Below are 60,948 nucleotides of genomic sequence, written 5' to 3'. Positions count from 1 at the left end.
TTGATTGAGATAATAATGTTGGTGATTAATCGAGTTAGGTGACGCAAGAGTGCGGGCTCGTTTAACACTAGTATCATTTGGGTTTATTGTGTAAATTAACATTGGGTTTTATTTGTAATGACTCATGTAATTGGATTAGGCTTGGTAAAGTAGGGCCTAGTTGTTTTAATAAATAAATGAACCATATGTTTTCCTTACGCCCTATTTTTTTCTCTCTCTCGATCATATAGCAGAAAAGAGACCACCTTTACATCGAACATTCACAAAATCATCAAAATTCAATTCCGTCTACAAAAATCTGTCTTATTCGATAAATTATTGTGTGTAACCCATTAATATGTTTACTTGAAAGTTATTCTTCATAGATTAATCCAGACAATTGTTCAATAAACGATTAGTTTACATCATTGATCGAATTCATCATACATGTACGCAAATTTTACATCACGAGATGCATGAAAGTATGAAGCAAACATAGAAAAGTATGCCCATGCCAACAATGAGTCTAAGAACTTTGATTGGTTCTTTACTTCCTAAACACAAACACATGTATCGATCAAATATGTTTGTGGCTTCTATCAATAACGCCACCAATCTGAATTCGTATTAGAACTCTAATGCTCACATTGACGTTTTCCAAAGGAACTTGTGACATTTTTACTTGAAGGCTTTTCCTTGATAGATTACCGACTATAACCAATCTCTCAAATAAAAGACAAGATGTGAGTGTATTTTATGTTCATTTTAGTCTAGAGACACTGAAACAACTTTTCATTAAGAGATGTTGAGGGGTAGCTTCTAAAGCATAACAATTAGTGCTTTCTTTCCTTCATTTAGTTGGGTCCAATCACTATGAAACATGAGAATGTTTATTCTCAGCTGGATCAAATTCATTTATCACAAAAAGAAGAAATTGTTGATGGAAGAAATTATCTTTTGCTATATGGTGGGTTATTTAGAAGAGTAGAAATAAGAAGGATCTTTTAAGCGGACGACTTAATCTTCCGTCCAGGAGTTCGAGTGTGACGGTCCCCCGGAACCTGAATTGGAAAGGGATTGAAGACAACGCTTATTTTCGAGTCTATATTACATTTCTTGTTTCTTTGGATTGTAACTATGAACAAAAAGTACAAATAGATTGGGCCAAGTAGATCCAAAACCCTCTTATTTTCATGTAATTTTGTTTTTTTATTGTTTGGTTAGCTTTTTCTAATCAACTCCGTGAGTTTTATAAATCTATCGTTCAAAGAAAATATATATGTACACGCGTTTGTGGTTAAAAAAAGTAACTGTTGAAACCATGTAAAGCATGACATCCATATTTATGTTTTTTTATTTGTCCGACACCTATTAATCAAATGATTTATACCGTATAAATTACTTATCATTTTTACAGATATTTAAAACTAAATCTTCTTTAAGATGGTATTATTTGCTTTTTTAACTGTTATACAGTAGTTTAAGTAATTCCATTATAATAAAATAAATCCATTTGATATACATACAAACAAAAGAATTCTAATATTTCTATACTTCTATAATCTATAGCATACCAAACAGCTGACAAGTTAACCCACAAATTTTAACCCAATATGAACGGGCTAGACAGGCCCAAACAACACGTCTGTTTATTGAATAATTAAAATAAATATCTATTCCATTTATATCGAGGTGCGGTATAGTTTATAACCAGTTTTCTCACAAAACTGGAATATATTAAAAGATACACATAACGGGAATATATTGAGATGAGTTAGCCTGTATTATTTTAAAAAAAAATTTTAATTATAAACTTATTGGCTCCTTTATATTTCATAGAAACATCCAAACGATTTACAATGAAGTGGCAGGTAAGCGGGCAACAAGCTGCGCCGCAACCCCCTTTTAAATTAAAAAATTATTTAAAAAAAAATGTCTTCGGTTCAAGTTCCACTTCAAAACTAAATGAAGAGTTTCAGATTGGGTTAGTGTGTTTTTTCTCTATGATGAGTTCCCTCCTAATGGTCGTCTCCAGATTGAGAGTGATGGATCGGACAAATGCACGAGCTTCTCTTCTCTTTGAGGACGTGCTAGCGTAGCACCCCATAGGTTCGTCCATAAACAGGGAATGGAGATGAACGGGTTAGTCAGTGGCAAGTCAATGATCCAAACTGAGACTGACGGGGTAGATAAATGTGGTAGCTACCCTTTAAGGACGTGTCAGCTTAGTACCTCATAATTCATACTCATAGAATGGTAATGATTTAGTTGGTTAGTGATCCAAATGTTTTTGTAGTAGCGTCTTACATTTAAATTAAGTTTTCTTAAAATCAGTTATTTAAATGAAACAATATGCCTAGTATGTCCCAATTTATATACCAACCTAAATAAATAAACAAATAGAAACATAGGAAATTAAGTCGTAGACGCCAAATAAACAAATTAAGGATCAAAAGCATGTGCAACATAATTAACAAAAGGTACATGAAGCGTAATAAACCACGTACGACAATGGAATGAGAACACTATGTGAAATTCGGCAAAGCATATTCATATTCTATTTTCTAACTTTTGGACCCCATTCATCAAAAATGATTTTTCTTCTTCTCGAAAAAGACCACAAAAGATAATATTCCAACTGTCTCATTTAATATATATGTATAGCATGAACCTATTCTCAAAATAGCATAACATGAACACAAGAGAAAATTTTATGCCATAAAAAACCTAAATAACACGTTCACGGGTAGCAATGACAACGCTTAGAAAATCAGGGCGTGAAACGGTATTATATTTCTAGTGAAAAGATACAATACGCTAATGCTTAATGTACATTAACGTACGCGAATTCCGTTTTTCACGAATCGATCCATGAAATCACATCCAAACATCTCGGAATCGTCAATACATATCCAATCAGTCATTGCTTCACTGAAAAAAAACATCGATCAATTTTTCACTTTTTTCACAAATACGGTTTTTAACGTTTAACGAGCGTTTAAGGTTTTGTGAGCGTTTTAGGTTTTTGCCTTTGTGTTTTTGCCTTTGAGCGTCTCGCGTACCTTTCATACGTTAAGCATTAGCGTACAGTATCTCTACCCTATATTTCTATATATTTGTTGTAAATTACATCACCAACAAATTCAGTGATTTGTGGGTTATGTTTTGAATTTTCCTCCAAACTTTAAAAAATGGATAAGATACTTAGTACTTTAATCTACTTTTGAGTCCCTAATTTTCAAAATTCCAATGAAAGGAATCGATGATCATCTTCTAAAAGCTATTCCGTAAGACTATGTGATCGGAGAGATGGAAAGCGTCATTCCCTGCCAACTCGCTCACCCTACTTTTGCTTGTTCAACCACTACACAAGTTGAAGAGGACACCAAAAGGTATAGAGCCTTCGTGGGTGTTAGAGCATTTCCAACCCATCCCCTATATTTATGTGAGGAAAGTTTGTAAATTATAGTGTAAGTTTTTGAGTGGTTGTGAGTGTATATTATAAGGTGGAGAGAGAAAATGCAGTGATTTTTTTTGTAAATTTGGGAAAATTTTGTTTGTCTCTATTTATTTTTTATATTTGTTGAATTTGGTTGTGAGTAAATGAGAGAGAAAACTATAATGATAACGGTATAAAATAATATTATTTAATTGAACAGAAGAGAGAAATGTAATGTTTTATAATGTAATTATAAAGATGGAGATAGAGTACGGGACATGAATGTTCTTAGGCTTTTAACGACACCAAGGGGAAAGAGGGCGGGGCCACTTCCAATTACAACCAGCCAAATTAAATAAGTCACTCACATTTTTCTTAAAAAAAATTAAATAATGATTATTTTGTCGATTAAACCGTTACGCGTTTTTTAGTGAAAAGTTAATAAACACCCCACCGTCTAAGTAACAATTTTACGCCATTTAGTTACTCCACCACGCGCGCACACATATTCTAACTGAATAAAAATTTTCAAACAAGAATGTGAAAGCAAGTTGTGTGCTCTGGTGTTAGTTTTAATCAATAAGTATTTATAAGAAAAAAAAAGTACGTACGTGCTAAGTAATGTTAATCAGTTATTTGTATACAACTTATCTTATAAATCGCATATGGGTTGCAAGCTGGCCTTTCTTGATGCACCCTAAGAAGCAAAGACTTCTAGACGCCTGGTTCATATTTTGCCACTATATAATCACTTGCACCCATACATTTTTGTGGAGACACATACTGCAATGCCCATATATTAATTTCCCCCTAACATTTTAACTACTTATATATTCATTATTATTATGAACCCACCAAAATCTTCAATGTGGATTACATTTTTCTTGTATTGTTTACTTTCATTTTTGCATCATGGATCATCTTTATCTTCGGATGCTCGTTTAACGTCCATGAACCTGTCGGACACCATCGATGGGTTTCAAAACTATACCGCAATATCTGAGTTTCGTTTGCTAAACAGACGAAAACTTGGAGCTTGTTTGAACCCGAACCCATATATTGGAATAGAAGTAAGCCCGAAATCTACACTTTCCGATGACCAGATGGTCACGGTGACAGTTAGCGGGGTGTTGCATCCATCTAAGAGTGATTGGGTGGGTATGATTTCGCCAACGCACACAGAGTAAGTATATATACATGTCCTGATGTTATAATAATTATATATGTGTATGCATGCATGTATATATAGTTTGGAGAAGTAATTAGCTAGGTTAATATATATTGAAATGGCATGCAGTGTTGATGTTTGCCCTCAAAGCCTTCTTCTTTATGAGCAGACTGGTGATTTCAGTGATCTTCCACTCCTCTGTCATTATCCTGTCAAGGTAAGCCTTAATAACTCTAGCTATGTAATCATGTGTGTTTTTCATTTATTATTTAAACCTTCTAAATTAGTAAAATATGCAATTTCCAAGAAAAATTAATAATAATAATAATAATAATAATAATAATAATAATAATAAGCCAAGTCAATGCCTCTTGGCCTCAGGCCTAATGGTATACCCCTCAACAAAGTGGTACAGGTTTGAGTCCATATAGTGAGAACTTGATCTAATTCTAAATGTGGTCCTTTTTTTTTGGCTATATATATATATTTTTTCACAACCTGCTCAAGATTAACGATTGTATACTGAATATAAAGTCAATATAAGAACATTTAATTTTTGAGTTTGAAAAGCTTTAAATAAAATAAAAAAAGTAGAAAAAACATTTTTATTTGTAAAAATACAAAAATAACTTATAATAGAAAAGAGAATTCCATTATTCATACCGCAGGAAATATACAAATCAAATGAAAACATTAGTATGCTTTAGGGTGTGTTTTCACCGTTCATACTTAATAACAAACTTAATATTTCATGTTTTGGGTTAAAGTAATTTTACAAGAATTTGCATGTTAATTAATAAGCTAAAGTTTTGACAGCTCCTAGACCAAACGTTTCCAGGCAGGAATTTTGAGAAAAAAAAAAGAAATTGGAATGGCAAATGTTGCCTATAACGGGAAACCTACTCACTCCTACGTTACATCAAATTCACTCTCTGTTTTGGGATTGAACATTTGAACCCCAAAACCTTCCATCTAAAAGGCTCGCACCTCTACTACGTAGGTTCCCCCACTCAATGATGGAATTCCGAATTAATACACAATTATATTAAACTGCGGTTTTTTTCCTGTGATTTGTTCAAATGTGCGGTTTTAGTTCAATAGTTTCAAATTTGCGATTTTCGTCCCTGCGGTTTCATTTCACCTGCAATTAAACCCGAATTCATTAACTCCGTTAAGTCTTATCGTTAAACCTATCAGCGTGCCCTTCACGTGAGGGGCAATTTTGTCTCCCCCCCCAAATAAATGTCAATCCTAATTCGCAAGCCTCCTCATGTGAGGGGTTGGGTGTATTTGGGAAAAAAGATGAAATTGCCCCTCATGTGAAGGGCACGTTGATGGGGTTAACGACCTGACTTAACGGGATTAGTGAATTCGGGTTTAATTGCAAGTGAAATGAAACCACATGGATCAAAATCGCAAATTTGAAACTATTGGACTAAAACCACATATATGGACAAACCACATGGACGAAAAACGCAGTTCAATCTACTTTAAAACATATCTAATCATCTTTCTTAGTACAATACAACATTATTATCTTCGACCCATTTTTAATATTTATTCAATACCGGTCTATGTGGTTAGCTAGATTACTAAAAGGTTTTATAAGTTGTATGATTGAGGATATGTTGGTATACCGAAGATTTTGCATGGTAAGGATTTCGTCGATCATTTCGATTGAACACGCATCATATACATAAGATCTTCATTTTGTTGTTCTTTTTAGATCGAATGCAAGATGCATGAAAGTATGAAGCTAACACAGAATTGTTTGCTCATGTCAACATTGGTCTCATAGTTACTTCCTTAACACAAACACACCTACCGATCAAATTGGTCCGCAGCTGCTATCAATAACACTACGAATCTGAACTCGTATTAGAATTTTAATTAATGTTCACATTGACGTTTATTTAATGAACGTGTGAGTGTTGTGTATGAACGTATGGACACTTTGGTTTGCATATATATGTGTTTGTGGTGGGAACGTAAAGTTGAAGAGGGAAAGGTCTTCTAATGCATGCAAAATCCGTTGATGGAGGGTTGGCATTGAAAATAAAGTAGGATAACATGAAATAAGTGATCATAAAGATGAGAAAGTGCATAAAGTTGTACTATGAAATACTTTTGAGTTCTATGCATTCACACCCTTCACATTTACACAAAATAAATAATTAAAATTACAATGTTGGTGAATCAGAAATCAACCACACAATCACAGGTATAATAAACGAGACTGAAGAATCTTGTTCGCTACAATCGATCGACAATTACATACATCTTTTGGGTCTGTATAACCATAATTCTAAATGACGTGTCGTTTATGTATGCGACACAAGAAATAAAGTATACTTTCTAAAATGACTAATATTAGCCCTTTATATTTAGTTTATACTTTTAACGCTTCCCCTTAAACTAAATATAGTTCAATGTGGGTCTTAAACTTTCTTGACTTGTCTTTACAACAACATCGGTTCTTCATCTTCCAACACGAGATGGGCATCTTGGTCCTTTACTTTCGCCCTGTCTTTTCGTTTTATGTATTTGTATGCAAAGTGGCTGTATTCACACATTCATAGCATTTGAATTCGCTTTTGCCAACTTTGTTCTTGTTTCTTTCACTCATATTTTTCCATGTCCTCTTCCTCCTTTGAACGAGCCTTGTTCTCTACCACGATTTTGATCACTACGCCCTTGATCATTATCTTCTGGTTCGTCTTCCTATGGCTTCTAGTACAAATGGCATTGTGTCAATTTCTTGATATTGCTCGATAGATATCACAATTGGTAGAAATTCTTTGGACTAGCTATGATCCCATCCTTTTTGGCTTTTCGGTCGTGTGTGCTAACTCATTCAGAGAAAGATTATTAGCTGGAGAAGATAAAAGGACGAAGGATGAAGTTTGGTTGGGAGAAGACAATACAAGAAAGAAACATTTGTTGACACTGACATGTTAAAACTAGATTTTCTGATATCAGAAATAAGAGATTGCTAACTGATGATATTTATTACATGATGGAAACTTACTTCTATTAAACTAATCAAACCATAAAAATAACCTAAATAGTGGGGTTAGTGGGGATAGAAGGTGATGCTACCAGTACTCCATGAGTTACATACTTTCTAGAAACAAGGAAACATCTTCAAACAACTTAATTAATGATCGATCAAAAAGCATAAAAATTTTCCTAAGGCAACACTAGTATGATGCAATGCAGGCTTGATATGTTAACATTACTAGATTGCTAAAAACATTATGATTGCAATGCAGGCACAATATGTTACCAACGATCCCGGATATATTGGTTGCAAGAAGAAGGAATGTAAAAAGTTTGATAAGAGAGGCAAATGCTTGGTGACAACATGTAGTGCATCTATGACATTTCATGTTATCAACATTAGAACTAGTATCCAGTTTGTCTTCTTTGGTGCTGGATTTCAGGTGCCTTGTGTTTTAGCTAAATCTAGCGTACTCGAGTTTGAAAATCCAAAAAAACCATTGTATGGACATCTCTCTAGTGTTGATTCCACAGGAACATCAGTAAGAACTCCCCTATCAGCAGTTTTCCTATATAGTGTTATTTAGTATATATAAAGGAAAACACAGTAGAAAATTAACCAAGTTTCAAGTTTGTTCCAATTAAGTCAATCATACTTTTTAATTTTTGTCTCCATTAGGTCATTCAATTTTCAAGTTATCTCAATTAAGTCACTCAACTTTTAATTTGTGTTCTAAAACGAGGATAACTATTATATTACCGTAACCGATATTTTTACTTATAAAAAATTAAAAATAAATGTTGCTTTTAGTTATTTATGAAAATATAATATGAAGGTAAAAAAAAGATAGCATCAAAACACTCATTGCAAGTTGAGTGAGCTGATTAAGACACATTGAAAGTGGAGTGACTTGAATGAGATAATTTGAAAGTTGAGTAACCTAATTGAGACAAAAATAAAAGAAAGAAAATAGTATGAGTGAATTAGCATAAACAAACTTGAAACTTGGTTACGATTTTGAATGTTGTCTCTTAGTATCAACTTATATTTAAGATCAACATGTGATTAAATTAACTGCTTTTGTAGCTTAAAGTTAACTAATGGGTTCATGTGCAGATGAGATTAACATGGGTCAGTGGCGACAAAAATCCTCAACAAGTACAATACGCGAATGGAAAATCACAAGCTTCTCATGTCACCACATTTACCCAACAAAATATGTGCAGTATGTTTTTATTTTAAGCCATATCCAATTTGCTTTATGTGCTTACATCTTCCAACCACCGATCATCATTCAACACGTTATTTAACGGTGTTAATATTTGTTTACTAACACAGCATATATGGGTTATCTTACATATATACTTCATACTTGGTAACAAATTTAAACTCAATTAACCTAAATTATTTTCATGTTATATGTAAGCTTCTGGGTTACCAAGCCCTGCAAAAGATTTTGGATGGCATGATCCAGGATATATTCATTCTGCGGTTATGACTGGACTCAAGCCTTCTACAAGGTTCTCGTACAGATACGGAAGGTAAATTAACCAATGCTTTCATGAATAACTATATTAAATTATCATAAACGCGTAAAATTGAAATTCGTCAAAGAATACATATATAAATTGGGTCACTAAGGTAGGAAATGTAAAGAGATATGGGATGAGATGTGGCTAGTAAAGCTCAAATAACATGATGTATTTTCATTTTGTAGCAATTCCGCGGGTTGGAGTCCAAGAATCAACTTTAATACTCCACCTAGCGGTGGATCAGATGAACTAAAGTTTCTAGCATTCGGTGATATGGGTAAGGCCCCGCGTGATGCTTCTATTGAGCATTATATTCAGGTAATATGTTACCCGGCCTGTAATAACATCATATAAAGCAAAGCCTGAAAAATTGTATAACATGAAAACAACTAACACTATAAATTTGTGCATGGACCCAAACATACACTTAGGACTTTGTGGCTATCATTATTTTGATATAATTCTTTTTTGTATAATTATGGTTATAGCCTGGATCAATAACTGTCGTTCAAGCCATGGCCGATGAAGTATCGTCTGGAAATGCGGATTCCATATTCCACATTGGCGATATAAGTTACGCCACAGGTTTCCTGGTGGAATGGGATTTCTTCCTTCACCTTATAAGCCCAGTGGCTTCAAAAGTATCTTACATGACTGCAATAGGAAATCATGAAAGGTACATGATTCATTTTTTTAAAATGCTTAAATACCAAAATAATGAAGTGATGTTGATCACTTAACATGATATCAATAGAACTGTGCCTAGGAAATTAAAAAAAAAAGTTCGGAACTACTAGCCTAAACGACGACTTTCCAAATTACAGGAATACTATTATATTTTATAACAAATATGATAAAAACTAATTAATTGCGCGGATACTATTAGGGATTATGTGAATTCAGGCTCGGTATACATAACCCCGGACTCTGGAGGAGAATGTGGTGTACCTTACGAGAGTTATTTCCCGATGCCAACGCCAGCAAAAGATAAGCCATGGTACTCGATTGATCAAGGGAGTGTGCATTTTGTAGTAATTTCAACTGAGCATGATTGGTCTAAAACTTCAGAGCAGGTACAATACAAATCTTTAATATATGAAAAAATGAGATAATTGTAATATGATAACTAATATATGCATGTACATTATCTTCTATAGTATCAATGGATGAGTAAGGACATGGCGTCCATCGATCGATCAAGAACACCATGGGTGATTTTTACAGGGTAAATATGAGTATATATGCTTAAAAGAGAGAATATGTTTGGAAATATTATTTCAGCTAATCTTTGGTAGTTGCTAATTATTTCAGGCACAGACCAACGTATTCTAGTTGTGGAAGTGTTGACCCAAGATTTCTCCTACAAGTTGAACCCTTGCTATTGACACACAAGGTATCACCAAATGACATATGATTGTCTCAATATATTCTAAATCCATGGTCCGCTAAATTACTAGCTTTACATTGAGATTACTCTCGTCCAAATCTTGTTTTTTAAGTAATTTTCCAACCCTTGGTGAATGCACCAGGTAGACTTGGTTTTGTTTGGGCATGTTCATAACTATGAAAGAACTTGTGCGGTGTATCGGAATCAATGTAAAGCAATGCCAAAGAAAGGTGCAGATGGAGTGGACACATATGACAACAACAACTATGAGGCACCTGTTCATGCTATTATTGGGATGGCAGGATTCAAACTAGACAATTTCCCTCCAAAGGTGAATACATATCTTATTGTGTGTATTTAAAGAAACTTGCCAACATAAGTGTTATTAATTTCAGGCGGGTAGTTGGAGCATTTCAAGAATAAGTAAATTTGGATACGCTAGAGTACATACGACAAAGACGCAATTAGACTTTGAGGTATCTAACAAAACCATCATCGACAACTATAAATTGTATATGTTTTTGTATTCAACTCACATTCATAATATTTTTGCTTTAAAAACTTGTAGGAGTAATGGTTTCATGTTGTGTTTCAACTTTAAAAATTTTGCTATTTACGAAAAGTTTTAGTAAATATGTATTCATATATTTTTTATTGTGATATTACAGAAAGTTATCATTTATATATGTTTTTTAACTGTCTTGCATTGTGCCCTTCAAAGTAGTCATTTAGTCTATAATTAACTATAGGCCTAATTTTTGTCTGCTATTTTTGCAGTTTGTAAATGCATATACAAAGAAGGTTGAAGATAGATTTCGAATCATCAAAAGCTGAAATCCATAAATTTGTGGTGTTGTTTGTTTATCTAATCATGTATACTAAGAAGAAAGAGAGATGATGTTTAAACTCGTTGAGACTATATGATCATCACCAACGTAATGGTGATCACCTGCTGAGCAAAATACATGAATTGTGTGGGTGTGCGCGCGCATTATGATAGGGTAGAAGAACTATATAAGCGAAAAACATGAAATTAGCTTGTCATGCCTATACTGATTTTTAAGTTTGTGGAATACCAGAAGGGAATGGTTACTCGATGATAGTCATGTTATTGGCCATCATTAACCTGTGTGTCGGAGTAAATCCAACGTCCAAAAATCATAGTTCCCAGTTGGAACTAATGGTAGAACATGAACAACGGTTCACGACCCTCACCAAATAGCATTACTACTCATGTGTGAATTATCTATCATCATGAGTTTAAGATTCTTGCCAATTGCCCTAGGTAGTATTTATACTCTATAGCACTTGAAAGTAATTTAAGACTTGTCACTTCCCATCAAAAGGGAGAGTGACCTTGCGACTTAATTAGGCCTGTAAACAAACCTAACGTTTGGTAAACGAAAGTTGATAATTAAGCTCTATGGTGTATAACTGTGTATATGGACATGTTAACTCAAGTAAAACTAATGGGATGAGGCCCAAAATATAGTAATTAGGTGGCTATTGCACCAACTCTCCAAAATACAAATTTAGATCAGATTACTTTGCTGATGTTGTATCAAAGTATCAAAACGGTGGTGTAAGGCTTTTGGCCCAAAATGGTTTAGTGTTGGCCTATTGGGCCGACCTTAGGCCTAAGTGTGAAAATTACATTTTTAGTCAATTTACTTAGTTTATTAAGCTCGAATTTTACTACTCTCATATGAAAGTATCTTTGAGTATTTAGAATAAACAGTTTAATGTCCTTGGAGTCTAATGTGGCGTAGTGGTAAGAAGTTTGAGTTTCTTAATGAGGACCCCGAGTTCAATTCTCACTTATAATATCAATCAGTCTCTCGTCTCTCATGAAAAGTTGATGATGTTGATATTATAATTTTAGTCAGGTTCATGACATGAAAACAGGCATCTAATTTCTTAGTCTAGAATGAATAGATATTTCCATAATAGGGTATTAATACAATAGGATGGAGCTGTAGGTTGTTTTAAAAAAATAAAAAACAATATAGTAGGAGCTAAGCTAACTAAATTTTAACTATATAATGTATCATAAAAGCAACCAACATTAAAATTTAAAACCTTAGTCCAAGAATTGAGAATTCACATGCAGAAATTAAGATAGTCAATACTCAAATCTCCAAATCTTAAATGCCCAACAACATTTACATTTCCCAATTCTACCCTCTCAAATCTCCTATAAATAACACCATATCTTACCTTCACCAAACACAACCAAACCCTCAGAAACCCCTAACACCCTTCAATGGCAATCTCCATGGCTCGTTTCATGCTCTTCACCATTGTTATCTCTTCTTTCGCCTTGATCATCAGCAACAATATTATTATGGCATCAGCCCAATGTGCAGGTGACATGCAAGGACTCATGCAGGAATGTGCAAGATATGTGCAGAAGTCAGGCCCTATGGTCCCACCATCTGCTGCCTGTTGTGATGTGGTCAAGAACCTAGACTTACCTTGTGTCTGCAGCCATATTACATCAGAAGTTGAAGGTGTTATTAGCATGGAGAAGGCGGCATTCATCGCGCAAGCTTGCGGTAAACCGCTTGCCCGTGGATCCCATTGTGGAAGTATGATTTTATGCAACTCTTTTTTGTTTTTTTTCTTGTTTTTATGATTTTGATTATGGTGGAATTAAGTTGGATATTTTTGGTTTTCAGGTTATATTGTTCAAGGAAACTAGCTAGAAGAAGAAAAAGAAGAGTTGGTTATGAGATTGAATGTTGCATACAATGTTAAACATGGTTTAGTTCAATCTTGTACCGAATAAATAAAGTTATGATTATGTTTGATGTTTTGTTTGATTGTATCATCTAATCTAATATGAATGTTTTAAGTGAGAAACGATGGCTTTAAATTATATTATATTAAATAATTACTTTACTTGGTTATATTTTTCAACTTCCTCCCACACTATATATATTCGGCAAGCTTCTTTATATACTAATTAGTCATCAATTGAACTACAGTATATGTTAATTTTCAAATGATCAATAAAAAAATAATTAAATTTGAATATAGTGTACATTTTTTTGGAAAAAATAAATGGTTCATTGAACAATTTTTACAAGGTGCATTTTTATTTTTGCAAATTTCTGATAAAAGTGAAAAGATTCTACATTTTAATGTATTAAGGACGTTAACAATAATAATATAAGATAACATGATTTTATATTATTAGGTAACACTTTTGTCATAAAAATGAAAGGAGAGAATGATATATGTTATCGAATAAGGGCGTTCATAGAAATGATGTATGGGCTAAACTATTTTTCTTAATTAAAACAATAAAAATTATGTATGGGCTAAACTGTTTTACTTAATAAAAACGATAAAAATGATGTATGGGCTAAACTGTTTTTCTTAATTAAAACGATAAGATGGATAGGCAATTGATTAAGAGCGCTCATAATCCGATAGACACAACTAGAAAAAAATCATTGACCAAACCCCAAATTACAGTTTTGAAAAACGACAAAGCGGCCAACCGAATTGAACAGTATAACCTCATTGTTTGGTCTTGGTTGTTTGATAACTTTTATCAGAATATAACACCTACGAAAGTTCTTTTGTCTTGCTTTTAACCACTTAACTACATAAAACTGTATATTCGTAGGGGTAAGTTTTATATATACTATTGTGTAATGTACAAATTATAATTTAAATTATAGGTGCATTTTATCTCGTACGTGGGAATAGTTATAACAGGATACAGAGAATAGATTTTATTGCACTTCTAACTAAACATTAAATTTGCACTTCGAACTGTTTTTTTATTTTTCCTCTAACCAACAAACATTAAATTATAATGAACTTATTGATTTACAATAAGTTTCTAGGTACGAGTGAGACAATGGTTGGATCAGAGAGCTAATTGGTGGTGTTTGTTTTCCTTCCCAAGTGCATAATTAATTTGCTTTCATTCCCTAAGCGTCCAACTACTTGAGGTTTAAATCTATTGGCTTTAACAAACCGAGATGCATGTTAGTCGAGTTCAAGTTGCCAAAAGCTTGAATCAGGCCAAAAGGCTTGGAAGAACGATGCCGCAACACGTCCATCCCTTGCGGTGGATGCTCCACGCATGTGGATGAAGACAAAGAAGGAAGATCGTGTTGTGGGGTGAATGGTCCAACGAGGTACATGAAGGGTAGCATAAACCACGTCCCACTATCAAGGGTTGTATCGTCACGGAAAATATATATTATAAGGCCTGAATCCAAATTCAGGCCTAAAATATGCATGGCTTATTTCATAATTTAGCTAGTCTCGTATACATATGTTTACTATGATCGCAAGTCAAACAATTTTCTTTACATAAATGTAATAATTTTATTACTACTAAAATATATAATTAAATAATATTTATGATAAATATGATTATAATAAAAAAATATATCTTAATGGTATATTTTTACTAACATATACACAATTAATTAAGCTATAAGTATACCAACATTAAATGTATACATTTATAATAATTAAAACAGTGAAATAATTAATAAGTAATTGTAAACCAGTGGAGTATAAGCGGATCTCGGTTCTATGCATAGATATTGAAGCTATAAGATCTTGCGGCTGATCAAGTTAAATGAAATGAGTCAAGCTCAAGCTAAAAGACCGTACTTACTTAAATCTTCGAAATTTAAATTATCAAAAATTCTATAAATTCAAGTATGTTTAGTATGCGCACAGCGCACTGCACAGTGTTGCTCAGGCCCAATAGGCTGAGTGGAAGAGGGCCTCCAAGGTATTATTCTTTTAAGAATGGAAGTTTTTATGTATTTTTATTGACATAATTATAAATTTTTAAAACATATATATCTTTATCACTAGACCAACTTTGAGGTTAATGTTCTCTTTAGCACTTTGTTTTGTTCCCAGGTTTGGATTTATTATAATAAGTTAAATTCTTATATATTATTTGATTATCATAAAAAGGAATATGATTACTAAAATTAATTGTTTAAAAATGTTGAAGATGGATTAGTATTTATTAAGGATGTTTGTAAATATTTTTTCTTTATTAACACCATATTTATATCAAAAAAAGCCCGCAACCATTTCTACCAAGAAGATAACAAGGGTTGACAGGAACACCAAAACACACGACGACTTACAAACATAGGAGATGATAGGGTTTAAGGTGGGTGGGCATAGGCCCACCGTCCATTGGTGTCTAGCCCATATTTATAGTGTTGTTAGCAATCCAATTTTGTTATTTTAGTTTAAGTGTCCATCCTACAAAACCCCAAGCTCACCCGACGTTCTATTTTAGTTCAAGTGTCCACGGACATCTAACTCATATTCGTAGTGTAGTTAACGGCCCAATTTTCTTATTTTGGTTCGAGTGCCCACCTGCAAAATCCCAAGCTCAAGCCCCAAGTCAGTTTAATGTTTAATGGATCTATAGATTCAAATTAATTGAGACATACAATATGCGTTCAAATTTTATTTTCTCTTTTTATGTAATTGAAGAGGTAGGTCCCCGCAAAGCCCAGTTGGACCCGCAAGACACACCTTGATGAGGTACGTCTGCGCAAATACCAACTGGTTCCGCAGGACCCACCATGCTCAGAGAGATGAAGACCTTACACGCAGTAAGCCAGCTGTTCCCGCAGGAAAGCCTCCCTTGGTACAGTACCCTGCCTGTTCCCGCAGCTATGAGTACAAGCCAAGAAGGAAGGCTACCCGCACTAACAGTAAGGCTACACGCATAAGGCACTAACTCTTATACTTCAGCAATGTCACCTGAAGAAGGAATGAGCAAGGCGGGAATATTCCCGCCCAAAAGAGCCAGTCCGTACGCTTCTGGAAGACCTTTTGTACTATACCTGCCAAGGTATGGACAAAATAGACAAGATCTGACCAAAGCAGCCCATGAACCAATCACAGGGTGACAGCTTACCGACAATAGTACGAGGAGGAGCACGCTCCAGTACAAAATGTCACTATCAGCCGCTGCCTACCCACCAACCCCCATCGTGGCACGTACATAGCCCGTAGTTGGTGGAAAAGGAATAGTACACAGCTGGCCATGTCACTATCAGCCGCTGCCTACCCACCAACTCCCATCGTGGCACATACGTAGCCCGTAGTTGGTGAAAAAGGAATATTATACAGCTGGTCGTACCTGCTTGGAAACCTACCTTCGGCTATAAATACTCCAACACCTTGGAACGGTATCATCATCTGATCTTCTCTAGCTATTTCTCTTAATATACACTTATATTCAGAACAATCTAGTCTGATTCTCACGCCGGAGGGTGGTCACAAGGAGGAACCCCCCCTTCTCAGTGACGAGCTCACGGTGTCTGTTTTGCAGGTCAAGAAGAATAACCATCTTTGCCAGACCTAACCCTCGTGGGAAACATCTACTTAACCCTAAGATTATCCGTAATCTGCCGGGGTCCCTTAGTGTTTCTTCATTGGCGCCATCCGTGCATAAAAGCTAGAACTAATTCCGGTAACCACAACCCCAGCCAGGAAAGATGGTTAAGGTTACTCCGATGCCAAGGCCAACAAGTGACCAAGAAACTCCGGTAACCACAACCCCAGCTACTGGGGGGAACACCAGCGAGTACACAATTTTTACGAACACTACCCCGGTTACCCAAGCCGGGGCAAGTGCAGTAGACAATCCTTCCCTGGGATTCATTGATACCCAGTTGGAGAAACAACAGACGAGGCTCCCCCGCCAAACACTTGATCAAGTTAAAGCGTGGGCGGAAGCACGTCAGAAAGAATTCCAAGCTGAGTTGGATGAACGTTTACGTTCACTACAACAGGCTAATGACGAATTCGGAAGCACTCGACAACAGCTCAACATGAGCAATGATTGCGAGTACTTGGACGATGATTGGGAGGAGTCCGACAGTGACGCAAACCCTCGTCATAGGGCGAAAGGGAAGCGTAAAGAAACGGACCTCCAGCCGAGAAGAAATTTTGGAGAAACCTTTAAACCAAGGAACGCGGGGGGAAACCCACGTGACTTCTCCAAAACTTTCAGGCCAACTGTTGCAAATGCGGGAACGTCCAAGTTTGCAAGGGACATTGCGGAAGCAATCGCCCCGAAGAGTGCCAAACAGATGTCCAACATCGGCACTTATGATGGCATATCCGACCCAGACGATCACTTGAACAGATTCATAGCGGGGGCAACCGTCAGCAACTGGACGGAACCCACGTGGTGTTATATGTTCCAGATGACGCTGGTCGGAGCGGCCAGGGCGTGGTTTGATCGTCTACCGGTCCACCACATCTATGATTGGGCGGACTTCCAGCACAAGTTCAGCCAGCACTTCAGTCAACAGAGAAAATATACTGAAGAGCAGTGGACGATCCTCAACTGCGTTAGAGAGGAGGATGAATCTTTGCTAGACTTCATCACTCGCTTCAACTCAAAGAAGCTGAGTCTGGGCACCATAAGTGAAGATCTCGTTCGCGCCGCTTTCATCCAGGGCGCCGAATACCCAGAGCTTATCCACACATTGACTGGTAAAGATGGCATGCCATCCACATGGGATGCCATCATGACGGCAGCTAAACGCTTTGCCGAAACGGAGAAGCAACTAGGTAGGAATCTTCCCCAGAGTACAAACCTCTACACGCAAAGGACCAGAGAGAATAATGTCCGCACCGCCCGACAAAACAAAAAGAGGAAGCTTGGTATTTGGCAGTCAAGGGTAAACTTTGACACCTCATCCAGCTCTCACCCTCTATTAGGCGGAAGGGATAACACGCACTCATCAAACCGGAACCCTAGATGGACGCCACTCACCAAAAGCGTCACAGAGATATTTGCCACCGAGAAACTCCCATGGCCAAAAGCTCCAATGATCCGACAGCGCCATAACGCTGATCAGAGCAAATCCTGTGACTTCCACGAGACAAAGGCCCACACCACCGAGGAGTGTACATCTTTGAAGGATATTGTCGAAACATTCGTCAAAGATGGTAAACTTACACACCTCGTGACATCAATCAAGAACGGAGGGAGGAATGATAATCGGTACAAGGGCAACGGACGAAAGCCCATCGACATCAGCATCCACTTGGTTCATGGCAACGTCAGAGGAAGAAAACGACGAACGACAGAACCATGTGCGTGGAAGGAAGCTGAAGTGCGCTTCCTGCGAGTGCCAGGAGGGCCCAACAAAGAAGGCCCTATAGTCATCAAAAGCCAGCTGGGGTAATTTACTAAGAATAAATTTTAATCGTAGGACATTTTCATTTATGCATGTGTTTGTGTTTCTATGTAAATGGTTAAGTTAATCATGGATATCACTAAAATGGGGGGGGGGGGGGGTGAATGTTGGTAGTTTTTAGTGTTACCGACATGTATTTTAGTATACTGGATTAACTTGTTGATTGAGATAATAATGTTGGTGATTAATCGAGTTAGGTGACGCAAGAGTGCGGGCTCGTTTAAAACTAGTATCATTTGGGTTTATTGTGTAAATTAACATTGGGTTTTATTTGTAATGACTCATGTAATTGGATTAGGCTTGGTAAAGTAGGGCCTAGTTGTTTTAATAAATAAATGAACCATATGTTTTCCTTACGCCCTATTTTTTTCTCTCTCTCGATCATATAGCAGAAAAGAGACCACCTTTACATCGAACATTCACAGAATCATCAAAATTCAATTCCGTCTACAAAAATCTGTCTTATTCAATAAATCATTGTGTGTAACCCATTAATATGTTTACTTGAAAGTTATTCTTCATAGATTAATCCAGACAATTGTTCAATAAACGATTAGTTTACATCATTGATCGAATTCATCATACATGTACGCAAATTTTACATCACGAGATGCATGAAAGTATGAAGCAAACATAGAAAAGTATGCCCATGCCAACAATGAGTCTAAGAACTTTGATTGGTTCTTTACTTCCTAAACACAAACACATGTATCGATCAAATATGTTTGTGGCTTCTATCAACAACGCCACCAATCTGAATTCGTATTAGAACTCTAATGTTCACATTGACGTTTTCCAAAGGAACTTGTGACATTTTTACTTGAAGGCTTTTCCTTGATAGATTACCGACTATAACCAATCTCTCAAATAAAAGACAAGATGTGAGTGTATTTTATGTTCATTTTAGTCTAGAGACACTGAAACAACTTTTCATTAAGAGATGTTGAGGGGTAGCTTCTAAAGCATAACAATTAGTGCTTTCTTTCCTTCATTTAGTTGGGTCCAATCACTATGAAACATGAGAATGTTTATTCTCAGCTGGATCAAATTCATTTATCACAAAAAGAAGAAATTGTTGATGGAAGAAATTATCTTTTACTATATGGTGGGTTATTTAGAAGAGTAGAAATAAGAAGGATCTTTTAAGCGGACGACTTAATCTTCCGTCCAGGAGTTCGAGTGTGACGGTCCCCCGGAACCTGAATTGGAAAGGGATTGAAGTTTCGAGTCTATATTACATTTCTTGTTTCTTTGGATTGTAACTATGAACAAAAAGTACAAATAGATTGGGCCAAGTAGATCCAAAACCCTCTTATTTTCATGTAATTTTGTTTTTTTATTGTTTGGTTAGCTTTTTCTAACCAACTCCGTGAGTTTTATAAATCTATCGTTCAAAGAAAATATATATGTACACGCGTTTGTGGTTAAAAAAAGTAACTGTTGAAACCATGTAAAGCATGACATCCATATTTATGTTTTTTTATTTGTCCGACACCTATTAATCAAATGATTTATACCGTATAAATTACTTATCATTTTTACAGATATTTAAAACTAAATCTTCTTTAAGATGGTATTATTTGCTTTTTTAACTGTTATACAGTAGTTTAAGTAATTCCATTATAATAAAATAAATCCATTTGATATACATACAAACAAAAGAATTCTAATATTTCTATACTTCTATAATCTATAGCATACCAAACAGCTGACAAGTTAACCCACAAATTTTAACCCAATATGAACGGGCTAGACAGGCCCAAACAACACGTCTGTTTATTGAATAATTAAAATAAATATCTATTCCATTTATATCGAGGTGCGGTATAGTTTATAACCAGTTTTCTCACAAAACTGGAATATATTAAAAGATACACATAACGGGAATATATTGAGATGAGTTAGCCTGTATTATTTTAATAAAAAAATTTTAATTATAAACTTATTGGCTCCTTTTATATTTCATAGAAACATCCAAACGATTTACAATGAAGTGGCAGGTAAGCGGGCAAAAAGCTGCGCTGCAACCCCCTTTTAAATTAAAAAATTATTTAAAAAAAAATGTCTTCGGTTCAAGTTCCACTTCAAAACTAAATGAAGAGTTTCAGATTGGGTTAGTGTGTTTTTTCTTTACGATGAGTTCCCTCCTAATGGTCGTCTCCAGATTGAGAGTGATGGATCGGACAAATGCACGAGCTTCTCTTCTCTTTGAGGACATGCTAGCGTAGCACCCCATAGGTTCGTCCATAAACAGGGAATGGAGATGAACGGGTTAGTCAGTGGCAAGTCAATGATCCAAACTGAGACTGACGGGGTAGATAAATGTGGTAGCTACCCTTTAAGGACGTGTCAGCTTAGTACCTCATAATTCATACTCATAGAATGGTAATGATTTAGTTGGTTAGTGGTCCAAATGTTTTTGTAGTAGCGTCTTACATTTAAATTAAGTTTTCTTAAAATCAGTTATTTAAATGAAACAATATGCCTAGTATGTCCCAATTTATATACCAACCTAAATAAATAAACAAATAGAAACATAGGAAATTAAGTCGTAGACGCCAAATAAACAAATTAAGGATCAAAAGCGTGTGCAACATAATTAACAAAAGGTACATGAAGCGTAATAAACCACGTACGACAATGGAATGAGAACACTATGTGAAATTCGGCAAAGCATATTCATATTCTATTTTCTAACTTTTGGACCCCATTCATCAAAAATGATTTATCTTCTTCTCGAAAAAGACCACAAAAGATAATATTCCAACTGTCTCATTTAATATATATGTATAGCATGAACCTATTCTCAAAATAGCATAACATGAACACAAGAGAAAATTTTATGCCATAAAAAACCTAAATAACACGTTCACGGGTAGCAATGACAACGCTTAGAAAATCAGGGCGTGAAACGGTATTATATTTCTAGTGAAAAGATACAATACGCTAATGCTTAATGTACATTAACGTACGCGAATTCCGTTTTTCACGAATCGATCCATGAAATCACATCCAAACATCTCGGAATCGTCAATACATATCCAATCAGTCATTGCTTCACTGAAAAAAACAGTTTTGGATGGTTAATCGATCAATTTTTCACCTTTTTCACAAATACGGTTTTTAACGTTTAACGAGCGTTTAAGGTTTGTGAGCGTTTTAGGTTTTTGCCTTTGTGTTTTTGCCTTTGAGCGTCTCGCGTACCTTTCGTACGTTAAGCATTAGCGTACAGTATCTCTACCCTATATTTCTATATATTTGTTGTAAATTACATCACCAACAAATTCAGTGATTTGTGGGTTATGTTTTGAATTTTCCTCCAAACTTTAAAAAATGGATAAGATACTTAGTACTTTAATCTACTTTTGAGTCCCTAATTTTCAAAATTCCAACGAAAGGAATCGATGATCATCTTCTAAAAGCTATTCCGTAAGACTATGTGATCGGAGAGATGGAAAGCGTCATTCCCTGCCAACTCGCTCACCCTACTTTTGCTTGTTCAACCACTACACAAGTTGAAGAGGACACCAAAAGGTATAGAGCCTTCGTGGGTGTTAGAGCATTTCCAACCCATCCCCTATATTTATGTGAGGAAAGTTTGTAAATTATAGTGTAAGTTTTTGAGTGGTTGTGAATGTATATTATAAGGTGGAGAGAGAAAATGCAGTGATTTTTTTTGTAAATTTGGGAAAATTTTGTTTGTCTCTATTTATTTTTTATATTTGTTGAATTTGGTTGTGAGTAGATGAGAGAGAAAGCTATAATGATAACGGTATAAAATAATATTATTTAATTGAACAGAAGAGAGAAATGTAATGTTTTATAATGTAATTATAAAGATGGAGATGGAGTACGGGACATGAATGTTCTTAGGCTTTTAACGACACCAAGGGGAAAGAGGGCGGGGCCACTTCCAATTACAACCAGCCAAATTAAATAAGTCACTCACATTTTTCTTAAAAAAAATTAAATAATGATTATTTTGTCGATTAAACCGTTACGCGTTTTTTTAGTGAAAAGTTAATAAACACCCCACCGTCTAAGTAACAGTTTTACGCCATTTAGTTACTCCACCACGCGCGCACACATATTCTAACAGAATAAAAATTTTCAAACAAGAATGTGAAAGCAAGTTGTGTGCTCTGGTGTTAGTTTTAATCAATAAGTATTTATAAGAAAAAAAAAGTACGTACGTGCTAAGTAATGTTAATCAGTTATTTGTATACAATTTATCTTATAAATCGCATATGGGTTGCAAGCTGGCCTTTCTTGATGCACCCTAAGAAGCAAAGACTTCTAGACGCCTGGTTCATATTTTGCCACTATATAATCACTTGCACCCATACATTTTTGTGGAGACACATACTGCAATGCCCATATATTAATTTCCCCCTAACATTTTAACTACTTATATATTCATTATTATTATGAACCCACCAAAATCTTCAATGTGGATTACATTTTTCTTGTATTGTTTACTTTCATTTTTGCATCATGGATCATCTTTATCTTCGGATGCTCGTTTAACGTCCATGAACCTGTCGGACACCATCGATGGGTTTCAAAACTATACCGCAATATCTGAGTTTCGTTTGCTAAACAGACGAAAACTTGGAGCTTGTTTGAACCCGAACCCATATATTGGAATAGAAGTAAGCCCGAAATCTACACTTTCCGATGACCAGATGGTCACGGTGACAGTTAGCGGGGTGTTGCATCCGTCTAAGAGTGATTGGGTGGGTATGATTTCGCCATCGCACACAGAGTAAGTATATATACATGTCCTGATGTTATAATAATTATATATGTGTATGCATGCATGTATATATAGTTTGGAGAAGTAATTAGCTAGGTTAATATATATTGAAATGGCATGCAGTGTTGATGTTTGCCCTCAAAGCCTTCTTCTTTATGAGCAGACTGGTGATTTCAGTGATCTTCCACTCCTCTGTCATTATCCTGTCAAGGTAAGCCTTAATAACTCTAGCTATGTAATCATGTGTGTTTTTCATTTATTATTTAAACCTTCTAAATTAGTAAAATATGCAATTTCCAAGAAAAATTAATAATAATAATAATAATAATAATAATAATAATAATAATAATAATAAGCCAAGTCAATGCCTCTTGGCCTCAGGCCTAATGGTATACCCCTCAACAAAGTGGTACAGGTTTGAGTCCTTATAGTGAGAACTTGATCTGATTTTAAATGTGGTCCTTTTTTTTTGGCTATATATATATATTTTTTCACAACCTGCTCAAGATTAACGATTGTATATTGAATATAAAGTCAATATAAGAACATTTAATTTTTGAGTTTGAAAAGCTTTAAATAAAATAAAAAAAGTAGAAAAAACATTTTTATTTGTAAAAATACAAAAATAACTTATAAAAGAAAAGAGAATTCCATTATTCATACCGCAGGAAATATACAAATCAAATGAAAACATTAGTATGCTTTAGGGTGTGTTTTCACCGTTCATACTTAATAACAAACTTAATATTTCATGTTTTGGGTTAAAGTAATTTTACAAGAATTTGCATGTTAATTAATAAGCTAAAGTTTTGACAGCTCCTAGACCAAACGTTTCCAGGCAGGAATTTTGAAAAAAAAAAAAGAAATTGGAATGGCAAATGTTGCCTATAACGGGAAACCTACTCACTCCTACGTTACATCAAATTCACTCTCTGTTTTGGGATTGAACATTTGAACCCCAAAACCTTCCATCTAAAAGGCTCGCACCTCTACTATGTAGGTTCCCCCACTCAATGATGGAATTCCGAATTAATACACAATTATATTAAACTGCGGTTTTTTTCCTGTGATTTGTTCAAATGTGCGGTTTTAGTTCAATAGTTTCAAATTTGCGATTTTCGTCCCTGCGGTTTCATTTCACCTGCAATTAAACCCGAGTTCATTAACTCCGTTAAGTCTTATCGTTAAACCTATCAGCGTGCCCTTCACGTGAGGGGCAATTTTGTCTCCCCCCCCAAATAAATGTCAATCCTAATTCGCAAGCCTCCTCATGTGAGGGGTTGGGTGTATTTGGGAAAAAAGATGAAATTGCCCCTCACGTGAAGGGCACGTTGATGGGGTTAACGACCTGACTTAACGGGATTAGTGAATTCGGGTTTAATTGCAAGTGAAATGAAACCACATGGATCAAAATCGCAAATTTGAAACTATTGGACTAAAACCACATATATGGACAAACCACATGGACGAAAAACGCAGTTCAATCTACTTTAAAACATATCTAATCATCTTTCTTAGTACAATACAACATTATTATCTTCGACCCATTTTTAATATTTATTCAATACCGGTCTATGTGGTTAGCTAGATTACTAAAAGGTTTTATAAGTTGTATGATTGAGGATATGTTGGTATACCGAAGATTTTGCATGGTAAGGATTTCGTCGATCATTTCGATTGAACACGCATCATATACATAAGATCTTCATTTTGTTGTTCTTTTTAGATCGAATGCAAGATGCATGAAAGTATGAAGCTAACACAGAATTGTTTGCTCATGTCAACATTGGTCTCATAGTTACTTCCTTAACACAAACACACCTACCGATCAAATTGGTCCGCAGCTGCTATCAATAACACTACGAATCTGAACTCGTATTAGAATTTTAATTAATGTTCACATTGACGTTTATTTAATGAACGTGTGAGTGTTGTGTATGAACGTATGGACACTTTGGTTTGCATATATATGTGTTTGTGGTGGGAACGTAAAGTTGAAGAGGGAAAGGTCTTCTAATGCATGCAAAATCCGTTGATGGAGGGTTGGCATTGAAAATAAAGTAGGATAACATGAAATAAGTGATCATAAAGATGAGAAAGTGCATAAAGTTGTACTATGAAATACTTTTGAGTTCTATGCATTCACACCCTTCACATTTACACAAAATAAATAATTAAAATTACAATGTTGGTGAATCAGAAATCAACCACACAATCACAGGTATAATAAACGAGACCGAAGAATCTTGTTCGCTACAATCGATCGACAATTACATACATCTTTTGGGTCTGTATAACCATAATTCTAAATGACGTGTCGTTTATGTATGCGACACAAGAAATAAAGTATACTTTCTAAAATGACTAATATTAGCCCTTTATATTTAGTTTATACTTTTAACGCTTCCCCTTAAACTAAATATAGTTCAATGTGGGTCTTAAACTTTCTTGACTTGTCTTTACAACAACATCGGTTCTTCATCTTCCAACACGAGATGGGCATCTTGGTCCTTTACTTTCGCCCTGTCTTTTCGTTTTATGTATTTGTATGCAAAGTGGCTGTATTCACACATTCATAGCATTTGAATTCGCTTTTGCCAACTTTGTTCTTGTTTCTTTCACTCATATTTTTCCATGTCCTCTTCCTCCTTTGAACGAGCCTTGTTCTCTACCACGATTTTGATCACTACGCCCTTGATCATTATCTTCTGGTTCGTCTTCCTATGGCTTCTAGTACAAATGGCATTGTGTCAATTTCTTGATATTGCTCGATAGATATCACAATTGGTAGAAATTCTTTGGACTAGCTATGATCCCATCCTTTTTGGCTTTTCGGTCGTGTGTGCTAACTCATTCAGAGAAAGATTATTAGCTGGAGAAGATAAAAGGACGAAGGATGAAGTTTGGTTGGGAGAAGACAATACAAGAAAGAAACATTTGTTGACACTGACATGTTAAAACTAGATTTTCTGATATCAGAAATAAGAGATTGCTAACTGATGATATTTATTACATGATGGAAACTTACTTCTATTAAACTAATCAAACCATAAAAATAACCTAAATAGTGGGGTTAGTGGGGATAGAAGGTGATGCTACCAGTACTCCATGAGTTACATACTTTCTAGAAACAAGGAAACATCTTCAAACAACTTAATTAATGATCGATCAAAAAGCATAAAAATTTTCCTAAGGCAACACTAGTATGATGCAATGCAGGCTTGATATGTTAACATTACTAGATTGCTAAAAACATTATGATTGCAATGCAGGCACAATATGTTACCAACGATCCCGGATATATTGGTTGCAAGAAGAAGGAATGTAAAAAGTTTGATAAGAGAGGCAAATGCTTGGTGACAACATGTAGTGCATCTATCACATTTCATGTTATCAACATTAGAACTAGTATCCAGTTTGTCTTCTTTGGTGCTGGATTTCAGGTGCCTTGTGTTTTAGCTAAATCTAGCGTACTCGAGTTTGAAAATCCAAAAAAACCATTGTATGGACATCTCTCTAGTGTTGATTCCACAGGAACATCAGTAAGAACTCCCCTATCAGCAGTTTTCCTATATAGTGTTATTTAGTATATATAAAGGAAAACACAGTAGAAAATTAACCAAGTTTCAAGTTTGTTCCAATTAAGTCAATCATACTTTTTAATTTTTGTCTCCATTAGGTCATTCAATTTTCAAGTTATCTCAATTAAGTCACTCAACTTTTAATTTGTGTTCTAAAACGAGGATAACTATTATATTACCGTAACCGATATTTTTACTTATAAAAAATTAAAAATAAATGTTGCTTTTAGTTATTTATGAAAATATAATATGAAGGTAAAAAAAAGATAGCATCAAAACACTCATTGCAAGTTGAGTGAGCTGATTAAGACACATTGAAAGTGGAGTGACTTGAATGAGATAATTTGAAAGTTGAGTAACCTAATTGAGACAAAAATAAAAGAAAGAAAATAGTATGAGTGAATTAGCATAAACAAACTTGAAACTTGGTTACGATTTTGAATGTTGTCTCTTAGTATCAACTTATATTTAAGATCAACATGTGATTAAATTAACTGCTTTTGTAGCTTAAAGTTAACTAATGGGTTCATGTGCAGATGAGATTAACATGGGTCAGTGGCGACAAAAATCCTCAACAAGTACAATACGCGAATGGAAAATCACAAGCTTCTCATGTCACCACATTTACCCAACAAAATATGTGCAGTATGTTTTTATTTTAAGCCATATCCAATTTGCTTTATGTGCTTACATCTTCCAACCACCGATCATCATTCAACACGTTATTTAACGGTGTTAATATTTGTTTACTAACACAGCATATATGGGTTATCTTACATATATACTTCATACTTGGTAACAAATTTAAACTCAATTAACCTAAATTATTTTCATGTTATATGTAAGCTTCTGGGTTACCAAGCCCTGCAAAAGATTTTGGATGGCATGATCCAGGATATATTCATTCTGCGGTTATGACTGGACTCAAGCCTTCTACAAGGTTCTCGTACAGATACGGAAGGTAAATTAACCAATGCTTTCATGAATAACTATATTAAATTATCATAAACGCGTAAAATTGAAATTCGTCAAAGAATACATATATAAATTGGGTCACTAAGGTAGGAAATGTAAAGAGATATGGGATGAGATGTGGCTAGTAAAGCTCAAATAACATGATGTATTTTCATTTTGTAGCAATTCCGCGGGTTGGAGTCCAAGAATCAACTTTAATACTCCACCTAGCGGTGGATCAGATGAACTAAAGTTTCTAGCATTCGGTGATATGGGTAAGGCCCCGCGTGATGCTTCTATTGAGCATTATATTCAGGTAATATGTTACCCGGCCTGTAATAACATCATATAAAGCAAAGCCTGAAAAATTGTATAACATGAAAACAACTAACACTATAAATTTGTGCATGGACCCAAACATACACTTAGGACTTTGTGGCTATCATTATTTTGATATAATTCTTTTTTGTATAATTATGGTTATAGCCTGGATCAATAACTGTCGTTCAAGCCATGGCCGATGAAGTATCGTCTGGAAATGCGGATTCCATATTCCACATTGGCGATATAAGTTACGCCACAGGTTTCCTGGTGGAATGGGATTTCTTCCTTCACCTTATAAGCCCAGTGGCTTCAAAAGTATCTTACATGACTGCAATAGGAAATCATGAAAGGTACATGATTCATTTTTTTAAAATGCTTAAATACCAAAATAATGAAGTGATGTTGATCACTTAACATGATATCAATAGAACTGTGCCTAGGAAATTAAAAAAAAAAGTTCGGAACTACTAGCCTAAACGACGACTTTCCAAATTACAGGAATACTATTATATTTTATAACAAATATGATAAAAACTAATTAATTGCGCGGATACTATTAGGGATTATGTGAATTCAGGCTCGGTATACATAACCCCGGACTCTGGAGGAGAATGTGGTGTACCTTACGAGAGTTATTTCCCGATGCCAACGCCAGCAAAAGATAAGCCATGGTACTCGATTGATCAAGGGAGTGTGCATTTTGTAGTAATTTCAACTGAGCATGATTGGTCTAAAACTTCAGAGCAGGTACAATACAAATCTTTAATATATGAAAAAATGAGATAATTGTAATATGATAACTAATATATGCATGTACATTATCTTCTATAGTATCAATGGATGAGTAAGGACATGGCGTCCATCGATCGATCAAGAACACCATGGGTGATTTTTACAGGGTAAATATGAGTATATATGCTTAAAAGAGAGAATATGTTTGGAAATATTATTTCAGCTAATCTTTGGTAGTTGCTAATTATTTCAGGCACAGACCAACGTATTCTAGTTGTGGAAGTGTTGACCCAAGATTTCTCCTACAAGTTGAACCCTTGCTATTGACACACAAGGTATCACCAAATGACATATGATTGTCTCAATATATTCTAAATCCATGGTCCGCTAAATTACTAGCTTTACATTGAGATTACTCTCGTCCAAATCTTGTTTTTTAAGTAATTTTCCAACCCTTGGTGAATGCACCAGGTAGACTTGGTTTTGTTTGGGCATGTTCATAACTATGAAAGAACTTGTGCGGTGTATCGGAATCAATGTAAAGCAATGCCAAAGAAAGGTGCAGATGGAGTGGACACATATGACAACAACAACTATGAGGCACCTGTTCATGCTATTATTGGGATGGCAGGATTCAAACTAGACAATTTCCCTCCAAAGGTGAATACATATCTTATTGTGTGTATTTAAAGAAACTTGCCAACATAAGTGTTATTAATTTCAGGCGGGTAGTTGGAGCATTTCAAGAATAAGTAAATTTGGATACGCTAGAGTACATACGACAAAGACGCAATTAGACTTTGAGGTATCTAACAAAACCATCATCGACAACTATAAATTGTATATGTTTTTGTATTCAACTCACATTCATAATATTTTTGCTTTAAAAACTTGTAGGAGTAATGGTTTCATGTTGTGTTTCAACTTTAAAAATTTTGCTATTTACGAAAAGTTTTAGTAAATATGTATTCATATATTTTTTATTGTGATATTACAGAAAGTTATCATTTATATATGTTTTTTAACTGTCTTGCATTGTGCCCTTCAAAGTAGTCATTTAGTCTATAATTAACTATAGGCCTAATTTTTGTCTGCTATTTTTGCAGTTTGTAAATGCATATACAAAGAAGGTTGAAGATAGATTTCGAATCATCAAAAGCTGAAATCCATAAATTTGTGGTGTTGTTTGTTTATCTAATCATGTATACTAAGAAGAAAGAGAGATGATGTTTAAACTCGTTGAGACTATATGATCATCACCAACGTAATGGTGATCACCTGCTGAGCAAAATACATGAATTGTGTGGGTGTGCGCGCGCATTATGATAGGGTAGAAGAACTATATAAGCGAAAAACATGAAATTAGCTTGTCATGCCTATACTGATTTTTAAGTTTGTGGAATACCAGAAGGGAATGGTTACTCGATGATAGTCATGTTATTGGCCATCACTAACCTGTGTGTCGGAGTAAATCCAACGTCCAAAAATCATAGTTCCCAGTTGGAACTAATGGTAGAACATGAACAACGGTTCACGACCCTCACCAAATAGCATTACTACTCATGTGTGAATTATCTATCATCATGAGTTTAAGATTCTTGCCAATTGCCCTAGGTAGTATTTATACTCTATAGCACTTGAAAGTAATTTAAGACTTGTCACTTCCCATCAAAAGGGAGAGTGACCTTGCGACTTAATTAGGCCTGTAAACAAACCTAACGTTTGGTAAACGAAAGTTGATAATTAAGCTCTATGGTGTATAACTGTGTATATGGACATGTTAACTCAAGTAAAACTAATGGGATGAGGCCCAAAATATAGTAATTAGGTGGCTATTGCACCAACTCTCCAAAATACAAATTTAGATCAGATTGCTTTGCTGATGTATCAAAGTATCAAAACGGTGGTGTAAGGCTTTTGGCCCAAAATGGTTTAGTGTTGGCCTATTGGGCCGACCTTAGGCCTAAGTGTGAAAATTACATTTTTAGTCAATTTACTTAGTTTATTAAGCTCGAATTTTACTACTCTCATATGAAAGTATCTTTGAGTATTTAGAATAAACAGTTTAATGTCCTTGGAGTCTTAATGTGGCGTAGTGGTAAGGAGTTTGAGTTTCTTAATGAAGGATTAGGCCAACGTATGTCGGGTTTGGAGTATCGGGCTATCCTTAAGTACCGGTTAATGATCCCTATGTTCCCGACGGATGAACCTTGCCCAATTTGTCGCAAGGTCTGTTTGGATTCTTTTGGTGACCATGCGGTGCATTGCAAAGAATTGCCTGGCTTTAAATACAGACATGATCTGGTTAGGGATGTTCTGTGTGATGTTCTTAAACGGGCAGGGATTTCTGCTAAAAAGGAGGCCCCTGTTAACTTTCTCACGGATCCTATTGAAGGGAGGTCTACTTTACGACCAGCTGATATTCTTGTGTTCGGGTGGGCAGGGGGGAAACACGCCTGTGTGGATCTTACTGGAGTGTCTCCTCTTGTTGGGCTCAGGGACCGTGGGTTTGTTGTGGGTCAGGCTGCGTTGAAGGCTGAATCGGGCAAAGTTGTTAAACACGAGAAAGCTTGTTTAAATAATCAACATGTCTTTCTACCATTTTCCTTTGATACATTTGGTTTTCTGGCTCCAGAGGCTGTGAAATTTTTGAGTAGGGTTCAGCGCGTCGTACACGGAATCTCTTCAGCTTCTAGGTCCCAAAGCTTCGTTTTTAGCAGGATTGGCTTTGCTGTTCAAAAGGGGGTTGCGGCGCAGCTTGTTGCCCGTTTGCCTGCCACTTTATTGTAATCGTTTTATAGTAAATTATATAAAGTAATAAATATCAATCAGTCTCTCGTCTCTCATGAAAAGTTGATGATGTTGATATTATAATTTTAGTCAGGTTCATGACATGAAAACAGGCATCTAATTTCTTAGTCTAGAATGAATAGATATTTCCATAATAGGGTATTAATACAATAGGATGGAGCTGTAGGTTGTTTTAAAAAAATAAAAAACAATATAGTAGGAGCTAAGCTAACTAAATTTTAACTATATAATGTATCATAAAAGCAACCAACATTAAAATTTAAAACCTTAGTCCAAGAATTGAGAATTCACATGCAGAAATTAAGATAGTCAATACTCAAATCTCCAAATCTTAAATGCCCAACAACATTTACATTTCCCAATTCTACCCTCTCAAATCTCCTATAAATAACACCATATCTTACCTTCACCAAACACAACCAAACCCTCAGAAACCCCTAACACCCTTCAATGGCAATCTCCATGGCTCGTTTCATGCTCTTCACCATTGTTATCTCTTCTTTCGCCTTGATCATCAGCAACAATATTATTATGGCATCAGCCCAATGTGCAGGTGACATGCAAGGACTCATGCAGGAATGTGCAAGATATGTGCAGAAGTCAGGCCCTATGGTCCCACCATCTGCTGCCTGTTGTGATGTGGTCAAGAACCTAGACTTACCTTGTGTCTGCAGCCATATTACATCAGAAGTTGAAGGTGTTATTAGCATGGAGAAGGCGGCATTCATCGCGCAAGCTTGCGGTAAACCGCTTGCCCGTGGATCCCATTGTGGAAGTATGATTTTATGCAACTCTTTTTTGTTTTTTTTCTTGTTTTTATGATTTTGATTATGGTGGAATTAAGTTGGATATTTTTGGTTTTCAGGTTATATTGTTCAAGGAAACTAGCTAGAAGAAGAAAAAGAAGAGTTGGTTATGAGATTGAATGTTGCATACAATGTTAAACATGGTTTAGTTCAATCTTGTACCGAATAAATAAAGTTATGATTATGTTTGATGTTTTGTTTTGATTGTATCATCTAATCTAATATGAATGTTTTAAGTGAGAAACGATGGCTTTAAATTATATTATATTAAATAATTACTTAACTTGGTTATATTTTTCAACTTCCTCCCACACTATATATATTCGGCAAGCTTCTTTATATACTAATTAGTCATCAATTGAACTACAGTATATGTTAATTTTCAAATGATCAATAAAAAAATAATTAAATTTGAATATAGTGTACATTTTTTTGGAAAAAATAAATGGTTCATTGAACAATTTTTACAAGGTGCATTTTTATTTTTGCAAATTTCTGATAAAAGTGAAAAGATTCTACATTTTAATGTATTAAGGACGTTAGCAATAATAATATAAGATAACATGATTTTATATTATTAGGTAACACTTTTGTCATAAAAATGAAAGGAGAGAATGATATATGTTATCGAATAAGGGCGTTCATAGAAATGATGTATGGGCTAAACTATTTTTCTTAATTAAAACAATAAAAATTATGTATGGGCTAAACTGTTTTACTTAATAAAAACGATAAAAATGATGTATGGGCTAAACTGTTTTTCTTAATTAAAACGATAAGATGGATAGGCAATTGATTAAGAGCGCTCATAATCCGATAGACACAACTAGAAAAAAATCATTGACCAAACCCCAAATTACAGTTTTGAAAAACGACAAAGCGGCCAACCGAATTGAACAGTATAACCTCATTGTTTGGTCTTGGTTGTTTGATAACTTTTATCAGAATATAACACCTACGAAAGTTCTATTGTCTTGCTTTTAACCACTTAACTACATAAAACTGTATATTCGTAGGGGTAAGTTTTATATATACTATTGTGTAATGTACAAATTATAATTTAAATTATAGGTGCATTTTATCTCGTACGTGGGAATAGTTATAACAGGATACAGAGAATAGATTTTATTGCACTTCTAACTAAACATTAAATTTGCACTTCGAACTGTTTTTTTATTTTTCCTCTAACCAACAAACATTAAATTATAATGAACTTATTGATTTACAATAAGTTTCTAGGTACGAGTGAGACAATGGTTGGATCAGAGAGCTAATTGGTGGTGTTTGTTTTCCTTCCCAAGTGCATAATTAATTTGCTTTCATTCCCTAAGCGTCCAACTACTTGAGGGTTAAATCTATTGGCTTTAACAAACCGAGATGCATGTTAGTCGAGTTCAAGTTGCCAAAAGCTTGAATCAGGCCAAAAGACTTGGAAGAACGATGCCGCAACACGTCCATCCCTTGCGGTGGATGCTCCACGCATGTGGATGAAGACAAAGAAGGAAGATCGTGTTGTGGGGTGAATGGTCCAACGAGGTACATGAAGGGTAGCATAAACCACGTCCCACTATCAAGGGTTGTATCGTCACGGAAAATATATATTATAAGGCCTGAATCCAAATTCAGGCCTAAAATATGCATGTCTTATTTCATAATTTAGCTAGTCTCGTATACATATGTTTACTATGATCGCAAGTCAAACAATTTTCTTTACATAAATGTATTAATTTTATTACTACTAAAATATATAATTAAATAATATTTATGATAAATATGATTATAATAAAAAAAAAATATATCTTAATGGTATATTTTTACTAACATATACACAATTAATTAAGCTATAAGTATACAACATTAAATGTATACATTTATAATAATTAAAACAGTGAAATAATTAATAAGTAATTGTAAACCAGTGGAGTATAAGCGGATCTCGGTTCTATGCATAGATATTGAAGCTATAAGATCTTGCGGCTGATCAAGTTAAATGAAATGAGTCAAGCTCAAGCTAAAAGACCGTACTTACTTAAATCTTCGAAATTTAAATTATCAAAAATTCTATAAATTCAAGTATGTTTAGTATGCGCACAGCGCACTGCACAGTGTTGCTCAGGCCCAATAGGCTGAGTGGAAGAGGGCCTCCAAGGTATTATTCTTTTAAGAATGGAAGTTTTTATGTATTTTTATTGACATAATTATAAATTTTTAAAACATATATATCTTTATCACTAGACCAACTTTGAGGTTAATGTTCTCTTTAGCACTTTGTTTTGTTCCCAGGTTTGGATTTATTATAATAAGTTAAATTCTTATATATTATTTGATTATCATAAAAAGGAATATGATTACTAAAATTAATTGTTTAAAAATGTTGAAGATGGATTAGTATTTATTAAGGATGTTTGTAAATATTTTTTCTTTATTAACACCATATTTATATCAAAAAAAGCCCGCAACCATTTCTACCAAGAAGATAACAAGGGTTGACAAGAACACCAAAACACACGACGACTTACAAACATAGGAGATGATAAGGTTTAAGGTGGGTGGGCATAGGCCCACCGTCCATTGGTGTCTAGCCCATATTCATAGTGTTGTTAGCAATCCAATTTTGTTATTTTAGTTTAAGTGTCCATCCTACAAAACCCCAAGCTCACCCGACTTTTTATTTTAGTTCAAGTGTCCACGGACATCTAACTCATATTCGTAGTGTAGTTAACTGCCCAATTTTCTTATTTTGGTTCGAGTGCCCACCTGCAAAATCCCAAGCTCAAGCCCCAAGTCAGTTTAATGTTTAATGGATCTATAGATTCAAATTAATTGAGACATACAATATGCGTTCAAATTTTATTTTCTCTTTTTATGTAATTGAAGAGGTAGGTCCCCGCAAAGCCCAGTTGGACCCGCAAGACACACCTTGATGAGGTACGTCTGCGCAAAGACCAACTGGTTCCGCAGGACCCACCATGCTCAGAGAGATGAAGACCTTACACGCAGTAAGCCAGCTGTTCCCGCAGGAAAGCCTCCCTTGGTACAGTACCCTGCCTGTTCCCGCAGCTATGAGTACAAGCCAAGAAGGAAGGCTACCCGCACTAACAGTAAGGCTACACGCATAAGGCACTAACTCTTATACTTCAGCAATGTCACCTGAAGAAGGAATGAGCAAAGTGGGAATATTCCCGCCCAAAAGAGCCAGTCCGTACGCTTCTGGAAGACCTTTTGTACTATACATGCCAAAGTATGGACAAAATAGACAATATCTGACCAAAGCAGCCCATGAACCAATCACAGGGTGACAGCTCACCGACAATAGTACGAGGAGGAGCACGCTCCAGTACAAAATGACACTATCAGCCGCTGCCTACCCACCAACCCCCATCGTGGCACGTACATAGCCCGTAGTTGGTGGAAAAGGAATAGTACACAGCTGGCCATGTCACTATCAGCCGCTGCCTACCCACCAACTCCCATCGTGGCACATACGTAGCCCGTAGTTGGTGAAAAAGGAATATTATACAGCTGGCCGTACCTGCTTGGAAACCTACCTTCGGCTATAAATACTCCAACACCTTGGAACGGTATCATCATCTGATCTTCTCTAGCTATTTCTCTTAATATACACTTATATTCAGAACAATCTAGTCTGATTCTCACGCCGGAGGGGGGTCACAAGGAGGAACCCCCCCTTCTCAGTGACGAGCTCACGGTGTCTGTTTTGTAGGTCAAGAAGAATAACCATCTTTGCCAGACCTAACCCTCGTGGGAAACATCTACTTAACCCTAAGATTATCCGTAATCTGCCGGGGTCCCTTAGTGTTTCTTCATTGGCGCCATCCGTGCATAAAAGCTAGAACTAATTCCGGTAACCACAACCCCAGCCAGGAAAGATGGTTAAGGTTACTCCGGTGCCAAGGCCAACAAGTGACCAAGAAACTCCGGTAACCACAACCCCAGCTACTGGGGGGAACACCAGCGAGTACACAATTTTTACGAACACTACCCCGGTTACCCAAGCCGGGGCAAGTGCAGTAAACAATCCTTCCCTGGGATTCATTGATACCCAGTTGGAGAAACAACAGACGAGGCTCCCCCGCCAAACACTTGATCAAGTTAAAGCGTGGGCGGAAGCACGTCAGAAAGAATTCCAAGCTGAGTTGGATGAACGTTTACGTTCACTCCAACAGGCTAATGACGAATTCGGAAGCACTCGACAACAGCTCAACATGAGCAATGATTGCGAGTACTTGGACGATGATTGGGAGGAGTCCGACAGTGACGCAAACCCTCGTCATAGGGCGAAAGGGAAGCGTAAAGAAACGGACCTCCAGCCGAGAAGAAATTTTGGAGAAACCTTTAAACCAAGGAACGCGGGGGGAAACCCACGTGACTTCTCCAAAACTTTCAGGCCAACTGTTGCAAATGCGGGAACGTCCAAGTTTGCAAGGGACATTGCGGAAGCAATCGCCCCGAAGAGTGCCAAACAGATGTCCAACATCGGCACTTATGATGGCATATCCGACCCAGACGATCACTTGAACAGATTCATAGCGGGGTCAACCGTCAGCAACTGGACGGAACCCACGTGGTGTTATATGTTCCAGATGACGCTGGTCGGAGCGGCCAGGGCGTGGTTTGATCGTCTACCGGTCCACCACATCTATGATTGGGCGGACTTCCAGCACAAGTTCAGCCAGCACTTCAGTCAACAGAGAAAATATACTGAAGAGCAGTGGACGATCCTCAACTGCGTTAGAGAGGAGGATGAATCTTTGCTAGACTTCATCACTCGCTTCAACTCAAAGAAGCTGAGTCTGGGCACCATAAGTGAAGATCTTGTTCGCGCCGCTTTCATCCAGGGCGCCGAATACCCAGAGCTTATCCGCACATTGACGGGTAAAGATGGCATGCCATCCACATGGGATGCCATCATGACGGCAGCTAAACGCTTTGCCGAAACGGAGAAGCAACTGGGTAGGAATCTTCCCCAGAGTACAAACCTCTACACGCAAAGGACCAGAGAGAATAATGTCCGCACCGCCCGACAAAACAAAAAGAGGAAGCTTGGTATTTGGCAGTCAAGGGTAAACTTTGACACCTCATCCAGCTCTCGCCCTCTATTAGGCGGAAGGGATAACACGCACTCATCAAACCGGAACCCTAGATGGACGCCACTCACCAAAAGCGTCACAGAGATATTTTCCACCGAGAAACTCCCATGGCCAAAATCTCCAATGATCCGACAGCGCCATAACGCTGATCAGAGCAAATCCTGTGACTTCCACGGGACAAAGGGCCACACCACCGAGGAGTGTACATCTTTGAAGGATATTGTCGAAACATTCGTCAAAGATGGTAAACTTACACACCTCGTGACATCAATCAAGAACGGAGGGAGGAATGATAATCGGTACAAGGGCAACGGACGAAAGCCCATCGACATCAGCATCCACTTGGTTCATGGCAACGTCAGAGGAAGAAAACGATGAACGACAGAACCATGTGCGTGGAAGGAAGCTGAAGTGCGCTTCCCGCGAGTGCCAGGAGGGCCCAACAAAGAAGGCCCTATAGTCATCAAAAGCCAGCTGGGGTACTACATCACTTCCCGCACTCTTGCTGATAACGGCGCTTCGTCAACGGTCATGTACAGGTAGTTCTTCGACAAGCTAGACGACGAAGACAAAGAACGTCTGGAAACGGTCTACGCCTCGATGGAAGGGTTCGATGGCAGCACAAACACCCCCTGGGTATCCTATCTTTCCCCGTCACTCTCACGGACGGGAAACACTCCCGCACAGAAGACGTGGACTTCCTCGTAATGAGGAAGCCACACCACACATACGACATTCTCTTCGGGAGAGATGGGATGGCAAGATTCAATGCCGTGGTGTCTTCAGTCCACGACATGATGGGGTGGCCAACAGCTGAGGGTGTAGCGATGATCACCGGTATTCCCCAGGTATGCATCACATCTGTCTCATCTAAACCCAAACCAAAGATGGCTAAACCAACCATTACCGAACCAGAAGAATGGGCCTTCAATGGTAAATACCCTGACTAGGCTGTTACCATTGGTCCAACAATCACCGATCCCACATGCACCTTACTCAAACGCTTACTGCATAAAAACGCTGACATCTTCGCGTGGACACCAGCTGACATGACGGGTGTACCTCGAAGTAAAGCAGAGCATAAGCTCAAGTGTGACCCGGCTTTTACGCCGGTCATACAAAAGCGTCGAGTAATGGGAGCGGAACAGGCTAACGCGTGTAGAACCCAAGTCAAGGAACTCCTTGACGCAGGCATCGTACGCGTTAGTAAATATCAAACATGGGTTGCAAATCCCATCATGGTACCGAAACCTAATAAACAATGGCGCATGTGCATAGATTTCAAAGACCTAAACAAAGCATGCCCCAAAGATTGTTACCCGTTACCCGAAATTGACCTTAAGGTAGATTCGTTAGCACCGTTTCGCCTTAAATGCTTCCTTGATGCGTATAAGGGATACCATCAAATCCACATGGCCGTTGACGATCAGGACAAAACCGCATTTCGGACGCCCGATGGCACGTTTTGTTATCAAATGATGCCATTCGGACTTAAGAATGCCGGGTCCACATACCAACGCCTGATGGACAAAGAGTTTCATGCCCAAATTGGGAGAAACTTGGAAGTTTACATGGATGACGTGGTCATCAAAAGCCTTGAGCCAGAAGCGATGTTGAAAGACATCGAGGAAACTTTCAACACGCTCAGAAAGATAAACATGAAGCTCAATCCGAACAAGTGTTCTTTTGGAATGGAAGAAGGGAAGTTCTTAGGAGTCATCGTTACCAAAGATGGCTTCAGAGCGAACCCTGAAAAGGTCGAAGCCATTATCAAAATGGAATCACCTACTACCATCAAACAAGCTCAGACACTGAATGGACGACTAGTCGCACTTAACCGCTTTTTGGCGAATCATGCGGATAGGTCGTTCCCATTCGTGTCAACATTGAGAAATTGTTTAAAGAAAACGCACTTCCGCTGGACACCAGAAGCGGAAGCAGCTTTTCAAGAGATTCGGTCACGCTTGATCGAACTCCCAACGTTCACAGCACCAGAAGCGGGGGAGGAGTTAATCCTATACCTCTCCGCCACAGATAGAGCAACCGGGGCAGTCCTGCTAGTAGAACGAAAAGGCATCCAGATGCCCATCTACTATGTTAGCCGCGTCTTAACAGACGTAGAAACCCGGTACTCTAATTTGAAAAAATTAGTCTTAGCGCTCGTACAGGCTTCACGCAGGCTAAGACGGTATTTCCAAGGTCACCCAATCACCATTCTCACCAACTTCAAACTTGCAAACGTTCTAGGCAAACCCGAGTTGTCAGGACGCCTAGCCAAATGGGCAATAGAATTGGGAGAATATGCGATAAAGTACAAGCCAAGACCAGCCATAAAAGGCCAGGTCTTGGCCGACTTTATTGCAGAAGTCCCCGCTTCGCGGGAGAAAGAGTGCCAGGAAGAGGCTCAACCCTCTTCAGCACAGGACATTGATGATGTTTGGCGACTCTACACTGATGGAGCAGCCAACAACGAGGGTTCAGGCGCAGGGTTGAAGCTAACCAACCCAGCAGGCCAAGAGTACACTTACGCTATTCGACTGGATTTTCCAAGTACGAATAACGAAGCGGAGTACGAAGCATTCCTGGCCGGGTTGAGAATTGCGCGGAAGATGGGGGTGAAAAACCTGGAAGCCCACGTGGATTCCATGTTAATAGCCAACCAGATAAACGGGACGTACACGGCCGTTAACGACACAATGGCCCTGTACCTCGCACAAGCAAAAACCCTTATGCGCGATTTCAACGATTGCAAAGTCATACACATCAAGCGAAGCGAAAACAAATCTGCAGATGCGTTAAGCAAGCTTGCATCGTTAGCCTTCACCCACTTGGGAAAGGACATCCGCGTTGAACTCCTTGGAGCACCGTCAGTCCCGCACAAGGAAATTTGTGTCATCCAAACCGGTACGGAAACGTGGATGACACCAATCATAAATTACCTTGCGGCGGGTATACTACCAGAGTCAAAAGCACAGGCAAGAAAGATACGCTGTAAAGCACTGAACTATCAACTCGTTGATGACATACTTTACAGGCGTAATTTTTTTGGCCCACTCCTAAGATGCGTGGACGACCAAGATGCTGATTACCTCCTAAGGGAAGTACACAAAGGCATCTGTGGAGTACACGCAGGTCCACGCGCAGTTGTAGCTAAGCTAAACAACGCGGGATACTTTTGGCCGGAGATGCATACGGATGCACTGGCATACATCAGAAAATGTAGGTCCTGCCAGCTCTACGCACCCAACACGCATCGGCCGAAAAATGAACTTGTTCCAGTCACTTCTTCATGGCCATTTCAGAAGTGGGCCAACGATGTGACGGGCCCATTCCCACAGCAGCAGGGAACGTTCAGTTCCTAGTGGTAGCTATCGATTACTTCACCAAGTGGATAGAAGCAAAACCCTTAGCCCAAACAACCGCAAAACATATCAAAAAATTTATTTGGGAATTTATTATTTGTCGTTTTGGACTTCCACAGAATTTGGTGAGCGATAACGGCACCAACTTTGCTGACAAGAAGCTACAAAAGTGGCTGGAAGAACTTCAAATCACCCACACCTTTACCTCAGTGGCACACCCGCAGGGTAATGGTGAGGTGGAAAGAGCAAATAAGAGCATCGTCGACGGCATAAAGAAAAGACTCTTGGAACATAGATCCGGCTGGGTGGACGAAGTTCCACACGTCCTTTGGGCAAACAGAACGCTAAAAAAGGCAAGTACGGGAGAAACCCCGTTCAGCCTCACCTATGGCACTGAAGCCATGGTCCCGGTCGAAATTGGTCTACCCTCACCAAGGGTCTTGACTCAACCAGAAGACAATGATGCGGAAAGACGGTTAGACCTTATGCTAACCGAAGAACGCAGAGACTTAGCCGCAGCGCGTGAAGAGAACTACAAGCGACAAATGCAAAAGTACTACAACACGCGGGTAAAACTCTGCAACTTCAATGTCGGAGACTACATACTGCGTAACAACGAGGCTTCGAACCAAGAACGCCCAGGAAAGCTGGCCCCGGTCTGGGAAGGGCCATATATTATCAAAGAAGTTTTGGAAAAGGGCGCATACCGGCTCGAAAGGCTCGATGGCACCCCCATCCCAAGAACATGGAATGGAGCTCAATTACGCAAATGTTACATGTAGATCAATTCCAAACTTGTAAAGAAAAGGCCTAGAGCCACTTCTAGTGGAAATGATTCTCCTTTATCACATTGTGTTGATAGCCTTACCTTTATACTTATGAACTTTCCACACTGATATGCCGGTATTCACCGCATAAATAAGTGTGGAAAGAAGTAAGTCGTTGCGTGTGGAAGGCGGCAAAACCCGCATAAACATAAAAACGGTAAAAATTTCTACGGAAAAGATGAGGAAAACCTTCACGCATGTCAGATATAGGTAAAGTTTGGCCATCCTACTAAGTGAAAGTGACGGTCTTACCCGCACAATCATGATAGAGGAAGCAAAACTTGAACTTATTATCTACCACGTTGACAGGTTAACTTATCCAAAACACTTAGAAAGTTGCTAAGTTAAACTAAAATATGCATGAGCAAAACATATAAGGTTTACAAGGCAAGGCATTAACAAAACATTTATATTCCATAAAAATTCAAACATTACAAGAATAGTTGGGTATCTACCCGCCTACAAAAATATAAATCTATCCTAATGGTGGGAAGGGATCTCAAGGTTCAAACTTCAGGACCATTCCCTTCAAATCCACTTGAACCCGCACCATCAGTTGGCTGTGGCGGTTCAAGGAAAGCCTTGAGAATAGTTAGCCCATCATTAGCAGCAGCAATCTCGTTCACCTTCTCCACCACCGGATGCGGGAAGGCAGCATACTGGTTCACTGCTTGGTCGTAGGCAGCTTCAGTGTCCACGTCATATAGAGGAAAGTTGGAAGGCGGGATGCCCTTCTCAACAAAACCCAGACCAAGGAGGAAACCAGCATTTTCCCCATCCTCATGAGAAGCGTTGAGGGCTGCGCTCATGGCATCATCATAAGTTGTGTTCGTGAAGATCCGATGCACAACCTACATATATATATATATATATATATATATATATATATATATATATATATATATATATATCAAAAACTTTTCTAAGTATAAAGAAAAGCGTAAAGAAATTATGAAGCTATGCATACCTGAGGCAACGCTTCTCGCAGAAGCCATTCCTTACTTGTCAGAGCCTCCTGAAGGGTAGCTTGAGCTTGATCACGGGCGCGTTCGGCTTCATTTTTGTTGAGGTTGGCAAGCAACACATCCTTCGCAGCAGCCTCTTCAACGCCCTTCAGCTTACGCTCAGTGCGATCAAGCATACCCTTCTGGTCCAGGAGCTCTTGGAGTTTCTTGGCATCTTCTAAGACCAAAGCATCTTGAGCCTGCTGAAGCCTCTCTAGTTTGGATTTAAGCTCCTCATTCTCGGCGCGCAGAGGCTCAGCAATGGCTTCAGCTTTGGTGGCTCTCTCGGTCGCGTTCCGCGCAGTTTCCTTAGCCAACCTAAGCTGTTCGTTAACAGCTTGGGTAGCCTTGGAACGGCCCTCATGCCTGGCCTGGACCTCGACCTCAAGGTCCTTGAAGGCTTTCTCCTTCTCTGCAGCAATGGCGGCAAGCCTCTTATTCTCCTCCCGGATTGCTCGCACCTGAGCCACTTCCAGGCTACGCGCCGTCTTTAACTTGTCGTTTTCACGACAAAGCAACTCGACGCGCGGCTGCATCCGGGCAAGGAGGATTCGGAGCTCATTCGTTATCCTACCCTCTTGGTAGCTAGACATGGCCTCCCCCAACGCACCGCTTGGGGCTGCGTGACGCGCCCACTCGACGCAATCCGCAGCCGTCCGGAGGGTCGTTCCCCGGCGGATACTTCACCGTGGAGGGTACACCTTATTGGAATCCGAAACTGCAAAAACAAAAAACAGTTAGGAAAAAATGATAAAAATGGATAATGGGCCAAAATAACCCCACGCACCTGTAGGGTCGGTAACAGGACGGTAGCCACCAAACCCACTGAACCTAAGGGATATCCATCCAAGAGGTCAAAGAGATGGGAAGGAGGCAAAGATTGGCTAGAAGCCCCAACCCTGAACATACCTGATGAACCGGCCATGGACGAGGTAGTCGCCGGTGCCGGAGAAGGCATGGTAGAAGCCGCCGCGGTAGAGACCATCGGAGGTGAACTCACTGGAGGTGAACTCACAACCGTGGCCGCCGCTGCGGAGGATCCCGCAGAAAAAATCACCGCCGGCTCAGTGAAGGATGCGGTGAAGATGGCACTGACAGCCGGCGGAGATGACGACACAATTGGAACAGTTGACTCAACGGGATGAGCAACTGAACCAACACGGAAAACAGGCGCAGCCGCCTGGGTCATCGCCTCGGATAGGTTGACCAAACATATCGTCATGGGTCCAGAACTGCTTCCGCCCACACCACTCTGGAATGCGGTTGCATCCACGCCTGCATGAAGATAAAATATTAGAAACAACGGCGGAAAGAAATGCGGGAAAGATAAATAAAATTTATACTTACGGGTTTTCTTAAGCTTGAAGGTTCTGACGGGCGGGGACGAACCCGATGGAACTGGCCTCTTCACGCCAGTCACCGTCGTAACGTTTGGCTGCTCGGAGGTGACAGCTGTCCCAACCTCCGAGACAATGGTCTCACCAGGGTTCCCCGCCGCCTCCTCGCTTTCGGTCTCCGAATCAGACCGATTTCCCTGATCGGCGGTGGAGGTAACATTCGCCTTGCCCTTCACGCCGGCAGCTTTCTTCTTCCTCACGAAGAAAAGACCATCTGCGGATTCCTCATCAGAAGATGACAAAATTAGAGGAACTCCAGCAGAGGTTTCAGCATGAAGAGGGCGAGGGTTAAAGAATCCCTTACCTGGCCGCGTGGCGCTCAAAATCTCGTGGCCCGGTGGGTAGATCTCCACGAACCTATCCGCCGTTTGCTCCAAAATGGGCAACTCGTTCTCGTCGAGATCACGAGTACCCAGTTGAGCGGGACCACCAGTCTCCCGCGGTTGCAGAAGCGATTGTAAGTTGTTTCCCTCTGAAAATAAAAAGAAAGAAACAGTTAGAAGAAAAACCCTAAATCAGCACAAAAGACGGAGCATACCGTAGGGAGTAGAATTCGAACCGTATTCGAGGATGATAGGTACTTGCGGGGTCCCAGAACCAGCATCCTTCCATACCCGGCTCATCCTGAGCATCACCATCCCAGACTCCGCAAAGCGGTAAACCGGAGTCTGGATCTGGGAGATCTTGGTAAACCATTCCGTCTCCTGGTAATTGGAGGCGTGAAGGTTGGGGAGTGCTCTCCCGTTCTTGAACGTCATCGCAATGGGGACGACGCGGGCAGAGATATAGAAGAACTCCCGTTTCCAAGACCGAAGACTGCGCTCGGTAGCGCAGATCTTCAAACCCTTGATCCGAGTGACCAAGGTATACCAGCCCTGGATGCACCTCCAGGAGTAGAAGGTCATCAGGCGTTCGACACGGGGCTCGATGCCCAGAATGTGGCACACCCATTCAAAATGGCGGACCTTAGCGATCGCCATTGGGTGTACCTCCGTCAAGTGTACACCGTGTTTCTCCAAAACACGGTATACAAACTTCGTTAATGGGAATCTGAGATTCCCACACATGAAGAATGAAGCATAAACCCCTATCTTGCCCTTGGGGGCATCATACACCGTCTGGTGAGGCTCCGGAAACTCAGGCTCGTAAGGATCGAGCATGAACTTCTTGACGATATAGTTGTATAGATCGACAGAAAGAGCACACTGGCACTCGCCAGCAGTACTCTTGTCGTCCTTATCAGACGCGGACATCGGGTTCTCTGGGTATACATCGGACTCCTCCGCAGTAACCTCAGGATCATGAATAGAAGACATGTTTTGGGTATGAAAGAGAACGATTTCAGGAGAATGCTCGACAGAAAAGTTAGAGTATTCGCCGGAAATCGCTTAGAAGAAGAGTGAAGTGAAGGTGTGAATTGAAATGCACCATCTCCCCCCTTTATATACTCATCGCAATGAATGCGATGAATTCAATGCAGAGGAGAGAGAAAGCACAGGTGCAATAAAACGGCGACACGTGGAAAAGAGCAAGCTGGCAACAGCTGTCGAAAGGACGCGTGCCGTAAAATTCGCACCCACGCGCCCGAAATCTCGCGCCCACGCGCCTGAAAAAGCGTCTGGAATGACCATATACTGTCACGTCGCCATAACTTCCTGCGCGTCCTGAAACTGTCAGAAGAAATCGTCAGGAGACGCCAACGTCACTTCAACCGTTTGGACGGTTCTTATCCTTTCACCAACTCTTCAAATTTCAAAAAGATTCAAAAAAGATTCAAGAATAAGAGGGAATATACCCCCTTACCTTGGGAAGCAAAAAACCATAAGACAAGTGCGGGTACAGTGTCAAGGCGAAACCCTTCACATACTTATCACTTGCAGGGAATTGAAGCCAAGAAGGATCTTATGGGCCATGCTTGCGGAAAGGGAAATAACACCTCCGCATGGCCGGAACGTTGAGAACTAGCTTGTGTGAAACTTCAAGGCGGAATTGGTGGTTTAACATAACTGATCACTATGTCCAAAACTACCAAAACCTAGTGAAGAGCCTATACAAATGAAACTCAACGCTCCCGACTTGCGAAGAGGTTAAACACCTACCCGCATCATAACCAAAGATCAGACAGAAAAGTCGGGAATTTTTGCAAGTGACATTAGGAAAACTGCGGGAAGAATCCCCACGGAAAACCTTAAAAAACAAAAACCTCTTTAAAAACCCCTTGCTTAAAGTCCAAAAGTTCACCTCACTTATTAACAATTCATGAGAAGAACAATGGACTGGGGGGACTTGAAGAGGTAGGTCCCCGCAAAGCCCAGTTGGACCCGCAAGACACACCTTGATGAGGTACGTCTGCGCAAAGACCAACTGGTTCCGCAGGATCCACCATGCTCAGAGAGATGAAGACCTTACACGCAGTAAGCCAGCTGTTCCCGCAGGAAAGCCTCCCTTGGTACAGTACCCTGCCTGTTCCCGCAGCTATGAGTACAAGCGAAGAAGGAAGGCTACCCGCACTAACAGTAAGGCTACACGCATAAGGCACTAACTCTTATACTTCAGCAATGTCACCTGAAGAAGGAATGAGCAAGGCGAGAATATTCCCGCCCAAAAGAGCCACTCCGTACGCTTCTGGAAGACCTTTTGTACTATACCTGCCAAGGTGTGGACAAAATAGACAAGATCTGACCAAAGCAGCCCATGAACCAATCACACGGTGATAGCTCACCGACAATAGTACGAGGAGGAGCACGCTCCAGTACAAAATGTCACTATCAGCTGCTGCCTACCCACCAACCCCTATCGTGGCATGTACATAGCCCGTAGTTGGTGGAAAAGGAATAGTACACAGCTGGCCATGTCACTATCAGCCGCTGCCTACCCACCAACTCCCATCGTGGCACATACGTAGCCCGTAATTGGTGAAAAAGGAATATTATACAGCTGGCCGTACCTGCTTGGAAACCTACCTTTGGCTATAAATACTCTAACACCTTGGAACGGTATCATCATCTGATCTTCTCTAGCTATTTCTCTTAATATACACTTATATTCAGAGCAATCTAGTCTGATTCTCACGCCGGAGTGTGGTCACAAGGAGGAACCCCCCCTTCTCAGTGACGAGCTCACGGTGTCTGTTTTGCAGGTCAAGAAGAATAACCATCTTTGCCAGACCTAACCCTCGTGGGAAACATCTACTTAACCCTAAGATTATCCGTAATCTGCCGGGGTCCCTTAGTGTTTCTTCAGTAATCCTTGTTCAAGCTATTGCTTTTTTTTTTCAAAATTTATTTTCTCTTTTTAATCATTTTCTTGTTTGCAAAATGGTGATGTGTTAAAAGGTTAACAAAAATAACGCGCATATTTTTATTTTCTTATATAATTGTGTCGATCATTTGTAATAACGAAATTAGGAAAAAGGGACTGAAAGTTCATTATGCGTTGGGCCTCAAGAATGATGGGGCCGCGCCGGTCCTTTTTGACCCAACCCATATTTTTTACCCGGTCATTTTTTGCCCGCCCCCCCCCCCCTCGTAGTGAAAATTCTTGGAGCCACATGTGCTTACAATGCCAGACATTTCCATCTATCCAATCTTAATCCAATCATTTTAATCTATTTAAATCCACAAATAACTTAACACTTTAATATCTCCAAGGATGTTTTCAATCTTAATGGGCTTGTTTTAAAAAATCAACTTGTTTTGAGCTCTTCAAATACATTAACAAGCTACCATAATAATTGAATGCACCATACCCATTTTATGTTCCACATCCGGGACATGATTATGAATATCAACAATGTTGTGCACCGAAAATGCATTAACTGGGGGAATATTGCACAACGCACTAATGTTATTCCATACCATCAACGCTACATAACAAGAAGTAAATACGTGATCAATAGATTCCGAAACCATGCATGACACACACTTTCGGGCCTATGAGAACATTCCTTTTTTTAACAAATTATCACTCACACCATCATTAATTTAAAACAATAGAATTTCTTGAGCATTGTCATCAACTCACGTACAAAGGCTCAATTCTCTAATGCCAATTTATCGTTATTCGTCCATCCGTTTCAACACACCTATTTGTCACCAAACAAGATTTTACCCTTTCTAAAGAGAAAAGATTTGGATTATATTTTTTAAAGGAACCTCCTCTAGCCAATTATGCAACCAAAATTTTATATTTTGTCTATTTCCTACCCAGGGCTGACCTAACAGTTAAGTTGGGCCAAGTTAGGGCTTTAGACCCCAACAAAAATAAGGCCCTCATTTGTTAAAAAAAAAACAAATACACATATTGATATTAATAAAAGAGAGTTCATTTATAAGCCAATTATGCATGTTGTCTCCTGGTTAGCACACTTACTTTTAATGTTTATGGTAGCTATTTACTTTCCCACCCAAGATCGATTCTCAATCTTAAATGTGGTATATTACTTTTTTTAAAGTGTTTTTCATTTTCTTTCGGATCTATTCAATTCTCTTACGAGTCATTTTTTTTGCCGATTGTTTCTCAAAAAAACATAATGCATTCATTTTAACTTGTATGACCATTCAATTTGTATTATAAATTAATCACTTTTTTTAAAAACAAAAAATTCATAATTCTCTAATTTTACGTACGGAATATGACAATCACATGATAAATAGAAAAATATATATTCCATATAAATTTTATAATTTTATATATGATACACGACAAAAAATAGATACTATTAAATTTTATAATTTTACATTTCTATCTCTCGGTAAGTAACTATTTTTAAGACCAATTTACGATCAACTTACTGTAATAAATCAACAGCTTCTCTAGTTTATCTTACAAATTTACAATTGTTTATCGTTGTTTAGTGTTCACTCAAAATAGCACTTTAGGCTTATTTGTTACTAAAACACATGATTCTGTATCTTTTCTTTTTCTTTCTTTCTTTCTTTCTTTTTTTTTTCTTTTTTTCCTTTCTTTCTTTTTGTTTTTTTTGTTATATGACTTCACTAATTATTATGAGATATAATTTTATGAAAATTATCGATGTTGATACATAATGCAATACTACAATAGTACTATAAAAAGCTTATTATGAACGTTCTGTAACAATGGAAATTAAAAGAGGGAATCGATTTTTTTCTCTCGCTTTAGGCCTTCAAAATGGTTGGGCCGCCACTGTTCTTACCTCGCCTTTAATTAACTTAGCCACTGACACTTGTTGATTAGCAATACTATTCTCGATAACCACTATCTTACCCCAAGTCACATTGAGCCTTTTGTTGTTAGGAAGAACCGGCCAAGACCTTAACATACCATGCATAACCGTAACAACTTTTGTCCAAAGACTATCTTCTTTAGCTGTTATCAATTTATCTCACGTGACCCAACAAATCTTAGATTTTTCTTCACTTCCTCCCACAAGAATCTTCGCCTCTAAAACCTTCAAAATCTTGGCCGGCGCTTGATAAAGTGAGAAGTGGTAACTAGGAAGTGTTTCAAGAACAATTGTAAATCTTATTTAACAGAATAATATTTTACATCATTTTATTAATTAATATTAAATGTTTTTTTTACAACAAATGTTTTGCACTAATGATACTAAACTGCGTTTTTGTTCAGGTTCAAACCTGAGATATTCCATCTAAAAGACAAGTGTCTCTATTACGTCTACTAGCCCCACGTTAACATTAATATTATATTATACTAGCTTGGTGCCCGCGCGATGCAGCGAGGTACACGCTCAAACACGACATCGAACGCATAAGCGGTTACCTCACTATAGTACGCACGTAGCCTGATAGTATGCATGTAATGCGGCGTCTGACGTGTAACCATTCGTCGGTGAACGGGTAACTCGATCTGAAACATGACCCAAGCCCACCAGACCCGTTGCGGCCCTAATTGCATGTCACGTAACATGTTATGTTTTAAGTTTTAAAAAGTATAACAAAATCATACTCAAATTAAAGAGAACAAATGCTCGTTTTTATGGTGTAATTTTTTTTAAAAAAATATTAACATGTAAAAAAATTATGGTCGTTAGAACTTCGTGGGGTTGTTGGTTTAGAATAAGGGGGTTAATATGTAACTATCTAATAAGTTATCAAAACTTACCCTTAAGTTTAAGGACCATAATTGTAAGTATGTATAAAACTAAATTGTTAAAGCTAACCGTATATGATCATAGTAAGCAAAGACTATACTACCCTTAGATTTTCAAAATTGGTTGCATTAGTGATTATACCTTATGCAATAGTGATTGTACCTCTTAAAATTTAAAAGGTTCTTCACTCATGCTTTATATATAGTATAGATAAACGGAGAAAACACCATTTCCAAATATTTGGAGGCAGGAGCGCACCACCGCCAGTCAAGAGGCCTCTCGGTCTCATGATTTTCCAACGGCCAAATGTGAGAAAAAAGAAACCAACCAAACAAACTGGCCCCACAACCGGTCCCTGTTTAAAACACTAGTTCACAGTTGTCAAAAGTAGCCGTTGTCCCCCTAAAATAACATTAAAATAAGCAAACCTTTTCTTTTTCTACCCTCAAGAAACCTATCTTCTACTTTATTCCCTTTCCTTTACAATTGTTTATATTTATTCCACGGTATTCTTGTTCTTTATCTCATTAACACTCTTAAGTCATAAATCATTCACTTTATAATCATGCATCATGTCTTAGAACATCTACAATGCAAGAGTACGTGAGAGTTGACATTTTAAGATTGAGCATAGGTTATATAACTTTATGGTAAATTGATGTAGGTATTTATTTAAAAGTCCAACCCAACTACAAAGGTAAGTTAATTAACTATAACCACAAATGCATTGCTAAGTTTGTCTATAGAAAGTTGTGATAGCTAAAAAGCTATACGTCATAATGTGTCAATTTTTAGGAGAACCATACAGTGTACTTACACGTTCAAACTTATGTGAAGTTGTACAATTTAATAGCTCACAATATGTGTCATCATACACACAATTTGTGAGGCGAAGTTGATTAAAAACTAATCAGGAATTAAATCAACCACCTGCTAGCTCATCTTTTACTAGATGTGTGAGATCTTCTTATGTTCCATTAGTTGCTTCATGATCAGTTGCTAATTTGATTCCTTAATTTTAAGATTGCTAATTCGTGTCTTTTAAACTTATCCATATAAATTATTGAGTAAAAACGCACATATGATGAAAAAAAATAGGATACTTAACACTTAAGGGAAAAAAAACTTACAATTTTGCTTTGCAAAAAATGTGTATCACTACTAAAATATATTGTTATAATACACTCCAAGTTGAATTTCATGAACCATTACTAACTATAAAAGAATAAGCCATACAAATCCCCTACAAATAAAATTAGTTTTAAGAAACTAAACTTATGGAGTCTAAACAAACACATCATAAAACACTAGGGACCAAACACAAACCATACTTAAACTTGTTCACAACACGTTTACTTTATGACTTTATATAACGTTAGACTCCCACTTCTTGTGTCCATTTTCAACTTCCAAATCTTCTCTTTCATTCTAACGTTAAACATCCATCCATCCATCCATCCATCCATCCATCCATCCATCCCACAATGAATCATCCAACATATTCATTAGAACTACCATCAACACCCCTCTTATCCACCACCACCACCACCACCAGTGATCAGACCAACCAAAGTCCGGTGACATCAGATAATCATTTCATTCATTACATGAATATTATCCCCAAAACACCATGTTCCTCATCATACCGCTCACTCTCTATCCTCACCGGCCATGATGGCACAGTTTCATGTCTAGCAATATGTGGTGAGTTCATCCTTAGTGCATCACACGGCAAGGATATTATTGTATGGCAGCAGCCAGACCTTAGGCAATTCACTAAATTTGGCCAAGGTGAGGGTGCGGTCAAGGCGGTCGTTACGGTTGGGAACAAAGTCTTCACAGCCCATCAAGATTCAAGGATTAGGGTGTGGAAGGTCTCAAGAAGCTCAGAAAATGTGTTTAAGCTTGTGAATACACTTCCAACCACTAAGGATTATTTAGGCAGGTTTATGAGACAAAGCAATTATGTCCAAACAAGGCGCCATCACAAGCGGCTATGGATCGAGCACGCGGATAGCATTTCGTGCTTATCGGTGTCCAACGGCTTGATTTACTCCGGTTCTTGGGACAAAACTTTGAAGGTGTGGAGAATTTGTGATTTCAGGTGCCTGGAGTCGATCAAAGCGCACGACGATGCGATAAACGCGTTGATTGCGAGTAATGGGACCGTTTATTCGGCTTCGGCGGATGGGAGGATTAAAGCATGGGGGAGGAGTGGAATTGAGCCGGAATGTTCGCATTCGTTGAAGGGGATTTTGGAGGGGCATAGAGATGTGTCGATGAACTCGGTGGTGGTTTCGGATGATGGTTCGGTGGTTTATGGTGGTGGGTCGGATGGGTATGTGATGGGGTGGCTAGGGAGTAAAGGATTGGATAGTTGGAAGGGTGTTTGTGAGGTTAAAGCACATAATATGGTTATTTTGTGTGTGTATAAGGGGTGGGATATTGTGTAGTGGTTCAACTGATCAGAGTATATGTATATGGAAGAGAGAAGTCAACGGGTTGACCAAGATTGGGGTGGTCAAAGGGCATGGTGGTCCGGTCAAATGTTTGCAAGCATCACCAAATAGTGTAAGAGGGGGGTTTTTGCTCTATAGTGGTAGTCTTGATAAGAGTATAAGGGTTTGGTGGGTTCCATATTATTATGATTATGATGAGGTTAAGGTTAAGGTTAAGGTTAACACAGAGGATTCCAACTGTTCGGGACAAAGTACGAGGTTGATGAAATCAGTTTAAGGATGTTTGTTGAAGCACTGATCCCTTTTTTGAGTGTTTGCAGTGCTAGTTAATTCTTTATATATATGGTTGTTTTCTTGTTTGTTTTTGATGATGTTTTGTTGCATTTGTGTTTCTTTTTTCCTTTTGGGTGATAGTTTATGTTTTTTTGATGGGGTTTTGGTTATAGGGGTATAGAAATTGTAAAAGTATAGAAAATGAGTCATCAAGGTTTCAATTTTTCTTGTAATGTATTGTTGGTTAAGCTAGTGAAGTATTGGTGGCTTTTGTAATTTTATTGGTGTAAATGTTTGAATAATTAGTTGTGACTAGAATAATAAATACGTAAATAACACATAAAAACCAACAACCATATATCGTTTAATACATTTTTGTAAGGGGTTCAGTTGATAGGTTATGAATCAATCTTTAGGGATCTATATATAACACACTCTCTTTCTCTCTTCATACGTCAATTTTTTATCAAGGTTTTTCTTAAAATCGATTGCTTCTTTAACGGAATGGCCGGTTTACTTTTCTTAATTTGAAATGGTATTAAACTTAACTTTATAAACCAATATACATTTTTATTTGGTCATACCTATTACCTATTGACATTTTACATTTTCAAATACTTGACAATGAACAAAAGCATAGTAATAACCAAAACCTCTTAATGAGAAATGTGTCAAATCTCTAGATTAATTATCTATTACAGAAGATCTAAATTTGTGATGTATAATCAAATCTTTGAAAGTTGAAAGTGAAAGCCTAAATTTGAAATTTGATTAGTAAATGAGATGCGACTAAATAACATTCACACTTACAAGTTTTTACAAAGAAAAACAAATCAATAAAAACGGCGAAATTTGAGTAATGTGCAAATCAAAATCAGTGCACTTGATGAAGAAATTTGGATTTGAGAGCCGGGTAAATCATCAGTGAATATATTATATGACGTCTCGATTACTATGATGTTATCATTAAGTTGCACCCTCTTTCCTAGCTCACGTACTTTTTATACAATTGCTCATGTTTATAATTTACCAACTTTTAAATCATCTCCCAATCAAAAGAAAAATATAAGCTCCAAATGTTGAATTTTGAAGGCTATAAAGATTCCTAATCTAATATGTAAAATCATATAGTACTATAATTAGTCATCTTTAGTGGAGCGTGTTTGTGTTTTTAAATGCATAAGTAGACTCCCAAGAACATGGAGTTGTTGTACAAACAATATATGAATATGTTATAGTTATATTTAAGGTCATAATTATGCACCTAAGACTACTTTTACAATGGGCTTTTTTCAATATCTCAATTAAGTAATCTCCCACTTGGTTATTTTCTAGTGTGTTTTTTTGTCTTGAACCAAAAAGTTCAATAATTTACCTAAACTATGTTTTATTGTTTCGTGCAATATGCCTTTGGGTCAAACAAAACTCTAATGCTCAAGGTTTTGATTCTATAAACTGAAGGTACTAAAAGTTGAAATTTAATATGTTACCTTTTGTAAATAAAAATAAATAAATAAAAAAACTAGTATTATTACTCCAATTTACTTATTACAACCTGGCTGACAAAAGACTTTTCCGATTTATCAATAATATATTATCTGACTTTTAATATAAAAAAAATGTTTAAAATACTACATGAAAATCGAGAAACAGGAAAACTACCACCAAATACCAACCATTCAATATATTTATTTCTTTTCAGTATAAGGTTAGAAATGTAAAAAAAAAAGTTAACAATTAATAATAATAATAATAACAATAATAATAATAATAAAATTTGTAGCTCATGAAGTTACATACTACAAGTTACATATATGCATCTCATACAAGGTAAATATGTAATGTACAAGCTACATTATATATATGCAACTTCATGACCTACAATATACTTACATATATACTTCTTTTATGCTTTTAATATTTCTAACATTTTTTTTCTTTTTCTTTTTTTTACATTTTTATGCTATAATGCATAAAAACTATTAACTTTCTATTATACTAGTTTTTGATAGTTTTAACCACTTTTCTCGAGCAGTGACAACTCTAAAACCTACTCGTACAACACTTTACTGGCCTCTTGATAATTGCTATTTCTATAATCATTAAAGGTTTTTAATTAACTATTTTTTTTTAATAATTAAGTATATGTGTTCGAGTCTGGGTGGAGGCCGAGTTTCAAGTATTTTTATCTTTTAATATATAAATGTTAAATATTAACTTTAATCTAATATACGTTGTTTACATGAAATTTATTATGTTTACTCAACCTATAAACTTTAATGACTTCTTTTGCTTGCCAAACTATTTATTTCGTACCATATGTTTGATACCTTGACGTTTTACGTCCAAGTGATAGCCGTCATAATATATTTTTATATTCGCGTTTTGAATACCGAGTCAATGACGAATACCCAGGGTTCCAGCACAACAAGCATAGGGAATATCCTAGTTTATTAATATCAAAATAAATATTCTTATGTGTGTGTGGATGGGTGTGTGTACGTACCTACGTGAGTGTTTTGACTTGTCAACCAAACCCCAAACTTTTGAAAACAAGTCTTACAAGTTACATGATGCTATTAAGATATCCTCTTTAACAACTTTGCATTGTGGTCCTACGAAAGCTGAAGCAACCTTTGTTTTCCATTACGTTTGCATACTTTACTATAAAGTCTAGTCACTATCTTCAATAATTTCATTTATATTATAACTAGTATTTTCATCCTCAGCTTTGCGGAGGAGGGGTGTTGATCTTAATATTTTCAAATGCAATAAAAAAGTTGGTTTAGGTGTAGAGTCATAAATCACAATCTCTGTTACGAAAGATTAAGGTTTCTATATAGATGATATATGTAGGCTATTTAACAACATTTATTGAATTATACAATTGTTATAAAAGCTTAAGGTTTGTATATTGCTAGCCAAATAAACATAATAGGATTATAACTTTTAACTCCACTGAAGAGATAGGTCCCAGCAAAGCCAAGTTGGACCCGCAAGACTCACCTTGAAGAGGGACATCTGCGCAAAGACCAACTGGATCCGCAGGACCCACCATGCTCAGAGAGATGAAGACCTACACGCAGTAAGCCAGCTATTCCCGCAGGAAAGCCTCCCTTGGTAAAGTACCCTGCCTGTTCCCGCAGTTGCAGATACAAGCCAAGAAGGAGGGCTACCCACACTAACAGTAAGGCTACACGCATAAGGCACTAACTCTTATACTTCAGTAATGTCACCTGAAGAAGGAATGAGCAGGGCGGGAATATTCTCGCCCAAAAGAGCCAGTCCGTACGCTTCTAGAAGATCTTTTGTACTATACCTACCAAGGTATGGACAAATAGACAAGATCTGGCAAAAGCAACCCATGAACCAATCACAGGGTGACAGCTCACCGACAATAGTACGAGGAGCAGCACGCTCCAGTACAAAATGTCACTATCAGCCGCTGCCTACCCACCAACTCCCATCGTGGCACGAACATAGCCCGTAGTTGGTGGAAAAAGAATATTATACAGTTGGTCGTACCTGCTTGGAAACCTACCTTCGGCTATAAATACTCCAACACCTTGGAACGGTATGAGGATCTTATCTTCTCTCTAGCTATTTCTCTCTATATACACTTATATTCAGAGCAATCTAGTCTGATTCTCACGCCGGAGGGTGGTCACAAAAAGGAACCCCCCCCCTCTCAGTGACGAGCTCACGGTGTCTGTTTTGCAAGTCGAGAAGAATAACCATCTTTGCTGGACCTAACCCTCGTGGGAAACATCTACTTAACCCCCAGATTATCCTTAATCTGCCGGGGTCATCTAGTGTTTCTTCATTGGCGCCATCCGTGGGACAAGCTAGAACTAATTCTTTTTCTCAGTTTTTTCAAACTTCTGGAAAGATGGTTAAGGTTACTCCAACGCCAAGGCCACCGAGTGACCAAAAAACTCCGGTAACCACAACTCCAGCTACTGGGGGGAACACCGGTGAATACACGATTTTTACAAACACTACCCCGGTTACCCAAGCCGGGGCAAGTGCAGTAAACAATCCTCCCCTGGGATTCATTGATACCCAAGTGGAGAAACAACAGACGAGACTTCCCCAACAAACACTTGAACAAGTTAAAGCTTGGGCGGAAGCACGTCAGAAAGAATTCCAGGCTGAGTTGGACGAACGTTTACGTTCACTCCAGCAGGCCAATGACAAATTCGGAAGCACTAGACAACAGCTCAACATGAGCAACGATTGCGAGCATGTGGATGATGAAGATTGGGAAGAATCTGACAGTGACGCAAACCCTCGTCATAAGGCGAAAGGGAAGCGTAAAGAAGACTTCCACTCGAAGAGAAATTTCGAGGAAACCTTCAAACCAAAGAACACGGGGGGAAACCCACGTGACTTCTCCAAAACTTCAGACCAACTGTTGCGAATGCGGGAACGTCCAAATTCGCAAGGGACATTGCGGAAGCAATCGCTCCAAAGAGTGCCAAACAGATGTCCAACATAGGTACTTACGATGGCATATCTGACCCGGACGATCACCTGAATAGATTTATAGCGGGGGCAACCGTCAGTAATTGGACGGAACCCACGTGGTGTTACATGTTTCAAATGACGCTCGTCGGGGCAGCCAGAGCGTGGTTTGATCGTCTACCGGTCCACCACATCTATGATTGGGCAGACTTCCAGCACAAGTTCAGCCAGCACTTCAGTCAACAAAGAAAATATACTGAAGAGCAGTGGACGATCCTCAACTGCGTCCGAGAGGAAGACGAATCTTTGCTAGACTTCATCACTCGCTTCAACTCAAAGAAGCTAAGTCTGGGCACCATTAGCGAAGATCTTGTTCGCGCCGCTTTCATCCAGGGCGCTGAGTACCCAGAGCTCATCCGCATATTGACGGGTAAAGATGGCATGCCATCCACGTGGGATGCCATCATGACGGCAGCTAAACGCTTCGCCGAGACGGAGAAGCAACTGGGTAGAAATCTTCCTCAGAGCACAAACCTCTACACGCAGAGAACAAGAGAAAATAACGTCCGTACCGCCCGACAAAATAAGAAGAGGAAGCTTGGTATTTGGCAGTCAAGGATAAACTTCGACACCTCATCCGGCTCTCTCCCTCTCTTAGGCGGAAGGGACAACACGCACCCGTCGAACCGGAATCCCAGATGGACGCCACTCACCAAAAGCGTCACCGAGATATTTGCCACCGAGAAATTCCCATGGCCAAAGGCTCCAATAATCCGACAGCGTCATAACGCTGATCAGAGCAAATCCTGTGACTTCCACGGGACCAAAGGCCACACCACGGAGGAGTGCACATCTTTGAAGGATATCGTCGAAACATTCGTCAAAGATGGGAAACTCACACACCTCGTGGCGTCAATCAAGAACGGAGGGAGGAATGACAATAGGTACAAAGGCAATGGACGAAAGCCCGTCGACATTAGCATTCACATGGTTCATGGCAACATCAGAGGAAGAAAACGACGAACAACAGAGCCAAGTGCGTGGAAGGAAGCTGAAGTGTGCTTCCCGCGTGTGCCAGGAGGGCCCAACAAAGAAGGCCCCATAGTCATCAAAAGCCAGTTGGGGCACTACATCACCTCCCGCACTCTTGCTGATAACGGCGCTTCGTCAACGGTCATGTACAGGCAGTTCTTCGACAAGCTAGACGACGAAGATAAAGAACGCCTAGAAACAGTTTATGCCTTGATGGAAGGGTTCGATGGCAGTACAAATACCCCCTTGGGTATCCTATCCTTCCCCGTCACTCTCACGGACGGGAAGTACTCCCGCACAGAAGACGTGGACTTCGTCGTAATGAGGAAGCCACACCACACATACGACATTCTCTTCGGGAGAGATGGGATGGCAAGATTTAATGCCGTGGTGTCTTCGGTCCATGGCATGATGGGATGGCCAACAGCTGAGGGTGTCGCGATGATCACGGGTATTCCCCAGGTATGCATCGCATTTGTCTCATCTAAACCCAAACCAAAGATGGCTAAACCAACCATTACCGAGCCGGAAGAATGGGCCTTTAATGGCAAGCACCCTGACCAGGCCGTTACCATTGGCCCAACGATCACTAATCCCACGCGCACCTTACTCAAACGCTTATTGCAAAAATATGCTGACATCTTCGCGTGGACACCAGCTGACATGACTGGTGTACCCCGAAGTAAGGCGGAGCATAAGCTCAAGTGTGACCCGGCTTTTACGCCGGTCATACAAAAGCGTCGCGTAATGGGTGCGGAACAGGCTAACGCGTGTAGAACCCAAGTCAAGGAACTCCTTGACGCAGGCGTCGTACGCGTTAGTAAATATCAAACATGGGTTGCAAATCCCGTCATGGTACCGAAATCCAACAAACAATGGCGCATGTGCATAGATTTTAAAGACCTAAACAAAGCATGCCCCAAGGATTGTTACCCGTTACCCGAAATTGACCTTAAGGTAGATTCGTTAGCACCGTTTCGCCTTAAATGCTTCCTTGATGCATATAAGGGATACCATCAAATCCACATGGCCGTTGACGATCAGGACAAAACCGCATTTCGGACGCCCGATGGCACATTTTGTTACCAAATGATGCCATTCGGACTTAAGAATGTTGGGTCCACGTACCAACGCCTGATGGACAAAGAGTTTCATGCCCAAATTGGGAGGAACTTAGAAGTTTACATGGATGAGTTGGTCATCAAAAGCCTTGAGCCAGAGGCGATGTTGACAGATATCGAAGAAAATTTCAACACGCTCAGAAAAATAAACATGAAGCTCAACCCGAGCAAGTGTTCCTTTGGGATGGAAGAAGGGAAGTTTATAGGAGTCATCGTTACCAAAGATGGCTTCAAAGCGAACCCTGAAAAGGTCGAAGCCATTATGAAAATGGAATCACATACTACCATCAAACAGGCTCAGACACTGAATGGACAACTAGTCGCACTTAACCGCTTTTTGGCAAACCATGCGGATAGGTCGTTCCCATTCGTGTCAACATTGAGAAATTGCTTGAAGAAAACGCACTTCCGCTGGACACCAGAAGCGGAAGCAGCTTTTCAAGAGATTCGTTCATGCTTGATCGAACTCCCAACGCTCACAGCACCAGAAATGGGGGAGGAATTAATTCTCTACCTCTCCGCCACAGATAGAGCAACCTGGGCAGTCTTACCAGTAGAACGAAAAGGCATCCAGATGCCCATTTACTATGTAAGCCGCGTCTTAACGGACGTGGAAACCCGGTACTCTACCCTGGAAAAATTAGTCTTAGCACTTGTACAGGCTTCACACAGGCTAAGACGATATTTCCAAGGTCACCCAATCACCATTCTCACCAACTTCTAACTTGCAAACGTTCTAGGCAAACCCGAGTTGTCAGGACGCCTAGCCAAATGGGCAATTGAGTTGGGGGAATACGCGATAAAGTACAAGCCAAGACCAGCCATAAAAGGCCAGGTCTTGGCCGACTTTATTGCGGAAGTCCCCGCATCGCGGGAAAATGAGTGCCAGGAAGAGGCTCAACCCCCTCCAGCACAAGACATTAACGATGTCTGGCGACTCTATACTGATGGAGCAGCCAACAACGAAGGTTCAGGCGCAGGGTTGAAACTAATTAACCCGGCAGGCCAAGAATACACTTACGCTATTCGGCTTGATTTCCCAAGTACGAACAATGAAGCGGAGTACGAAGCATTCTTGGCCGGATTAAGAATTGCGCGTAAGATGGGAGTGA

General features: G+C 38.5%; 4 protein-coding genes and 1 pseudogene across 4 annotated transcripts; all 5 read left to right on the top strand.

Annotated features, from left to right (window-relative positions):
• The first annotated feature begins 4,124 nt into the window (after window positions 1–4,124).
• LOC143608333 (putative inactive purple acid phosphatase 27) lies at window positions 4,125–12,177 on the top strand. The gene is made up of 13 exons (XM_077083390.1): window positions 4,125–4,601; window positions 4,716–4,803; window positions 7,859–8,128; window positions 8,704–8,812; window positions 9,014–9,128; window positions 9,305–9,437; window positions 9,608–9,795; window positions 10,006–10,192; window positions 10,277–10,344; window positions 10,431–10,512; window positions 10,649–10,837; window positions 10,902–10,982; window positions 11,284–12,177. Exons 1-13 carry the CDS (start codon window positions 4,264–4,266, stop codon window positions 11,338–11,340), a joined length of 1,905 nt encoding a protein of 634 aa, XP_076939505.1. The 5' UTR covers window positions 4,125–4,263; the 3' UTR covers window positions 11,341–12,177.
• Window positions 12,178–12,769: 592 nt separating this feature from the next.
• Window positions 12,770–13,207, top strand: LOC143608313 (uncharacterized). The gene is made up of 2 exons (XM_077083373.1): window positions 12,770–13,094; window positions 13,185–13,207. The coding sequence occupies exons 1-2, from the start codon at window positions 12,770–12,772 to the stop codon at window positions 13,205–13,207; spliced, it is 348 nt and encodes a 115-aa protein (XP_076939488.1).
• A 9,809-nt stretch (window positions 13,208–23,016) lies between these two features.
• On the top strand, window positions 23,017–30,418 carry LOC143608331 (putative inactive purple acid phosphatase 27). Its single transcript, XM_077083389.1, has 13 exons — window positions 23,017–23,493; window positions 23,608–23,695; window positions 26,757–27,026; window positions 27,602–27,710; window positions 27,912–28,026; window positions 28,203–28,335; window positions 28,506–28,693; window positions 28,904–29,090; window positions 29,175–29,242; window positions 29,329–29,410; window positions 29,547–29,735; window positions 29,800–29,880; window positions 30,182–30,418. The coding sequence occupies exons 1-13, from the start codon at window positions 23,156–23,158 to the stop codon at window positions 30,236–30,238; spliced, it is 1,905 nt and encodes a 634-aa protein (XP_076939504.1). The 5' UTR covers window positions 23,017–23,155; the 3' UTR covers window positions 30,239–30,418.
• Window positions 30,419–32,336: 1,918 nt separating this feature from the next.
• On the top strand, window positions 32,337–32,774 carry LOC143608312 (uncharacterized). Its single transcript, XM_077083372.1, has 2 exons — window positions 32,337–32,661; window positions 32,752–32,774. The coding sequence occupies exons 1-2, from the start codon at window positions 32,337–32,339 to the stop codon at window positions 32,772–32,774; spliced, it is 348 nt and encodes a 115-aa protein (XP_076939487.1).
• A 19,001-nt stretch (window positions 32,775–51,775) lies between these two features.
• LOC143608337 (protein JINGUBANG-like) lies at window positions 51,776–53,224 on the top strand (annotated as a pseudogene).
• The last annotated feature ends 7,724 nt before the right edge of the window (window positions 53,225–60,948 follow it).

Source organism: Bidens hawaiensis, unplaced genomic scaffold (assembly GCF_021521415.1).
Source record: "Bidens hawaiensis isolate Kalapana, Puna unplaced genomic scaffold, B.hawaiensis_p1.1 tig00419364_1, whole genome shotgun sequence".
NCBI lineage: Eukaryota > Viridiplantae > Streptophyta > Magnoliopsida > Asterales > Asteraceae > Bidens > Bidens hawaiensis.
This window is presented reverse-complemented; position numbering and strand designations above follow the sequence as displayed.

What these genes read in the sequence shown, in the direction of transcription:
- LOC143608333 (XM_077083390.1), top strand. Translation starts at nt 4,264, where the DNA reads ATGAACCCACCAAAATCTTCAATGTGGATTACATTTTTCTTGTATTGT. An exon ending in GCAATAGGAAATCATGAAAG is followed by an intron (nt 9,796 to 10,005) that starts GTACATGATTCA and finishes GGATACTATTAG; the next exon opens with GGATTATGTGAATTCAGGCT. An exon ending in CCATGGGTGATTTTTACAGG is followed by an intron (nt 10,345 to 10,430) that starts GTAAATATGAGT and finishes TAATTATTTCAG; the next exon opens with GCACAGACCAACGTATTCTA.
- LOC143608313 (XM_077083373.1), top strand. Translation starts at nt 12,770, where the DNA reads ATGGCAATCTCCATGGCTCGTTTCATGCTCTTCACCATTGTTATCTCT. An exon ending in CCGTGGATCCCATTGTGGAA is followed by an intron (nt 13,095 to 13,184) that starts GTATGATTTTAT and finishes TTTGGTTTTCAG; the next exon opens with GTTATATTGTTCAAGGAAAC.
- LOC143608331 (XM_077083389.1), top strand. Translation starts at nt 23,156, where the DNA reads ATGAACCCACCAAAATCTTCAATGTGGATTACATTTTTCTTGTATTGT. An exon ending in GCAATAGGAAATCATGAAAG is followed by an intron (nt 28,694 to 28,903) that starts GTACATGATTCA and finishes GGATACTATTAG; the next exon opens with GGATTATGTGAATTCAGGCT. An exon ending in GGTCTAAAACTTCAGAGCAG is followed by an intron (nt 29,091 to 29,174) that starts GTACAATACAAA and finishes TATCTTCTATAG; the next exon opens with TATCAATGGATGAGTAAGGA.
- LOC143608312 (XM_077083372.1), top strand. Translation starts at nt 32,337, where the DNA reads ATGGCAATCTCCATGGCTCGTTTCATGCTCTTCACCATTGTTATCTCT. An exon ending in CCGTGGATCCCATTGTGGAA is followed by an intron (nt 32,662 to 32,751) that starts GTATGATTTTAT and finishes TTTGGTTTTCAG; the next exon opens with GTTATATTGTTCAAGGAAAC.